This window comes from Dipodomys spectabilis, unplaced genomic scaffold (genome assembly GCF_019054845.1).
Source record: "Dipodomys spectabilis isolate Male_0828 unplaced genomic scaffold, ASM1905484v1 ptg000006l, whole genome shotgun sequence".
NCBI classification, from domain to species: Eukaryota; Metazoa; Chordata; class Mammalia; order Rodentia; family Heteromyidae; genus Dipodomys; species Dipodomys spectabilis.
The window spans coordinates 17134171-17206259 of record NW_024870683.1 but is presented as its reverse complement, the minus strand read 5'-3'; the positions used below and the strand labels follow the sequence as shown (position 1 = coordinate 17206259).

The window sequence follows — 72089 nt, the reverse complement described above, 5'->3', positions numbered from 1 at the left end:
GGCCTGAACTCTAGGCCTGAGTGCTGTCCCTCAGCTCTTCAGCTCAAGGCTAGTGCTTTACCACTAGAGCCACAGCACTACTTTCAACTTTTTCTGCTTATATGGTGCTGAGGAATCGAACCCAGGGCCTCATGCATGCAAAGCAAGCATTTTACCACTGAGCCACCTTCCCAGCCCCACCATAAACTTTTTGAAGTACCTATTGTACATACTTGTGTGCACATGAATTCTGCCAAATGCCGATGTACAAGACTCTGTGCAAGGGGCTGGGAAGATGGCTCAGTGGTAGAGCACTTGCCTTGCATGCCTGAGGCCCTGAGTTCGATTCCTCAGCACCACATAAGCAAAAAGAAAAAAGCCGGAAGTGGCGCTATGGCTCAAGTGGTAGAGCACTAGCCTTGAGCTGAAGAGCTGAGGGACAGCGTCCAGGCCGAGTTCAGGCCCACGACTGGACCAAAAAAAAAGACTCTGTGCAACATCCTTTAAAGAAAACTGAATATTACTTTATTTATTTAGTGTCAGGAAACCTTTACGTCACTGGGAAATACAGTCGTTACGTGATTATAAACATGAACGTCTAACATAGAGATCCAGCAAACATGTCATGAGGGGTGAATGTTGCCTGCTGGTGACTGGTGGATCTGCTACAAGGTCTTGATGAATATTGGGGTTTTAAGGTAGTAAATGGGAGGGATTCTAGAGGGAGGAATTGTCTGAGCCATTGCATAGGAGTCAAAGCAAAGGTCAGCATGAATGGAGAGGAGATGGCATGGCCTCTCAAGGTAAACAAGACAATGTAATGGGGAGAAACAGGAGCTAAGGTTTGGAGAACAGCATGGCCTTAGTCTGTCAAGGGTCTTAAATGCCTAGCTTTAGGGATGTGGCCTTATACACCTAGCAGCCAGAAGCCAAGGAGGGGTATGAAAGGGGGATAATGGTAGGCCATAGACATGCTTTGGAATATAGATCTTGTGACAAGATGAACGATTCATTGAATTAAAGCAAGAGGTGAAAGGAGGAGCAGCTATTGGGTATACTGTTAACAATGGTGTATCAGGGGCTGGGAAGGTGGCTCAGTGGTAGAGCACTTGCCTTGCATGCCTGAGGCCCTGGGTTCGATTCCTCAGCACCACATAAGCAAAAAGAAAAAAGCTGGAAGTGGCGCTGTGGCTCAAATAGTAGAGTGCTAGCCTTGAGCTGAAGAGTTGAGGGACAGCGCCCAGGCCCAGAGTTCAGGCCCCACGACCAGACCCCCAAAAAAAGCCAAAAAACAAAAACAAAAAAAAGACAATGTCATATCAGCCAAAGCTCAGTCAGGAGATAGAAACCACATCTGACATTTGAAATTTTATTTTATTTTTTGTCAGTCATGGGGCTTGAACTCTGGACCTGAGCACTGTCCCTCAGCTCTTCAGCTCAAGGCTAGAGCTCTACCACTTGAGCTACAGCACCACTTCCACATTTGAAAATTTTTTTAAAAAAGATCTTTCTTAAAGTTGTGGAAAGCATCACCTAAAATTTATCATCTGGGTCATTTTTAGATTTATGGTAATGGAATCAAGTATATTTATATTGTTGTACAGCTACCATTCATTTCCAGAACTCTCATAATTTTATTTTATTTTATTATTATTTTTTGGGTCCAGTTGTGGGGCCTGAACTCTGGGCCTGGGCGCTGTCCCTCAGCTCTTCAGCTCAAGGCTAGCACTCTACCACTTGAGCCACAGTGCCACTTCCGGCTTTTTTTTTTCTTATGTGGTGCTGAGGAATCAAACCCAGGGCCTCGAGCATGCAAGGCAAGTGCTCTACCACTGAGCTACCTTCCCAGCCCCTCTCATAATTTTAAACTGAACTCTATACTCATTAAACACAAACTCCCGTTTGTGTTCCCAACAAGATTTTGGGAATCACTACTCTCTCCCTCCCTCTCTCCCTCCCTCCCTCCTTCCCTCCCTCTTTTCCTTCCTTCCTTCCTTCCTTCCTTCCTTCCTTCCTTCCTTCCTTCCTTCCTTCCTTCCTTCCTTCCTTCCTTCCTTCCTTCCTTCCTCTCTCCCTTTCTTCCTTCTCTCCCTTCTTCCTTCCCTCTCTCTCTCTTTCTCTCTCTTTTTTTTTTTTTTGCAGTTAGCTATTCCATGTAACTCGTATAACTATATAGGGTTTTAGTGAGGTGTGGTTAATTATTAAAAGAGAAGAAAACTCTAAGAGGCATAGAAGTAGCAAGAAGAGGGAACATCTACCACCTCCAAAGAAAAGGGAGATAGTAAATAAGCATAGAACCAAGAACTTAGAAGGGTTCTTCTTTACCTCCTTCCTTCCTCCCTCCAAGGCTGAGATCTCTTTGGGCAACACATGGATACTGCAGGATCATGCAGCCTTCTGGTGGCCAAGAAACTTGCCACAAGATACAGGCCAGAGCTGGCACAAAGAATAACTTTCAGATGGCAGGGGGGAAAATCATGAGAAGGCACTGGTAGTGAAAAGGAGCAGTTTTCTGATGGAAGGGAGCTCACTGGCAGCCACAGGTCAGAGCCAGCTCCTGAGATCTGTGTGGGAATGCTGCTGGAGCTGTTGCATGCACTGGTCTGGTTGGCCACACTGAAAAGCTGCAGCCTCGAAGCAGAAGAGAAGCACTATCCTCTTAGTCTTGCCCAAAAATGCCTGTTCTTGACAAAGCTTGATGCTATATTACTACAAGTGAAGAAATATCTCAAAGGTCTAGTTCCAATATGACAATATCAGCTGAAGCCAGAAGCCAGTGGCTTATCCCAATAATTCTTAGCTACTCAAGAGGCTGAGATCTGAGGATCATAAAGCCAGCCAGGACAGGAAAGTCCTGAAGAAGTGGTCAGGCACTTGAGGTGGCTCATGCCCATAATCCTAGCTACTCAGGAGGCTAAGATCCAAGGATCATGGTTGGAAATCAGTCCAAGCAAGAACATTCCTGAGAACTCTTGTTTTCAATGAACCAACAAATAGCCAGAAGTACAGCTGTGGCTCAAGTCCCAATCTTAAGTGATAAAGATTAAGGGACAGTGGCTGGGCCCTGAATTCAAGCCCTAGTACTGGTATAAAACAAAACAGAGAAACCTTATTGATGGATAGCCACATTTGAATAATGTATGTTTTCATGAGTCATTAAATTATTTTGATTGTTGTTCCAAACATCAAAAAAACCTCTAAAAACCATTCTTGCAGACCATGTAAGCACTGGATGGAATTGGCTCACGGAGATGGGTTTTCCTAGTTTGACTTAGGCTATTGCTATTCATAGCATGATTTTTTGCACTGATTGTGCAGCCTCATCTCTAAGCTCTGTGCAAATACAGTCTTAGGCTCCCCGTGAACCTATTGAATTACAGTCTGCATTCATTCATTCATTCACTTATTTATTTAGTGCTGCTACTAGGGCTTGAACTCAGGGCCTTGTACTCTTGCTTAGCTTTTACCACTCAAGGCTGGTGCGCTATCACTTGAGCCATTTAGTTAATTGAAGTCTCTCAGATTTGTCTGCCTGGGAAGACTTTGAATTGTGATCCTCTGATCTCAGCCTCCTCTGTTGCTAGGGTTACAGGTGTGAGCCAGTAGCCTGGCCTAGAATCTGCAGGTGTAGGTGTGTGTGTGTGTGTGTGTGTGCCCCTGTCCTGGGACTTGAACTCAGGGGGCTTTTGCACTCAAGGCTAGTGCTCTACCACTTTGAGCCTCAGCTCCACTTCTGGCTTTTGAGTGGTTAATTGAGGATAAGAATCTCATGTGGACTTTTCTGCCCAGGCTAGCTTCAAACCCCAATCTTCAAATCTCAGCCTTCTGAGTAGCTAGGATTAAAGCAAAAGCCACTGGCACCTGGCCCATGATTTCTTATTAAACATCAGATTTCCAGCTTCCTCAAGAGAAAGCCTAACAAGCTCCCAGGAGGGCCTGAGGCTGCCAGTCCCAGTACTAGATTTTGAGTAGCCAGGCTCTGACATACTGGTTCTCCAACTTGGCTAAACACTGAGATTGTCTGGCCAGCTTTCATTTATACAATACCTTGGAAATTCTGATTTAATCAGTCTTGAGTAAAGGTTAGGCACTGGCATTCTAAAACCTTCCCAGGTAGTTATCACGTGTAGCGAGGTGGTCCAGGGCAGAGGTTTACATATACAGGTAGGTGGCCAAAAGCAATCATCGCATCTAGTTAGCCTGGCCCACCCAGTGTTTTAAATGTATTACTGCCAACATTTAAAACATAGAAATTTCATATGCATGCACATACATACCCCAGATTTCCATCTTCTCCTGACAAATCATAAAACTAGCATTCTCAGTGCCAGTTCCTATGTGGGCCACCATGGGCTGGTGCTGTGTAGCTGCTGCCTTTAGTAACCTACCTCACTCCTTTCCTTTGTTTTACCTTTTTTGTCTCACTCTTTGCCAACTCTGATTGGTTTTGGGAAGCACACATTGGACTCTCTCTGTTAGATTCTGCCTTTCTTTGGCTCTGCTGCTTGGCTAGAAGAGAAACTGTTCTCTCCAAAAATCTTCAGATTTTCAAGTTGCAAAACAACCAATATGTTGCAAATCTGGGTATCTTGCCCATACATTCTAATCTTCAATGTGTCACAACCTGCATGGTATTGTTTTACAGGAGTTTTGGGGCATCCCAAGACAAATTACGTATGATCTTTTACTAGAAAACCATATGCAACGGCTTGATGAAACCAACGCGTGGTCATTTCTGGCATTTCATACAAACACTTCAACCCCGTGCTTTACTTCCAGATGTCAATTGTTTGCATTTGCACATCGAATCATGGTGTTTTCTGGATTCAGTGTTCTTTACAGCTTAAACTACATGCTCCCAGGCATTCTTTCATGGGATCTTCACAGTACATTGAACCCAAACAAATATATTATCTCTAGTTACTGATGAAAACAAAAACAACTATGGCTATTAAAAAAAAATTGAGACTCAACGAGGGTGGTGACTTTCTCAAGTCAACTTGACCTGCTCTTCAGGATTCTTACGGTTTAATTGATGTGCCTCTTTGAATAGACTGCTCCTTGGAGAAAATGCTCCTCCAATAAATCCCCCAGGGACTCTGGTCTCACTGTAGGGATGTCAATCTGGAAACCATAAGGCTTTGGAAAGTGCTCATGCCTGCACATCTGCTTTCTGACCTCATGTTGCTCAGATCCGATTGCTCTTGGAAAAGCTTTGGTTTATCAGGGAAATAAAAGTCCCAGAGTAGAAAGAGAATGCATGAATTTGGGAGTCTTATAGACTTGGGTCCCAAGAGTATTCCAATCCACCACCAGCAGCCTAGCAAATGCAACCAATTAGGTGCTCATAAGCCATAGCCTAAAGAAGGAATAGAGACCAAAAAAAGAAACCTCACAAACAAAGGAAACTGTGAGATGAAAGAAAACAGAGAGGAGACAACCTCTCTGGCTAGATTTGGTGAGCTCATAATGGGCAGAGGATTGCTGAGAGGAAAAGTAGAGGAATGCTTGCAATCATCTGTGGGACTTAGAATGGAGGATCTAGTTTACTAGAGATCCCTCTGGAACCAGGCTGTACTTTCTTATTCTGCCTTCCAGAAGAAGATTAGTTATAATACTTGTTTAGCCAAACAAGTCTGAGGGTTATAACAAGTATAGCAATTCTTCCTTTGCTGGGAGAAATTGAAGAAAGACCCTTGTACATTTATATCCATTAGCATTTTTGTTCATTATGCCTCTGGGCTTAAGCAAAGAGAGTGCGATTGTGTTTCCATAGTTTTGGCCCTCATTCTTGTCTCATCATCTTGCACCTTAGACCACTACGGCAGCCTTCCTGCCTCTTACTCTTCTCCACATACAGCCATCCTCCATACCATAGCTCTGTGCAGTGGGCTCATCTTTCTCCATACACTAGAATCTCTTGTAGAGTTAAAGCAATGGGCGAGTGAAGCCATGATCCAACTTGGAATGGCTGAATATTGCTGGAGGTAGGTACTAATAGTAATTCCTCTAATAGTAAGGTATACGTCATTTTAAAAAAAGATTTTTTTTTTGGGCACAGTAGCCTTTGATTTTTACATTTGAACCTCTCTGGTAGCAATCAAGATTTCTACACTCAGATCTATTACATTAGAAACTCTGAGGATAAGACCCCAACATCTGGGCTGAAACTACCTAGATGACAACAATGTCCCACCCAGGATGAGACTCATGCTCTGAGCTCCAGTGTGGACAGTGCTTTGAACAAAGAGATACTACATAAGAAGGAGACAAAGGGCTTGGTGCAGTGGTGCAGGTGAAGATGCTAAGGCAGGAAATTAGGGCAAGACGGGTGGAAATGGGAAGGGAAGGCTGTGAGCTATGTTAAGAAAGGAGCTCCAACAAGATCAATTGGTTGACTGCTGAGTGTGGCTCATAGAAAGAGCTGAGAGGTGAGGAATTGCTGGCTCAAATTGGAGGTAGCTATTTCACCTAACATAGTACTCAACTATTTCAAAGTTTTAAAAAACAGTCCCTGACATCCTAGCATGACCCCCTCCATCTGAGTTAGGAATAATATCTAAGATAAGTAAATTTATCTAGTACATTATGTCCTTGCCCCATTGGCCTTAAAAATTCCAGTCAGTTACATGGACCTGAAATCAGCAGGGATTCAGTCTGTTCTCCAGATTTAAATACTGAGATTTCAAAGAGGGCAGTGCAGGTCTTTCGGTAGCAGAACGGTGGGAATGGGACAAGGAGTTGAAATTTTGTTTTCCTGGGCTGGGAAGGTGGCTCAGTGGTAGAGCGCTTGCCTTGCAAGCCTGAGGCCCTGGGTTTGATTCCCCAGCACCACATAAGCAAAAAGAAAAAAAGCCAGAAGTGGCGCTGTGGCTCAAGTGGCAGAGTGCTAGCCTTGAGCTGAAGAGCTGAGGGACAGCGCCTAGGCCCAGAGTTCAGGCCCCACGACTGGACCCAAAAAACAAAAAAAAAAAATGAAATTTTGTTTTCCTAGTCCACTACATCCTCCAGGGAGTTTCCAACCTTGTGTCTCCTGTGGCAGAGTCTAGCATAGCCCTCAGTATCTACTCAAGTACTCTGCTCATCAAAGGCAGTTCATGAATTTCCAGTTAAAGAGATAAATATTGTTCCAAAAACTTCTGAAAAAAATGGAGATTATCAGGAGGAAGGCAAGAGAGAACCAAAAATCATCACTATTGCAGTGTTCATTGGGGCACAATATTGAGCTGAGAGGAGACGAATGCTTGCCCTAAAGAATATTTCTCTGCATAATTAACTTTATTCTCATCTGTCCAGTCTAACAGCTACTAATTGACTGATTAAACAAAATATCAGGGCAGTCTATGGAGACTAGGTCTGTGGGAGAAAGAGCTCAGGAAGGAAGTCAAGGAGTCATGCTCAATTCTGTCTCTTCCTTCCTCCCTCCCTTTCTTCCTTTTTTTTTTTTAAATTCCGGTTGTGGGGCCTGAACTCTGGGCCTGGGTGCTGTCCCTCAGCTCTTCAGCTCAAGACTAGCGCTCTACCACTTGAGCCACAGCGCCACTTCCGGCTTTTTTCTTTTTGCTTATGTGGTGCTGAGGAATCGAACCCAGGGCCTCATGCATGCAAGGCAAGCACTCTACCACTGAGCCACCTTCCCAGCCCCTCTTCCTCCTCCTCCTCCTCCTCCTCCTCCTCCTCCTCCTCCTCCTCTTCCTCCTCTTCCTCCTCCTCCTTGGTTTCTTCTTTTTCCTCTTCTTCCCATCTTCCCTCCTTTGCCTCCCTCTCCTTCTTCATTTCCTTCTTTCTCTTCTTTTTGTATCCCAGACTAGCTTGAAACTCATGATTCTTCTGCTTTAGTCTTCTTTTTTTTTTTTTTTTTGGGTCCAGTCATGGGGCCTGAACTCTAGGCCTGGGCGCTGTCCCTCAGCTCTTCAGCTCAAGGCTAGCACTCTACCACTTGAGCCAGAGCACCACTTCCGGCTTTTTTCTTTTTGCTTATGTGGTGCTGAGGAATCAAACCCAGGGCCTCTGGCATGCAAAGCATGCGCTCTACCACTGAGCCACCTTCCCAGCCCTGCTTTAGTCTTCTAAGTGCTAGAATTACAGTCATATGCCACCATGCCTAGCTTCCAATTATGTATCTTGACCTGATAATGCCACTCTTCTGGGTTTCCAATAAAATAATTAACTCGGACTCAGTGATCCTTCAAAACCAGTGATTTGGGCTAGGTGCCAGTGGCTCATACCTACAATCCCAGCTACTCATAAGACTGAGAACTGAGGATCATAGTACGAAGCCATCTCAGGCAGGAAAATCCATGAGACTCTTAGCTTTAATTAACCAGCAAGAAGACAAATGTGGACCTGTGGATTAAGTAGTAGAGAACTAGCCTTGAGCCCAAAAACTTCGAGACAATGCCTAGGCCCTGAGTTCAAGCCCCACAACCCACACAAAACATACAAGCAACAATAACAAAAACAACAAATCTCCAACGATTTGATTTTTTTTTTTTGCCATTCCTCAGACCCACATGGGAGAGCTACTGTAAATTCTTTCCCAAACATGGAAGCAGAACCCTTGCTTGCTCAATGTCTGGTTCTTTCTCCAGGTGGAATTAATTAGCTGTCAAGGCCATATGTGGGGGGAAAAAAGGATGCCGTTCCCATGTTCTATTGGTTAAAAACACATTTCCATATAAGCACATACATCTGTCTTTGTGCTCGCTCTCAAAGATGTTTCTGTTGATAGTTTTCTGGCAAGTCCAACAAGCAGGAGACTTCCTTCTCCAATACTTCCCTCACCGAAAGGAGTGGAGGATTTTGAGCCCAGTAGGTCTAGTAGCCTTCTTGGTGTTGCAGTGTGTGCCTCACCCCTTTCAGCCTTTGAGATGCTTCCCATACATGATGTCACTGGAGCCTCACCGAGATCCCATGAGGCAGGTGCCTTGGGTGCTGTCATTACCATTGTAAGTGGCATCTGAGGACAGGGATGGTAAGTGGGTTGGCCAAAATCACCCTGGAAGCTCTGAGCCACCAGTCAAGGCATCTTCATCAGACAGTCAACCCTCTTACTATTGTCATTCCTCTGACATACACTGACATGTATTAAGAACATCACACAAACGAAAGGCTATCATGGACTATGGCACAATAATCCATAAGATGTCCCTCCCTTGAGTCTGATTATTTGAGAGACACATCTGCAAGGTATTAATGGCAGTATTAAGTGGCACACGTTGGCCAGGCTCACACTCATGCCTGTAAGCCTAGCTACTTAGGAGGATGAGATCTGAGGATCATGATTTGAAGCCGGCCAGGGCAGTAAAGTCAGTGAGACTCTTATCTCCAATTAACCACCAGAAAACCAGAATTGGTTCTGTGGCTCAGCAAAAAGGCTCAAAGACAACAGCCAGGCCCTGAGTTCAAGCCCCATGACTGACCCCCCCCCAAAAAAAAATTAAAAAGGTTGAAGAGGACAAGACAGAACAAATAGCTCTGACTTGTGTGGGTTGGAGAACACTTCTTAGGAAAGCAGGTATCAGAGTAGAAGTTTCCATAGCAATGAAGGGAGAAATGCACATGGAAGTCCCAGAGGCGGAGGGTACTAGGTACACCCAGGGGATGCTGAAAAGCCTAGTGTGGCTGAAGATGGAGGTACATGGTGGAGGATAGAAAGATGTGGGGCTGAGGATTCTGCCGGACCTGATGGTGAAGCTCTAGTTTGTTGAATGGATGCGGGCTCACCCTGGGGAGTGCTGGACTGCAGCATGTGTGGATGGTCCAGATTTTCCTGTTTGGTTAAGAAAGTACTGGCTGTTGTTTGATACACAATCACCTCCACTGTCCAATTGTCTCTTCCTGACTGCACGTGCTTGAACCGACCCAGTTATTCCAGAGCATTGCTCAATATCAGAATCGTTTCCATAAGAGGCAGAAAAAAAAAGAGTGAAGGAAGAGAGAGGAGAGAGAGAAGACCCTGCCAGGCCCTGGCCTTTGAGAGGCCCATGTGGGGGCTTACATTCTCAGGATGATGTTTGCTGTCTTCTCCAGCAGAAAGACAGTAGAGACTCTTTATGTACTATCTGTAGGTTGAGGCCTACATAGGAATTAGACAGCAGTCACAGGGCTGGATTGGGAGGGAGCAAGTAGCCTGCAGAGACATGGCTTGAAGGGTCACAGGATGAGATTCCTCTTCTAGTTTGCAAGATTTTCTGGCCCTTCAGGCTCCCAGAGTCATGAAAAAAAAATCCTTGAGTTTTCGCTCAAGGCAAAGTCTCCAATGGCAAAGTCTGCTCAAGCAGTGGAGGTAAAGAGAAAAACCTTCCTTTCCCTGCCTTAGTTTGTAGTGAGCCTCCATCACTTCGGGCCACTAACACATCAACTGCCAGCCCCTATTTGCACAGCCCCTTGTAGTGTTATAAAGTTATACTTTTATCACTTTGATCTCCTGGAATTCTAGGAGATCAATGGAGATTCTTCTGAGAACATTATAATATGTGGCCAAATGCAGAGATTCACAAAACCCTCACAAGAGTCTGGAGTAGACCTTACTATTTCCATTTGCTCTTGAGGAGCTGCATGGGCTTCCGCTTAGCTGGCTCCAGCTGGGTGGTGTATTGCCAGGGGATGGAAGGGGAGCTGAGGCTGCATGAGGTCAGCCTCTCTCTCCCAAAGCTTCTCATGGTCAGCACGGATGGCATTATTAGAGGCACAGAATAAGAGGAATTCTGGAAGGAAGCCACCATACACAACTGCCAGGGACAAGACAGGCCTTGTCTTCAGCTTGTACATATGTCCATTGCCTCATTTCATTCTGACAGGAGCCCTGTAGGGAGATACTGTTCTGCATATGAAGAAAGCATGGTTCAGGGAGAAGGCATAACCTGCCTAAGCGCACAGAAATCATAAGCAAACTCAGCACTTAACCTTTTCCGGAAGACTATGTTCCTGCCACATGGACAGACCCCTGCATCAAGGGCATCGTGGAGGCCTGAGTCTGGCTGGTGGGAGCTACTCTAAACAATTCTTTTTTTTTTTTTTTGGTCAGTTGTGGGGCTTGAACTCTGGGTCTGAGCGCTATCCCTGAGCTCTTCAGCTCGAGGTGAGCTCTCTACCATTTGAGCCACAGCACCACTTCCAGTTTTCTGAATGGTTCATTGGAGATAAGAGTCTCTCGGACTTTCCTGCCCGGGGCTGACTTTGAACTGCAATCCTCAGATCTCAGCCTCCTGAGTAGCTAGGATTATAGGCGTGAGCCACTGGGCACCTGGCCATTCTTACTTATTTTTATTTAAAAAAAAATTCAATTCTGGGAATCAGCCCAGGGTCTCTCATATGCTAAGCAAGTGCTATACTACACCCCAATCCTTCCTCTACACTCTTTAGTAATCACTGATAACTTCAGCCTTCAGGCATTTCTTTAAATACTCCTTTGAATCCAGATAGTCTTATCCAGTATGAAATAGATATATGGAAAGAGCCAAGAAACAAATCATTTTGTTTCTCCTCTCTGGCAAGAAGATGTGCACTGCAGGTAACATCCATTACAAGATATGATGTGTGGTTATTGTGTTTCTAAGATGACCTTCATGCTTGGAAATCCTGCAGCTACCACTGTAAAGGGTACAGTGCCTAGATTACTGTCCCCACTTTTTGGACACTATAGTTTCTTCCTTATCCAGTTTGCAAATCCCAGACAATTCCAAGAAGTCTTCCAGGAGCCCACTTGCTGTCTCCCTTCTCATACAACAATGCCCAGTAGGGCTGGGAAGGTGGCTCAGTGGTAGAGCGCTTGCCTTGCACGCCTGAGGCCCTGGGTTTGATTCCTCAGCACCACATAAGCAAAAAGAAAAAGCCGGAAGTGGCGCTGTGGCTCAAGTGGTAGAGTGCTAGCCTTGAGCTGAAGAGCTGAGGGACAGCGCCCAGGCCCAGAGTTCAGGCTCCACGACTGGACCCCCCCCAAAAAAAAAAAAAAAAAAAAAAAACAATGCCCAGTAGCCAGCAGCCTTCCTTGCCCATAAACAATAACTTTCATACAAGGTAATGGGAATTGGGAGGGTGTATTTTCTTCAATCGACTTAATGTATTTCACCACATGGGTCTGCATAGAGAGTTACCTCATCCCAGATTGCTTGTCCAGGTGGCTGCAGGATCTTGCCAAGTTTTCTCTAGAACACTGGGAGCCCTCTTTGACTCTTGTTTGCCTGAAATTTTTTTTCTGCTCCTTCTCCCCAGTGAGTCAAGCCCAATATGATCCATCCCCTTGCTACTCTAGGTTGGAGACAACAGTATCACCTGAAAGCTTGTTGGCAATGCAGTCTCAGGTTCCCTGTGCAGTTTCTTGAGCCTATCTCATCAGATGCTTCATTTCCTAATACCACATGTGCAGTCATGATTGACAAGAACTACTCAGCCAGGAAAATGGTAGCTCACGCATAGCTACTCGGGAGGCTGAGATCTGAGGATCACAGTTGGAAGCCAGACCAGGCAGGAAAGTCTGTGAGACTCTTATCTACAATTAAAATCACCAAAAAAGCTAGAAGTGGGACTGTGACTCAAGTGGTAGAGTGCTAGCCTTGAGAAAGAAAAGGAGCTCAGGGACAGTACCCAGGCCCAAAGTTCAAGCCTCAGGACTGGCAAACAGACAAACAAACAAGCAAAAAACCCCTCTAGATGTCCAGGAAAGTTGAATTCTCAAATCCCATCATTTTCTAAAAGCAAGTTTTCTCTAATGAGGAACTAAAGTCTCACAGATCACTCCTCCACTCACCCTATAAAAAGTTAATTGAATGCCAGCGTTTAGTCAAACTATCCTAAGAGGATTTGCTAAGTCTGTGCTAGAAGCCAAGGCCAAATGTGTGGCTGCATGGAGTTTCTGTGTTGAAATGGGTCCAGGTTGGTGCTAGGATTAGGATTGGAGGCTGAGTTTAGGTTTAGTGGGAAGAAGTTGGGATGAATGAATAGCCTCTCTCATAGACCTGGGGGGCGGGGGACTGAAGAAGCCACATGGAGGCTTAGCCTGCTTGCCCCAGGTGCTTTTTACTTCCTAATATTTCAGCTCACTGGCATCTCTTGGTTTCCCTGTTCAGCCCTTTGCATTCCCCCTCAGCTCTTGAGACTCAGAACTGGCTGAATCCAGACCTGATCCCTAGGATAAGGACTAACTCAACATCAACTCACTGTTTTCTAGATTGTGGTCTCTTGTTTTGGCCTTCTGTGATTCCATAGTCCCAGCAACATTTGTACAAGAGAAGGGGCTAACTAAGGCCCTGAAATGGTCACCCTGGGTGCCTTGGATCCGCCTTGTTCTATGGGAAGGCTGAATGGGAGCGATGGGGGGGACGGGACATAATCTTCTACCACATGGCCTATAACTTCTCATATAACTTCTGGAAATTTGCCTAAGATGCAGGGCTATTACTGTAAATGTCAGTTTTACTCAGGACACACTGTTGGAGGATTTGGCACAATGTCACACTCATTCTTTTTTTCTTTTTCTTTTTGGCCAGTCCTGGAGCTTGAACTCAGGGCCTGGGCACTGTCCCTGAGCTTCTTTTGCTCAAGGATAGCACTCTACCACTTGAGCCACAGCACCACTTCTGGCTTTTTCTGTGTATGTGGTACTAAGGAATTGAACCCAGGGCATCATGCATGCTAGGCGAGCCTAGCCTACCACTGAGCCACCTTCCCAGCCCTGTCACACTTATTTTTAATCCATCCTGCTCAGCCCCAAACTAAGGAGCAGTGAATGTAGAGACTGGCTAGTGTAAAACTTTGTACCTAAAATGGCATTAGCAAGGTAGCATGAAGTCAAGCCAGGAGGTAAAAAGAGCTCATGTCCGCCCTCATTTCCCATATGTGTGTTGATTTGTTTTAGGGGATTTACTATGTATCCCAGGTTGGGGTCATCCTGTCTCTGCCCCCATTTCTCTCCTTCTCTAAGTAGATACCCTAATCTAACTCATGATAGCTCCTGCTTAGATCACTAAGATTACAGGCATATCCTTCTTTCCCATCTGGACAGAGTCTTTGAGCATGATCATCATTCTCCAGCAAATTCTTCCATCATCTGCTGAGGCTGGCTCTTCCTTGTCGCAGCAGAAGTGGGAGAAATTTCTATTCTAAGGTAGCTTCACAGTCAGTCTCTCTTTGAATTCAATGCACAATACTTATTGCTATCTATCTCTTTCTTGTATGTCGTTGGTTTGTGGTACAAGTTCATTATAAATCAGAACCCAGGGTCTTCATTCTCTTGTTCATTATTATCTATCCAGTACCTATTATCTAGTATGTCAGATACGCCATAAATACCTACTGAACAAAAGATGGATGACCAAGGACACAGAGCACAGGCATTTGTAATCTAGGGAGTCAGTCACCTGACAATCTTTGGAGAAAGGTCACATGTGAATTAGCCCTCTGGTCAGGGAAAGGTCCATCATCTGAGTTTATTTCCTTTCCTTTCTCTCTTTTTTTGTCAATTATAGAATCTCATAAAAACATTTAAGAAGCTACATTCTTCCCATTGCCCTAACAAAGAAATTCTACTTTTGACATTTGTTTTTACACAAATAGGCATAGTTTTAAAAAAAAAACCTACAGTCATAAATATTGAGTGGACTTTTATATTATGCTTTACATCGAATGTACTTTTTCATTTTGTTATTGTATTATATACATTTTCTAGAGCTGCATATTTTCTATAGCATTAATAATAGCTCTCAAGGGCAGAAAGGGAGAAAGGAAGGGTGAACAAATGCAACATGCAATTCAGTACATCCTATGTAGAAAATTACCTATGTACCTTGTGGGCAAGGATGCGAGAGGACCTTGGGGGAAAGTGAAGGAAATGTACTCATTACTCGACTTACCTAACCCCTCTGTATAACACCTTAATAATAACAATAAAAGTATATTTTTAAGATAGCTCTCATGCATCTGCAATGTGTTCGCTACCATTCAATCATTATCACAGATTTTTCTCATTTTATTCTCACAGCAACTTTATAAAATGATAGTATTAGCATTTCCATTTTGCAAACAAGACCATGAATGCACAGAAGGATTAAAAAATATGTGTTAGTGTGGGTGTGGTAGGACATGCCTATAATCCCAGTGCTTACCTGCTCCACTACTGCCTAAGAAAGAACCTAGTTCTCTGTAGATTCCAAAATGTAGAAAGAGGTTATTTCACATTGCAAGGTAAATTCCTACTTTTAAAATAGTAAACATGTCATAAAAAAGGAATATTGAGCCAGGTGCTGGTAGTTCACACCTGTAGCCCTAGCTACTCAGGAAGCTGAGATCTGAGGATCATGGTTCAAAGCCAGCCTGGCAGGAAAGTCCGTGAGACTCTTATCTCCAATAAACCACTCAACTGAGTGGTGCTGTGGTTCAAGGGGTAGAGTGCTAGCCTTGAACTGAAGAGCTGAAGAGCTGAGGGACAGCACCCAGGCCCAGAGTTCAAGACCTATGACTGCCCCCCGCAAAAAAGAATATTGAGTTTAAACTTGAATTAAAAAGCAAGTGGAGAGGAAGTGTACTCATTACCTCACTCATGTAACTGTAACCCTCTGTATAGTAGCTTTACAATAAAAAAAAAAAGAAAAGAAAAAAAAAAAAAGCAAGTGGAGAAATGGGCTATGAAATGCTCTAGAAAGACCATCTTTGCCCTTCTGCTCATTCTGGGTCTCTCTCTGCCCACACTTTCATAGTGTAGAGAAGCTGAGGCAGTCTAAGATCTTGCTGACACATAGTCACTAACAGTCGATGGTTGTTGATTGAATGATGGAGAAAAACTGAAAATGCCTGTTATGCCAAGCATGCAAGAGGCTGAGGCAGAGGATCTTGATGCTGAAGCCAGTCTGATATGTAGTAAGACCATTCTGAGCTTTAGGGTGAGACCGTGTCTCAGAATACATAGACAGATGACAGATAGATGGATGACAGATAAGTGATTGATAGAGTGATAGATAATAGATAAGAAAATGAATTACCTAAGGGCAACTCCTCTCATCACTGCAGATCAGAACTTTCTTCCCAAGGAAACAGTCCACCCTCAGAGGTAATATGTATTTCTTTTATTAAGACATGCTGAAGCCAGGTGCTGGTGGCTGGCACCTGCAAGCCTAACTATTCAGGAGGCTGAGATCTGAGGATTGCAGTTTGAAGCCAGACCATTTAGAAATGTCCCCATGAGATTCTTAGCTCCAATTAACCACTCAAACACCAGAAGTGGCCTGTGGCTCAAAGTGGTAGAGCACTAGCCTTGAGCAAAAGAGCTCAGGGACAGAGCCTAGGCTCTGAGTTCAATTCCCATAACCAACAAAAAGAAAGAAAGCACTGACTCTCTTCCTTGTAATAACCCTGGCATTATTGTGCTTCAAGATCTTTGGTCTGCTTTTAATCCAAGCATCCTCATATTAGCTCTTTTTCATTTTTTTCCCTAACAGAGGCTTCTGGAACTATTGGAAGAGTGCCTATCTGAGTCCTTAATTTTTTTTTTTTGACAGAAGAGGAATTTCAGTTTTGTCATTCCCTACACATTTCTAGGACTACAGGTTTGTGTTTTATTTTGTTGTTTTGTTGTGGCTGCTTAGTGGTGGTACTGGGGTTGGATTTCAGAGCCTTGTACTTGTAAGAACTATAAACATGCTTCTAGGGACCCTCACTGAGTAATAGGTGAGAGATACCTAACTTTTGATTAATCCCCCTGGGGAATCCCATTACCTCCACCATACCTACCCAAATCCTTTCATGGGGTTGAGAACTACATAGAAGAGTCAGTAAGCCCATGGCATTATTTCACTAGTGTGTGTGTGTGTGTGTGTGTGTGTGTGTGTGTGTGTTTGTGTGAATTATGTGTTCTGGTACTGGGGTTTGAACTCAGGGTCTGGGCACTGCCTTTAACTTTTTCATGTAAAGCTGGCACTCTACCACATAAGCCACAGCTCCACTTCTGGCTTTTTGGCAATTAATTGAAGATGAGTGTTACAGATTTTCCTGCCTAGGCTGCCTTCGAACCAGGATCCTTAGATCTCAGTCTCCCGAGTAGCTAGGATTGCAAGCATGAGCCACTGTCACCTGATTTATTCCATCATTCTTCAATCTAGCCATTGTTCCCCTCCTGCCCCAACTTTTCAAAGATATTTTGCCACCTCCCATACCCCAAGCCATTCTAGAACCCCACCCCCTACTTTGTCCCCTACTGTACCATGTGGTGCATTACCCCAACACCGGTATTTTATCATCATCATTATTATTAAGACTACCGTAACTCAGCTTGGAACTCAGGGCCTGGGCACTGTCCCTGAGCCTCTCTGTGCTCAAGGCTAGGCTCTATCACTTGAGCCACAGATCCATTTCTGGCTTTTTTCTGTGTATGTGGTATGGTACTGAGGAATCGAACTTTATGCATGCTAGGCAAGCACTCTACCACTGAGCCACATTCCCAGCCCTCAACACGAGTATTTTAATACTCATGTTCTGACTTTTCTCTTTATTACGCTGGGGCTCTCAGACCTGCTCCTGCTCCAATACAGCTGATTATTTCTCCCTCCCACCCTCCCTCCCTCCATCCCTCCCTCCCTCCCTCCCCCTTCCCCCCCCTCCCTCCCATTCTCCTCTCTCTGTATAAACATCCCAAATGTCTCTCATTCTGAAATCCCTCTGGCTTCCCCTGACCTTGGCTTTGTCAATGCCTGTCCTTCCCCCACCTTGCAGCCGAATGAATGAACGAAACAGGTCTTCCTTGTCCTTCCCACTTCCCCATCTCCCACACATTCTCAGCCCACAGAGATCGGATCCAGTCACTGAAACTGCTTTGACAAAGCCACCTTTTGCCAGGCCCAGAGGGTGCTCTTCAGTCTTATCTCCCTCCACCTGCCCGGGTGAGGAGCATCTTAGTCACTCCATTCTTCATAAAGCCCACTGTCCTGGGTTTCCACACCTTTCTCTCCTGGCACTTCCTTCCACCTTTTGGACAGCTTACTCTTCTGTGGTTATATTTAAATACGAAGTTAAATCCTCAGCCACAGGGAGAGTAGTAGTCACACTACTCCTTGGACTGGGGATCTGAAGCTTAGAGTCCCACTGCTACTATGAAAGCGATCCTACTGTTGTTAACCAGCAAATGCAGCAGCTCAGGGTGCTATCTAGTTCTATGGCATTCAACACACAAGGGCTGGTCTAACCTCACTGCTCTAAGAATCGAGAGTGTGGAGTGACTGATCCAAGGTTTCTCTATATCCCCTACTGCCTATAAGAATACTGCTCAAGGGGCCAGCTCAGGGATAAGAAGTTAGAAAGATCTCATCTCAGTTAACAAACAGGGCATGTTAGCACAACTGAGAGTCACAAGTGCTTGAGAGATCATAGGTAGAGGCAAAAGTGTAAAGACCCTACCCAGAAAACAACTAAAAGCAGGGTTGGAGGGTTAGCTCAAGTGGTGGAATGCCTTCCTAGGAAGCACAAGGGCAAGAGTTCAAATTCCTATACCTAAAAAAAATATAAAAAGCCATTTCCCCACTCTCTCTATTTGGATACCTCCCCTTTGGCATTTAATCAGCATTTCAAGTTCAGCATTTCTTGTTCTCTATTGGGTTACTGCCATAGCAAATAAGTATGCTGTTCTTCACATCTTTGAAAAAGAAATCCTCCTGTCCCTCTTCATCTTTGCTCCATTTATAAACAAAGCTTCTTGAAATCGGTGTGAACTGTTCTCTGTTCTCTTAAACCAACTCTTACCAGATTTTCTTTCTAGGACACCCACCCAAATCATTCTTACCACGCCTGTTAATCATTGTATCCGCAGTGTTTGATGTACTTTATGCTTGGCTTTCAGGTCATTTTCAGGTCAGGTCGTGTTTTATCTCTCATTGGTAGATCCTTCTTAGACCATGACTTGTCTTTCTCCTTCTCCTTCCTCCTCTTCCCTCTCCTCTATCTCTTTCTCCTCTTCCTATTCTCTCTTTCCTTGTACTTCTCCTGGCCGCCTCTTCATCTTCTCCCTCCATCTCCTCCTCCTCTTCTTCTTCCCCCTCCATCTCCTCCTCCTCTTCTTCTTCCTCTTCCTCCTTCCTTCCTTTTCTCTTCTTACTTTATCACCTTTCTCTTCAGGAATTATTTTTTCCTCCTTTCCTCTATCTACATTCACTCCCAGGTAATCTTACTTTCCATATTATTTCTAGCCTAAACTCTACCTCCAGCTTTTTGGTGCCTAATTGTAGGTAAGAGTTTTGAGCATATGTCTGCCTAGGCTGACTTTGAACAGAAAGTCTCAGGTCTCAGCCTCTTGAGTAGCTAGGATTATAAGCTATTAGTACCTAGATCCTCTATCTTGGGAGCCTCTATTTGGATACCTCCCCTTTGGCATTTAATCAGCATTTCAAGTTCAGCAAGTTCAGAATAGACTGCTTTTCTCTCAATTTTCTCTATTGATTTCTTCTCTTGATAGGAATGCTGTTCTATTTGCTCTCCCTACAAGCCTCGATGCCCCTTTCCTCTCAACCTCCACATTCAATTGGTCAGGAAGTGCCACTGGCTCCTTTGCAGAATCTTCCTGGAGGTAACTAGTCCTTCCCTTCTCTGCACTATGACCTTGGTCAAGGCCTCTGTCATCTCTCATTTAACTTGTTCATCAGCCTCTGATTTTACCTTTGCCTTTCCTTCGCCCTGCCTTACCCAATCTATCCCAGAACAGAATCAGAATGATCCTCTACAAGCCTAAATTCCATAAGGTCACACTTGTCTTCAAAGCCCAGCAAGGTCTCCATAATTCAGAGGAAAATTGTGGTCTCTATGACCTGTCTCCATCCATTTTTTTCTCCTTAACTTTTGGACTCATTTCCTACTGTTTCCTTTTCACCCATTCTCCTCTGATTTGTCAGATCTACTTGCATTGTAGAAACCACGACTCTCATCAATATCCGCTCAGCTAGCCTGCTCACCTGCTGCCCTCTCCATCTGGAACAGCCTTACTCTAATTGCTTCATTTAATTTGCAACCTGTTCTTCTGTTTCGTTCTTTCACTTTCTTCTCTCTCTTTTTTTTTTTTTTTGCCATGGGCACTTTTTATTTCTTTTTGGGTCCGGTTGTGGGGCCTGAACTCTGGGCCTGAGCACTGTCCCTCAGCTCTTCAGCTCAAGGCTAGCGCTCTACCACCATGACGCCACTTCCGGCTTTTTTCTTTTTACTTATGTGGTGCTGAGGAATCGAACCCAGGGCCTCAGGCATGCAAGGCAAGCACTCTACCACTGAGCCACCTTCCCAGCCCATGGGCACTTTTTAAAAAGCCACATTTAATGCTTCTTTAAAAAAATTTAAATTGTTATTATAAAGGTGTTGTGCAGAGGTGTGCCAGTTCCCTAAGTCAGGTAACAAGTGCACTTCTTTTTGGACATCACCCCTTCTTCGCTCCCTCTCAGGTTTTCCCCTATTGTCCCACTCACAAGTTGTATAGTTCATTTGCAGCATAACATCTAGTGAGTGTCACTGCTGCATTTACACTGGATACTTTTTAAGATACAAAATTACTTGTTTTAAAATTCCATTTATTAGTTACATTCTATTAGTTATTGAGAAGGTTGGATTTAAATTTACCATCTCACTATTTTCTTTATGCTTCATAATGAAAATGTTTTCTCTTCTATACCTTCCTTTTTTTCCTGGTTTAACTGTGTTAGGTGCGCTTGAAATCCTAGCTACTCAGGAGGCTGAGATCTGAGGATGGTGGTTTGAAGCCAGGCAGAGCAGGAATAAAAGCCAATCGAAAGTCCTACACCAGGGTCAGCCATCGACCAACCTTCAATGTCATTAGTTTAGCAAGCCTGGATTGTCTCTCCTCAGGTATCAAACTCAGGATTCTCCCTGCCTCCACCTCTTGAGTAGCTGGAATTACAGGTTGGTGTCACCAGGCTCAGCTTTTTACTTCATTACTGCAGAGCACACACACCTATCTTCTTCAGCTGTTGGATGTGTCCAAACCAAGCGTGTTCACTTTTTCTGACCTCCTTCCCTGCCCTTACCTCCCTGGCCATGTTCTTGCAGCATCTTGGAGTTGCTTCCTGAGAAAACCAGTACAGATACAGCTGGATTCCTTTTGTACTCCCTGCCCAGTATCTACCCCCAGAGCAGTCTGATCCTACATCTATTTTGTACCTCTATTGAGAAGCCTATCCCAAAGACTTTGATGAGAATCCCCAGGTTTCATTGAGAAGGCCCAATTGGCTTTTATGGCCTTCATCCCCATGGAACCTCAGAAGCAGCTCAAGGGACAGCCGTGGGACAAGTTCAGGGGAAAGTTCAGGAGGCCAATTTCATGCTCAAGACTCCATAGCAAGCCACCTCCAGTAGCTCACACCTGTAATCCTAGCTACTCAGGAAGCTGAGGTCTGAGGATTAAGACTCAAAGCCAGTCTGGGAAGAAGAGTCTGTGGGACTCCTATCTCTACTTAACTGCCAGAAAACTGGAAGTAGAGGTATGGAGCTTGCTGTAGAGCACTAACCCTGAGTGGAAAAAGTCAAGTTGGGAGCGTGAGGCCCTAAGTTCAAGTCCCAGTATTGGCTCTCACAAACAAAGATTCCATGGCATTTACTGGAACTAAACTAAGACTTCTGATGCCAGCTCTGTTGCTTGGCCTATTGTACCATGCCACTTGTATAGAAAACCCACACCCTTTGTTTCTGCAGGTGGTACGTAGTGAGGTGACAGTCACGGACTTGGAGATCTGCAGGCTTCAAGATCTGGTTGGTACTTACTAGCTTCAAAATCAGAGACACTTTCCTAATCACTCTATTGCTTGGACAGCTGAGAAGTACAGGCAATGGTAGTTTGGACTTCTGTGGTCCTCGTGAGACCACACACACCAAGAGAAAAGGAGACAGTGTTCTTGGCCCATTCATCAGGCCTAGGCTGGAAGGGAGCATAAATGATAGATGATTGTCTTTTATACTAGCTGGCCTTATATGTTTAAACATCACTCAGTAAGTCTACTTCTCCCTTGCTTCTGGCACATAGACATCTAGAATCGCCCATCTCTGAGTATGGAGTAGTGCTTTGAACTGGACAGTTAACTTCTGAACCAAATTCTGAAAAATGGTCAGACAAACAAGGCAGAGACAGAGCAGCATGAGCAAAAGGCCCGTAGGTGTGTGCCTACGTGGGCTTTTCCCAAAATGATGTGTTTTTTTTTTTTCCTTATGTGACTAGATTTTGCAGGTGGCTGAGCAGGTGTGGAACGAGATAAGCCAAGAGAGGTAATAAGGAATTGGATTCTTCCTTCCAAAGGCCAAATTGATAACAAGGTTGGCTTGTGGTTTGAAGCATAGAGTTCAGAGTTCCAAGATGGGGATCAAGCTAGACCTCCAAGCCTGAGGCAGAGTGGAAATAAATAAAAGCTTCTCCGTCCCTCTAGCTCCAGTTCCCTCCTTCCCTTCTTGACAGCAAGAACAGCATCATTGCTGTTACATGAACTCATCTGTTTGTCTTCCCTGTTGCAAATTTTGATTAAGGAAAATTCTGGCTTCTGTGGATTTATCCCACAGCTAGGATAATTTAAGATAAAGATGATCTTAGGGACATGGAAGCACTTAGGGATATTGGATTGTACAACCAGGAAAGGTTGGATAATTGGCATGGACTAAGGGGTCAGACAAAAGTGGAGCAAGAGTAAGGCCCTATGTTCAAACCTCATTACTAGCACCACCATCAACAACAACAAAAAAGATCAGTAACAAAACAACAATAAAACACCAGGAAGACGCCAGACACTGTGGCTCATCCCTATAATTCTAGCTACGCAGGAGGCTGACACATAGGGCTCTGGGTTCAAAGCCAGAACAGCAAATAAATCCATGAGATTCTTATCTCTAATTAGCCAGCAAAAATACAGAAGTGGAAGTATGGCTCAAATGGGAGATTGTCAGCTTTGAGTGAATAGACCAAGAAAGAGCAGGAGGCTCAACACCAGCATGCATGCAGGCATGAACATACAAGATTTATAAATTTCTTACAAAACTGTAGGGTACCACACATACGCGCTTGTGCGTGCGTGCACGCGCACACACACACACAGATTTATGTTTCTTACTAAAACTGTGGTGTTCAAAGCTTATAAATAAGAGATGAGGCCGAGAAAGTAACAATTTCTAAGTTCACACATAGGACATGTCACTGGCATTTGTTCACTGTTAGTTTCCTCAGTTCTTGTCAACCAATGGAAAGCCTTGAAGTTATGTCAAACAACCTTAAGTCAGCTTTCTTACTCTATGCTTGTGATGGACAGACAATTTTGTTCTAATGATTTTCACATTATAATCTCTGGAATTTATGAATGCATTAGTTTACATGAGGGAGGGGACTTCAGGTGCTAATCAGCTGACTTTAAAATAGAAAGGTTGGGCTGGGAAGGTGGCTCAGTTGGTAGAGTGCTTGTCTCGCATGCATGAGGCCCTGGGTTCGATTCCTAGCACCACATAAACAAAAAAAGCTGGAAGTGGCACTGTGGCTCAAGTGGTAGAGTGCTAGTCTTGAGCTGAAGAGCGCAAGGAGAGTGCCCAAGCCCAGAGTTCAAGCCCCATGACTGACAATAAAATAAAATAAAGAGGTTATCCTGGTTTTCTAGGTAATCAACAATAACAGTTAAAAAGGGAAACAGGAGTGTTTGAGTTGGAGAAGTCAATCTGATGGTGAACACTGAGTGATGTAGCCACCAACCAAGGAATGTAGGAAGTTTCTGGAAACTGGAGGAAGTGGATTCCTTTCCAGATCTAGACAGGAACACAGCCCTGGAGGCACCTTTATTTTAGCCTAGTGAGACTCATGGAGGATCTCGGACCTTGACATCTGAGAGATGATAAACTTATATGGGTTCAAGCCACTAAATTTGTGGTCATTTGTTACAGAATAAATAGGAAACTACAGGTTAGCTTGGTGGTGCACACCTATAATCCTAGAATAGGGGAAGGCTGAGGCAGGAAGAGCATGAAGTTAAGGGCAGCTCGAGCAAGAATGAGATGGTGGGGAGAGGGGAATAGATGGAGAGGTGAAGGGAGGGGAGAAAAGAAACTAATACAGTGCCTTAACTGGCTGGGCAGCGTGCTCCTTTCCACCACCTTCTCTGATAGCTTCCCATTCCAGCCTCTTTGGTGATGGGTGAAGCCATGGTCACCAGCCTGCTGTGCCATTGCTGCCTGTGAGCACCCAGGCCCACCCCCAGGGGCCTTTCTGCAGGATACACAGAGCGGCTAAGTTACCAAAGCAGCCCTTTGTCTGTGCTGTCTTCCAAAAACCTCATCATTATCCGTGAAGGAGCGGAAACGGGCCTTGGGCACCCCACTTTGTGTCTCACCTGGGCATCTGGGTCTCAGGGGAGCGCTGCTTGCATCGCTGCTCAGTGTCTTCAGTGTTGCCCTGCAGACTTGTCCCTCAGAGTGCAGAATCTGGGAAGAGTTAGAATCGTGATACTGGGCTGTCCACTGACAGCAATCATCTGTACCACATACACGTGTGCACACACACACACACACACACACACACACACAGAGTGCAAGCTGCCTGCACTTAGCCAAACACCGCTGTAAATAAACACTGGAAAATGTGCTGCTCTTTTACCAGGAGTACCTTGGTTGAGCCTTTAATGTATGTGTGTGTGTGTGTTTGTGTGTACAGTTAAGTGGTTGTACAAAGAGGTTACAATCTCTTAAGTCAGATTATGCGTTCAAGGCATGTTGATCAATGTCACTCCTTCCATTGTTTCCCCCACTGTTCATCCTAAGTAGTTCAATTTTTCCATACTATAATTGATTATAACGATTGCATTTTCTCACCCTGGTTGATTTTTTATCCCTGCTATGGTTTCATGGATCACCTTCTACTACGACTAAAGAGCTTCCAAAGCTGGGCACCAGTCATCCTCCTAGCTATTTAGAAGGCTGAGATTGAGGATTTCAATTTGAATTCAGCCTCTGCAGGAAAATCCATGATATTATTATCTTCAATTAACAACACACACACACACACACACACACATACACACAGAGAAGTAGAGCTATGGCTCAAGTGATAGAGTACCAGCTTTGAAAGAAAAAGCTGAGACACTGCCCAGGCATTGAGTTCAAGCCCCATTACAGGCACAGGGGGAAAAAAACACAAAAAGAAAAGAATTGCACTCTCCCCTACCCTCTTCAGTTCCTCTGAACCATAGGAGTTTTCCAGAGGGAAGAGCCTTGGAAATGCCTTTGGTTGGGGGGTGGGGGGCGGGGAAGGTAGGAGGGAAAGTCCATCATCTCAGCTCACCTGGTAGGGCCACCCTCTGGGCAGTTATCAAAGAGATGCCATCAGCTTGGCCAAATTTATGCCATCAAAGCCTGGGTGCCAAGGCCACCTCTTTCTGAGGAAGATGAGGCTGTAGGAGGAACTGAATACCCAAAAGCAATTCACTCTTTCGTCCCAACAACAAGCTCGGGGACCCATCCTCACTGTCCCCGGGTTGGCTGTGCTTCTTAGTCATCCCAGATGTCTGGCTTTGGGCTGACAAAGCTGGCAGGGCGGGGTCTTCCTGCAAGCTGGGCCAGGGCCCACCAATCACACTGGGTCTCTGCAGCTGAGTCTCTTTTGTGAAGTCATTTGCATAATTTGGTTCAATATTTACTGAGCCAACCTCATTTTCTGGGTTGTCTCCATGGCCGACAGCTGGGAAAGCTGCAATTATGGCATTACATGCTCGCAGGGAAGCCACTGGGAGTGCACACTAAGAGGCAGCTTCTAAACAAACCCAGCCCTGGGGAGCCCAGCCATGGTCTGCCCCAAATCTCTGCAGCTGGAAGTCTGCCTAAGCCACAACTGTAAGCCAGGCTGCTTCAGAAACAGCCAACAACAAAGATGGCAACCATAGCAATAATGGTTACTTCTGATTAAGTTAATGTGGGAACAGCTGACTTTTGGCCTGTGAAAGTACTAGGGTTAAGTGCATGGGATTTCTCACTGACTCCCCACAGTAGGCCTTGGAAGAATCACTTAGGACTAGTTCATGCAATTATTTTATGCAAAAGAGAGAGAGAGAGAGAGAGAGAGATTGATTGAGGGAGAGAGAGAGACTGTTAGCCAAGAAAAAGGTAGGAAATACCCTTAGATAGCTTTACTCACAGCTAGGATCAGGATGCAAATGACATCATTGTGACTTCTTTTTTCCTCCAGCTAACTTCTGCCTTTACACTCAGCTCTGGTGGAAGGTCCTGGGGGCACCAACCCAGGCTCTGTGCTGTCTGGTTCTAGAAAACGGGAAGTCTGAAGTTCCTGATAAGTGCCGAGATTTGTTCTGATTGGACAGGTTTGAGTCATGTGATCACCCAAAACCCACCCAACCTTTAAGAGAAGGGGAACCATGCTCCTTCAAATAAAAATCAGGAATTGACTTGGATGAAACACAGGCAATTAAATGTGGTAAACAGATGAGGAGGTTTAATGTCCACATTATTCTGGAGAGAAAATAGACCTAGAGTTTTAGTTTTTTTTCTTTCTTTTGACATTTTTTGTTTTGAATTTTTTCTCTATTCTTTACTATTATTTTTCATTAAGTTCGTTGTATGTTGTTTAATTTTTAAAAACTCTCCAGATGCTCAAAACTAAAAAGACAGGAAGAAAGAAATAAACAGCTTGTTTTCCAAACACATTGCTGTCAGATACCATCTGTCTTCTTTCCTTCTTTTCTTCCTTCCTTTCCTTCTTTCTTTCATTTTTGGTAAACAACGTAAGTTTATTTAAAAGTAAGCTATGGAAAGAAAATAGCAAGATTCTTCATCTTAAAAAGGGGCCCAATATACTGTCCTGTGGGTATCTTTGTTGCAACGGGTCATCCTGTGTCCTTGTTTCAGTGTTTTGTTATTCTCCTTCCCCTCCCCAGAGTAGAAAAATGTACATACAAGCTGCAGGGTATCAAAATCAAGTACAGTGACAACAGGGGATATTCCATAGGGGGAAGAACATACAAAGGAAACAACAACACAAAAATCACATAGGACAATATATTGGAAACAAACTTTACAACTTCAGTGGGGTGGGGAGGAGTGAGGGGGAGGGAAGGGATAATGGGACGACAAGGGAAGGGGTAACAATGATCAAGAAGTAATGTCCTCATTGTCCGACTCATATAACTGCCTCCCCTCTGTACAGCATCTTTACAAGAAAATAAAATTAAAAAATAAAAGAAGGGACCCAAAGAGAAGTCAGAAAGTGGTGGGTTTTTTTTCCCCTCATCTTTTCTGAATAAGCATTTCCATGTTCATTCAGATAGAAAGTGCAGGAGCTGTGAACTCAGATGTGCAAAGACTCTCCCCAGAGCCGTGTATCTGGCAAGGGTGTAATTCTTCTTAAGAATCAAAAGATGGCCAGGTGCCGGTGGCTCATGCCTGTAATCCTAACTACTCAGGGAACCGAGATCTGAGGATTGTGGTTCAAAGCCAGCTGGGGCAGAAAAGTCCATGAGACTCTTATCTCCAATAAACCACCAGAAAACCAGAAGTGGCACTGTGGTTCAAGTGGTAGAGCACTCTCCTTGAGCTGAAGAACTTAGGCACAGTGCCCCGGCCCAGAGTTCAAGCCCCACGACTGGCAAAAAAAAAAAAAAAAAAGAATTAAGAAACACTAGGGCTGGGTGCCAGGGGCTCATGCCTGTAATCCTAGTTAATTGGGAGGCTGAGATATGAGGATTGTGGTTCAAAGCCACTCCATGCAGACAGAAAGAAAGAGAAGGAAGGAAAGAAGGAAAGAAAGAAAAAAGAAAGGAGAAAGGAAGGAAAAAAGAAAAGAGAAAGGAAGGAAAAAAGAGAAGGCAAGGAAAGAAAAAAGAATGAAAGAAAGAAAAAGGAAGGAAGGAAGAAAAAGGAAGACACTAGGTCCAAGTGGAAGGAATAGGTTTTGAGCATGATTTACTAACAATTTATTGTCCTTCTAAGTCCTCTGGTCTCACACTTGGTGCTTTGACTTTAATTATTGTTCCTGACATACATTAAAATCATATCACCCAGTACCTATGAAAGTAATCTTATTTGGAAATAAACTAGCTGCAGATGATCAAGACAAGGTCATTGACCTGACTTGTGTAATTGTAACTTCTCTGTATAACACCTTTATAATGGCAATAATTTTTTTAAAAAAGATAAAGTCATGAGCCAGCCATGTGGTTCACACCTATGATATAACCTGGGAAGGCTGAAGCAGGAGGATGGTCAGTTCCTAGGTTTACACAGAAAGAATTTGACCCACACAAACAAAAGTCACTCAGGTAAGGCTGACTCAATATGCTTGTGACCTTATAAAAGAGGAAACACAAGGGGAAAACCACATGACAACGATGAAGGTGATGCTTCCACAAGCCAAGGAACCCCAGGAGGGGCCAGCAAGCTGTCAGGAGCTGAGGTGAGGCATAGAACAGATTCTCCCCGCCCCGCCTCCCCCTTCCCCCCGCCCCCCCCCGCCCCCAGCCTTCAGCCTGTCCATACCTGCTTCTCAACCATCTTGCTTCCAGAACTGTGAGAATACATTTCTATTACTTCCACCACCCACTTTGATAACAACTCTAGGAAATAATATGACTACTTCACAGAGAGAAATGTGTGCAGCAAAAATTTAAAAACTGTGGGCCAGCCACCTGCGTGACAGCTCAGTATGTATTACCTCTGAGAATGCCTTCCACATAGATTCCCTGCCTTGGCATTAGCAAGAATGTCTTGGAAAAAGACACCAATAGGCATTGGCACTGTCCGGGATGTCAGCAGCCAGCTGAGTCTTGCTGTTCTGTCAACAAAAGGAGAATTCATTCATGCTAGAGAGCCAAGTGGCAGGTGCTGTCCTTTCTGATTACAGAAAGGAGAAACCTGGGCACTTAACGCCCGAACCACTTGCTCACAAAGTTGCCCTGTGCACCTGCCTCTTCTCAGACTGGCCAGACTTGCCTCTCTAGACTTGTCTCCTACTCTGACTCACATCTTCCCCCCGCAGATATGCTCACCCCTGCTTCTCCTTGCACTTGCCTCCTCTCTCACCTCTGCCCCTCTGCTAGCTGTGGAGATTGGACCTCAAATATCCAGCTAACTATGGCATCCAAATCTTGTTCAGAGCCCAGTTGCACTTCCTGAAGCTTCCTCCCTCTTCCTACTCACCTAAGGCCAGTTTCTCCCCTGTCATCCCTTCCTCTCTCTCCCTGCTAGAAGTCATAGCCCTTCACTTTGATCTCCTTTCTCTACCATCCTTTGAGGTATGCCTTTGGACTTTTTGTGGCATTGGGTTCTCTATCCTGCTAAATGACTTTTTTTCTTTTGTTGGTTGTGGGCCTGGCCACTGTCCCTGAGCTTTTTCACCCAAGGTGCTCTACCACTGTGAGCCACAGTTCCACTCCTGTTTTCTGGTTGTTAATTGGAGATAGGAGTCTTATAAACTTTCCTGCCTGGGCTGGTTTCAAACCACAATTCTCAGATCTCAGTCTCTTGAGAGATGCCTGTGCCACTGGCTTTAAATGTTTTTTTTTTTTCAATAGCATTAAAAGAATTTTGGTTTGAGAATTGTTTAGGTATGCATTTTCTTGACTAGTTGGCAGTGTTGGGGATACAATCCAGGACCTAAGGCATGTGTTATACAACCTTACTCTATCTTCCCATATCTCACTCCTTATCTAACACAGTTTTAGTGCTGGTCCTGGAGCTTGGACTCAGGGCCTGTGTGCTTTTGCTGAGCTTTTGTGCTCAAGGCTAGAACTCTACCACTTGAGCTGCAACTCAACGTCTGGCTTTTTTGGTGGCTAACTGGAGATGAGTTTCATGGACTTTCTTGCCCTGGCTGGCTTTGAATCTCAGTCCTCAGATCTCAGCCTCCTGAGTAGCTAGGATTATAGGCATAAGCTACTGGTAACCACTGCATGGCTTTTTGTTTTTATTTTTGGCAGTACTGGGGCTTGAACCCAGGGCCCAAGATTTGTCCCTTAGCTTTTTTTTTTTTTTGCTCAAGGCTGGCACACTACCACTTGAGTCACATTTCCATCTCTGACTTTTTTGGTTAATTGGAGGTAAGTGTCTTATGGGCTGGGTATCAGTGGTTCATGCTTATAATCTTCACTACTTATTGTTGTTCAAAGCCAGCCAAGGCAGGAAAGTCCATAAGACTCTCATCTCCAATAAACTACTGAAAAAAAAGCTGGAATTGGCACTATAGCTCAAGTGGTAAGCTTTGGGCAAAAGAGCTCAGGGACAGCCCCAGGAACAGCATACACATGAGTCTCATGAACTTTCCTACTATCTGGCTTTGAACCATAATCCTCAGATTTCAGCCTACTGAATACCTAGGATTATAGAATCAACTATCAGTGCCTGGCTTCATCTAACATATTGTAAGCCAAAATCTGCTTTCCAGAAAAGAAATCCTTTTCTGTTAATCCTAATTAAAGAAGTCCCATTCATTCATTGTGTGATCTTCAAAGAACTTGCCATCACTTAAGGCTATCTGATCCATTGTGGTCTCACTTGGACCCAGCAGGACAATAAAGCCCAACCCAGGTAATTCAATAGGAAGAATTTGATATAGATGATCACTGGACCTGGAACTATGTAAGGTACAAGTGGAGTCTGTGTCCTGACAAAGAAATTGTGATCTCTGCCTTCTAAAGCATACAGCAGTGTGCTTTGGTAAATCCTCAGAATACCAAAAGTTTAGAAAGCAGCACCCAAAGCCGGGTGCTGGTGGCTCACATCTCTAACCCTCGCTAAGGAGACTGAGATCTAGATTGAGATTTGAAGTTAATTTGGGCAGAAAAGTCTGTGAAACTCTTATCTCCAATTCATCACCAAAAAGCTAGAAATGAAGGCATGGCTCAAGTGGTAGTGCAACAGCACTAAGTGAAAAAGTTAAGGAATTTGAGTGTGAATTCAAGTCCCAGTATTGACATGCATGTGCACGCGCACGGGCACACACACACATACACACACACACACACACACACACACACACACACACACACACAGAGACATACACATACATACACACACAGCAGCAGCATGAACATCCAGGACTCAGATCTGAGTGGAGGCTGGGGGTGTGTGGGATAACGGGGACCCCCTATTTAGCTTTCTTTTTGCTTCAAGTTGAAACAGGGCTGTGAGTGAAGATGGATAGGTAGAGGAGGCTGTTGGCTAGCAAGCTCCTGGAGAGCTCAGGTAGCGAAGATCTGTCCCACTGTCCCCAGGTACACAGTAGCGGCCCCACAGGGCACACAAACACAAGTACACTCCTGGCTCAGGCTGAGTTCTCTCAGTCACTCTCAGCTTCAACAGTGACCTAGTCATCAGGCTGCCCACACACACCTAGGACAGTGGATGGGCAAGCCCTTGTGAGAACAGTGGAACCAAAGAAGAGAGGTCAACAGTTTGCACCCAAGAGTCAAAAACTCCGGATGCCAAATGGGAACCTGGATCTCACATTTGACTTTCGAAGAGTAAAAGATGGTTTAATGAAGTGATTTATCATATGGTGAATAATGGTAAGGGTGATATTGATCAAGGTTCATTGTACTTTTAAACTAATTTGTTGAATTGAGTCCCTTTTGTGTAACTTAAAGATAAAAAAAAATAGTAACGTACCAATGTTAGCTTCGTAGTTGTGATAAATGGATCAAGGTTATCGAAGGTGTTGCCTTTAGGAGAAACTGAGTGAGTGCACAAGAAGTCTATATATTCTCTGTGCAACTTTCTGAAAATCTCTAATGGTCCTAAAAATGCTAAAATTTATTGTTGGGCACTAGTGGCTCACACCTGCAGGAGGCTGGAATCTGAAGATCAAAATTCCAAGCCAGGCAAGTTCAAGAGACTCATCTCCAATTAACTATCAAAACCTAGAAATAGAGGTATGGCTCAAGTGGTAGGCACTAGCTATGGTGTAAGCTCAAGGCCCCAAGTTCAAGCCTCAGTACCAAAAAAACAGAAAAAAATGATTGCATCCGATTGAAAAGTTTCTGCCCAGCACAAGAAACAAGCTGAAGGAGAAAAGCAACTCAACTGACCACAAATCCTATCAGCCCTTTGGGGGAACTCTCTCCCTTCCAGACTTGTCTTAGGACAAAGGTCCAAGAATACTCCTGGGACCTGAAGAGAATTGTACTCCTTAACAACTTAGAGATCCTGGGGGGACCAGGAGCCAGGTGTGAGCTTCCATCCTCTCCCAGCGGTGGTCAGTTATGAGAAGTGCCAATCAGCTCTTAGGGTTTAAACATGAAATTCGATGTAGGCAGTGATCTGCAGCTCTCAAGGACCAGTGCCTTCTTTTCTTCTTCTCCTCTGTGGAGTCAGGATTAAAAGGCTGCTTTGGGCTGGGTCTGTAGACCACCAACTCTCCTTCCCCTCAGTAAGCTAGTACCTCAGTTCAGTGTCTTAAAGAACCTTGCCCAATTTCCTGCACTGGAAGCTCGGCTTGGCTTCCTACTTGCCACAAGGGGGCGTTATCAAGGTACACAGCTCCTTCCACCCTGTGGTTTTCTCTCACTTTGTTTATTTAGGTTTGTAATTTTTTTTTTTTAACTTTCAGATGTGCCCTCCCTCTTCCCAAGCCTTGTGGCCAGGACTAGGCTGAAGGTGTGCATTGGAGCCAGTGTATAAGGAATGAAAGCTTAGTGTTTTCTGCCGATAAGCAGGAAGATTCTCACAATTGTCTTCCAACTAGGTCTCCAACATGACCCTCCCAAGCAGTTTTCCAGGTATAAATGATCAAGTCCAAAAGGGAACATATAACCACTACCACAGCAACTCTCCAACTTTTCCCCCTCTAGGACCTTCTTTTAAAAGTTGTTGGGCACCAGTGGCTCAAACCCTGTAATCCTAGCTACTCAGGAGGCTGAGATCTGAGGATCACAGTTCAAAGCTAACCTGGGCAGTTAAGTCTATGATTCTTATCTTCAATTGACCACCAGAAAACTGGAAGTGGATCTGTGATAGAGCTTTAGTGGCAAAAACTCACGGTCGCAACCCAGGCCGAGCTCCACTGGCAAGAGGGGGAGAATGCATGGGGTGGGAGGAGGGGAGGAGAGAAACAGAAAATTGGGCACTAACGGCTCATGTTGTAATCCTAGCACCTCAGAAGGATGAGATCTGAGGACTGTGGTTTGAAGCCAGTCGGGGCATAAGTCTGTTCAACCAACCAGCAAAAAGCTGGAAGTTTTTGAATTGACTGTTCTTAACTTGTGCTCCTGAAAGCAATTGCCCATGGATCATACTATTAAAGGACCCATTATTATTAAAATGGCCTCAGTTACAGCATTTCACTGCTCTATAGCAGTCCACACAAGGAGCAAATGTCTTCTCAGCCCCTTCTCCCTGGCAAATCCTACTTAAGACCACTGCTATGCAAATTTTGCTACACCTTGATAGGCAAGGCTCTTTCCAATCACTTGTCATACACTCACTCCTCAGTTGCCCAAGTATAGAATGAAATGAACAAAGGACAGGGGAGGACACTGGAAGGACATGTACTCAAACTCAAGTAAGGACAGCCACCACTGTAGATGTGGCCGAGTACTCTTTGAAATGTTTTCTAGCAGTGGGCTAGGAGCTGCAAGACAAATACAAGAAAATAAGGATTCTACTTCAATCTAACAACCTTCATGATCCATGACTCACATCCCACCAAGAATCCAACTCATCTTTGTGTTGACTGAAAACACAGGAGACCCAATAGAATCGATTTAATGCCTGGCCATTGCCATCTTTTAATCTAAGAGTCTACGTGAGAGAATATAAAAAAAATGAGAAATGCAATGTTGGATGTATTGAAAATATTTTATAATCAATTCTCTAGAATCCTAACCATCTAGTACATGAAAAAAGTATATGGTGGAACACGTCAATTATTTTTAAACAATGAAAGGAAATATTTAACTAGAGGTGGTAAAGAATTATACAAATATAAATTCAGGCTTCCTCATTTTCTAGAGCAGCTAAACAAAAATATTCAAGATATAGACGACAGTATAGCTCAAATGCAAAATTTCAAAGTCAAATAGCCACTTACATTAAGAGATGTACCAGAACTATTTGTAACTTAAACAATAACAGCAAAAGGCACAGAAGCCCATTCCATTTATGGTGTCTCAAATCCTTTAAGCAGATAACAAGGTAAGATGAAAGAATGGTCAAAACTTGGCCTGAGCTGTCTTCTGATAATTATCCATCCTACTACTGCAGTTTTGCTGTCCAAGAATAAAAGCTCCATGCCATCAACTTGTGTTGCCACTTTCCAGAAAAAAGGAGCAATGTTTCTACTTTCCCCCTCCATTTCCAGTTTTCACTATGTTCTGAGCAGTAAGGTAGCAAGTAGGATGTCATAAATGAGAATATTCCATTACAGACCTGAAATGTCACTCCCTCTTCCCAACTCCTTGCTCTGCCTTGAAAGATATACTTAACAATCCTCATTTTATTCTCCTGAGACATTATGCATGATCCATTATAAAACATACAGGTAATACAAAGTCCGAACATCTATCAATTGGTGGAACACATGGAAAGTAGACATGGTACATTGTGAAGGAAAAATCGCGGTTTCATTTATTTTTATGAGACAGATTATGAGTGCATGATGAAAAAGCTTAGGAGTCATCATCATCAAACTGTGCCAAGGACACTGCAGGCGATTACACAGAGAAATCTGTGCAAATTCATATTCTTAGTACCAGATGGTAGAAAAAAATATTGTTTCTTTAAATAGTCTCGATTACATCCAGGAAAACTGATTTGGTAAATGGAACAGGTAGATATCCACCCCTTCTCTTTATGATCAAATAATTCCAATGAAGGAGGTTTTAACAACAAAAAAAAACTATGAAAAAAAATCCAAATAAAGGTCAACACTGTTAAGATATTCCTTTTTAATATGCTATGAAATATCTTGATTATATATTTTCCAAAGAACCTTTCCAGCCACATTTCCCAACTCTTCTAGAAGTCTCAATGCATTAAGATATATCGTTTTGAAAGCAATGTAATACTAATGACTTTTAACGGTAACATATTCTTATTTAAGAGAGGAAAAAAAACTTTTACAAATATTGGAGACCCAGTTTTGGAACATTTGCTTTAATTTTGAAATCAGTGTTTTGTGAATTTTTTCTTTAAAGGCAGCAGTTTGACTCACAGCTTGCTAATACATTTCTGCTGAGGAAAGGCAGAGAGAAAGAGAGTGAACGCTGCATTTCTTCATTGGCCCCAAAAGTGCTAATTTCACAAAGGGTTACATCAAAAGCAAACATGCAATGGTTGTTTCAAATCTTTTACTGCAATATAACAATGAAGTAAACAGTCATTAGACACCTACCAATTTCCCCCCAAACAAACAAAAAAAAAAATGTAAACAGGAAAATAACTTGCCTATACTTGTACAGCTTCTCAAATCATGTTAAAAGGGTCTCACATTCAATCATCAGGAAATTTTAAAATAGCAGTAATTATTTTCATTTTAAGAAAAAGTTCCCTTTCTCCCCTCCCCCACCTTAAGTATTTAACATCAAAGAATGGGCTTCCTTATGCATTAATTTTATACCTATATGAAGCAGCAACAATAACCATCAATAATTTGGCATTTCTGTTTACAGTTGCTCCAAAAAATTTTTTTCAATTTCAAAAAGCCATTATCCAGTGTTGCCATGTAATATACTGTAAATTCTAGGTAGCAAAGATTCTTCTGGAAACCAACAGTAAGCCAAAGAAATTAAAGCAGAGCATTACACTAAATTTCTGATCTAGTACACTAAAAAGATTGAAACCTAGGAAAAGTTACCTACTGTTTAGAAGAAATAAAGACCTGCAAAAGCTGATTTTTTTCTTTTGGTTGTATATTTTACACACTGTGTGGATTTGAGGCATCTGCTAATTGAAGCAGACATGCACTGTATTTATCCCTGACCTATGTCCTAGCCCTCCCTCCCCACCCCCAACAACCTACTACCATATACCAAGCATTGTGGATATGAACCCAAGTCATCCCAGACAATCCAGTGAACAAAGTTAGTGTAATGCACTGGTGTGAAGTGTGAGATACAAAAAAGTCCCTTTTAATCTTCATCAAAGTTCTGTTGTAGAAGAAAATTGGCAGCCAAATTCTCATTCTTCTCACAAGCAAAATAAGCTTGTATCACAAGTCCTTCAGGAAATCCTAATGCCTTTAACTGCAAAAGACAACAATAAATTAAAAAACACATCAGTAACAGGACATTCAACATTCTCACAAATGAGAAACTCCAGTGTACCACTACTGAAATCATCACTTGAAATATACAGCACATAAAAATATGCTCCTGAAATTCTATGCCTCCATCAGAAAGAATGACATTGCCCCATTTGCTAGGAAATGGAAAGACTCAGAAAAAATTATTTTAAGTGAAATAAGCCAGGCCCAAAGAAACATAAATCCCATGGTTTCCCTTATTTGCAATACTAGTATATATCTGAGTCAAGCAGAAAAGGTCAGATAAGTTCATGTTAGGGAAATGAACCCTAAGATATGTATTCAAATGTTTTTTTTCTTTCATGTGACTGTTTCTAACACATTTATAAGATGATTTCTTTGTTGCTTTGTATGTCCCTCCCCCACGGTATAACCCCTGCTTTCACTGTATTTGATGTTGGTATAATTTGTGGAAGGGAAGGGAAAAAACCAAATCATTTAAATAGGGATACAGGTGGACCCATTGCAACAATGAGATGTACAAGTCATTATGTGGAAAACGAACTTTACAACTTTGGTGGGGGGGTGGGGAGGGGAGGAGGACTTGGTGGGGGGTGGGAGGTGGATGGGAAGGGATGGGAAGGGGAAACAAAGGAGAAGGCTACAATGCTTGATAAGCAATATACTCATTATCTTGCCCATGTAATTGTAACCCCTCTGTACAGTATTTTCACAATTAAAAAAATGAAAAAAAAATGCTCCTGAAAATGCTACTATGAATGCAGTCCTTACATGAATTTGGATTTACTGTCCTATGCTAGGAGGGAGATGGAACCTTTTTGTGACTGTTAAAGCTATTGGTTTAATAGGTAATCTGCAATAACTTTGTGGTATCCACACTATGAATTAGTAGCTGCTGCTCTGGTTTAAAAAGCCCTATAGAAGCTGGGTGCTGGTGGCTCACGCCTGTAATCCTAGCTAATCAGGAAGCTGAGATCTGAGGATCCCGGTTTGAAGCCCCATCAGGCAGGAAAGTCCTCAAGGCTCATTTCCAATCAATCACCAAAAAGCTGGATGTGGAGCTGTGGCTCAAGGGTTTAAGTGTTAGCCTAGAACAAAAAGGCTCAAGGACAGTGCCCAGGTTGAGTTCAAACACCAAGACTGGCACAAACAACAATGATAAGGATATAAGGAATCTAGAAAAGGGTTCAGATTCCATACTGGTGATTATGGTTAACCCACATCTTACATTTGGATTAAATATTCTCAATTTATTCTAAACAATACTAAAAATCTAATAAGTGATTATCAGAATCATGCTATCTTTTGAAATCAAGACACATGGTATCTCGTTTTAGACATTTATTTTTAAATGGAGTTATCAGCTAATTTATCTCATAAGCCTATTCTGTCCTGCATTTGTGAACATCTTCCTCAACTGTCTCAATCACCTTGTGGTAAGAGTAGATTAAAAATTACTAGGAGGGGATGGGAAGGTGGCTCAGTGGTACAGCGCTTGCCTTGAATGTATGAGGCCCTGGGTTCGATTCCTCGGCACTACATAAGCAAAAAGAAAAAAGCCGGAAGTGGCGCTGTGGCTCAAGTGTTAGAGCGCTAGCCTTGAGTTGAAGGGCTGAGGGACAGGGCCCAGGCCTAGAGTTCAGGCCCCACAACCAGACCCCCGCCCATCCCCCGAATAATTACTAGATCAGGAATGTGGCTTAGTGGTAGAGTGCTTGCCTTGCATGCATGAGGCCCTGGGTTTGATTCCTCAGTACCACATAAACAGAAAAAGCCAGAAATGGTGTTGTGGTTCAAGTGGTAGAGTGCTAGCCTCGAGCAAAAAGAAGCTCAGGGACAGTGCCTGGGCTCTGAGTTCAAGACCCAGGACTGGCAAAAAAAATTTACTAGGGTTGATTCTTGGCTCATATGGTACAGCACCAGCCAATAACAAGTGTCAGATTCTGAGTGAGTCCTAATCTTGGGGGAAAAATCTAACTAGAAAAAAATTCCAATGTAGCATGAGATTAAGGCACAAATCTTGCCCATATTGAAGTTGGGACAGCTGAAGCAAAAGACCAACAAATGGGGCACAATTCACTTATATGCTTTTATGAGACATATATTTGAGATTCAAAAAAAAAATATGTAAGGAAAAAGGTATTTACCACACAAATATAATAACCAACAGAAAGTAGCTACATCAGGCAAAATATTTTTAAAATTACTACTACAAAGGATATGTTATGAGTAAAAAGGGAAATACAGTAGATACAATTATAAACACATGTAACAACAGAATCCCCAAACACATGAAACAAAAATGCTAGCATAAGGGCTGGGAAGGTGGCTCAGTGGTAGCGCGCTTGCCTTGTAAGCCAAGAGGCCCTGGGTTCGATTCCTCAGCACCACATAAGCAAAAAGAAAAAAGCCGGAAGTGGTGCTGTGGCTCAAGTGGTAGAGCACTAGCCTTGAGCTGAAGAGCTGAGGGACAGCGCCCAGACCCAGAGTTCAGGCCCCATGACCGGACCCAAAAAAAAAAAAAAAAAAAAGCTAGCATAATTCAATAGTAATTGAGGACTTAAATACCTTCAGTTTCAATAAACAAAATTAGCAAGGGGACCAAAATGAAAATTAAATATTTGAATAACACTAATAAACAAATATACCTAACAGATATTGGCAGACAGGTTACATTCTTCTCAAATATTTCTAGAACATGTTTCAGAAAAAGACCATGTTAGGCTATAGAATAAAACTCAAGAACTTCAAAAGGACAGATTAATGCTTTATGATCACAATGGAATAAACTGAGTAATCAACAGAGGAAAATATGGGCAATTCACAAATAGATAAAAATTAATACCAATGGGCTGGGAAGGTGGCTCAGTGGTGGAGCGCTTGCCTTACATGCCTGAGGCCCTGGGTTTGATTCCTCAGCACCACATAAGCAAAAAGAAAAAAGTCAGAAGTGGTGCTGTGGCTCAAGTGGTAGAGCGCTAGCCTTGAGCTGAAGAGCTCAGGGACAGCACCCAGGCCCAGAGTTCAGGCCCCACAACCAGACCTCCTACCTACCCAAAAAAATTAATACCAGCTTAAATAATGGCATCAAAAAAGAAATCACAAGGGAAATTAGAGAGTGCTTGGAGATGAATGAAAATAAAATTATAACACACTAGAACTCATGAGATGTGTTTTTAACAGTGCTTAAGAGACAAGTTTAGAGTTGTAAAATTTTTAGTAACACAGACCTTTAATACAAAACTTTTATATTAAACTAACAAAGACAGCAAACCAAGACAAGAGGAAGGAGGTAATAAAGGTTGTAGAGAAGGGTGGGTGCTCAGGTAGTAGAGGACATTAGTCTAGCAGAAAGCCCTTGGGTTTATTCTCTAGTGGGGACAAATGAATTCAGTGATGCAAAGCAAGAGAAATTTTCTCCTACTTGCTTTGAAGAAGGTAAAAACAAAAATGATTTCTAAAGCTCCAAGGGGCTAAATTTTGTTAGACTTGTTTTGCAGCTATGAAGCTATGAGATAAGTGTTGTTTCAAACCACCATAAAATTTGTTGTTACATATATACAATGTTACAATAGAAAATACATTCAAGGAAGAAAAATATGATAAACTACTACTCATGAACATGAAAAAAAAAAAACAAAAAAAATTAACAAGAAAAAAAACCATTAAAAATTCAAGTTATTTTTGAGCTGGGCGCTGGTGGCTCACACCTATAATCCTAGCTACTCCAGAGGCTGAGATCTGAGGATTGCGGTTCAAAGCCAGCTTGGGCAGGAAAAGCTGTGTAATTCTATCTCCAATAAACCACCAGAAAACTGGAAGTGGTGCTGTGGCCCAAGAGTGCTAGCCTTGAGTTGAAGAGTAGGGACAGTGCGCAGGCCCAGAGTTCAAGCCCCATGACGGACCAAAAAAAAAAAATAAATAAATAAAAAATAAATAAAAAATAAAATAAAATCAGTCAATAATAAAACATTTTTGGTATTGTTCTTAGGGTTTGAACTCAGGACCTGGGTACCGTCTTTGAGCATTTTGGTCCAGGCTAGTGCTCTACCGCTCTACCACTTGAACCACAGCCCCACTTCTGGCTTTTTTGGTAATTGGAGATAAAGAGTCTTATGGCCTTTCCTACAGAGGATGGCTTTGAACCCCAATCCTAAAATCTGATACTCTTGAGTCACTAGAATTACAGGCCTGAACCACTATTTTATCTTGCTAGTAAAGGGGCTTGAACTTAGGGCTTTTGGACACTATGAGTTCTTTTGCTCAAGGCTACCACTTTGAGCCTCAGCTCACTTCCTTTTTCTGGTGGTTAATTGGAGATAAGAGTCTTATGGACCTTCCTGCCCAGGCTGGTTTTGACCTGCGATCCTCACATCACTCACAGGCATGAACCACCAGCGCCTAGCCCCTAACATGTCATGTAAAACATGTCATGTACTAGTGGCTCGTGCCTGTAACCCTAGCTACTCTGGAGGCACAGATCTGAGGCAGCCTGGTCAGACAAATCTAAGAGAGTGTTAGCTTCAATTAACCAGCAAAAAGCTAGAAGTGGAAGTATTACTTAAATGGGAAAACAACCTCTTGAATGGAAAGTTAAGCAAGAGCAGGAGGAGGAGTTCAAGCTTTAGTACAGGCACACATAACAAATAAAATCTCAAATGTGACAGTGCCTCCCTAAGTAACACAGCTGGTCTCAATCCTCCTGAATCCTGAGATTACATTCATTATGTGGTGTAGCATGCCCACACCCAGGCATGGTGGCATATGCCTGTTATCCCAGCACTCTGGAGGGTGAGGCAGGAGAATCTCCCATGTGAGACCAGCCTGGGCCACATAAAAAATTGTAAGATGGCAATACTCTCCCAATTCATCTCCAAGATAAGCACAATTCCCATCTACACTACAACCTCGCCCTCTGTGAAATTGTCAAGCTGACCTTAAATTTAATTGGAAATGCAAGGATTCTGAATAACCAATACAACTGAAATCCTTCTAATTTTAAGATTTACTAGAAAGCCACAGTAATCAAGACAGTGAGGTATTAGCATAAAAATAAGCATACATATAAGACCAATGGGTTAGAACTGAGAATTAAAAAACCCTTCATATATATGGTCAACTGACTTTGACAAAAACCAATATAATTGATTAACAAGTCTTTTCAAACAAAAGGTGCTGCGTTAAATGGAAAAGCAAAGAACAGATTCTCACAATTCATACCATACACTGAAAGAAACAAAATTGACCAGATCTATACATATATATGAAAGCTATATATTCTGTAGAGAAAACATAGGAGTAAACCACCTTACCATGTCCATTTTCTCTTAGATATGACAAATTGTCATGTAAAGTCAGAAAATACTATCTCCAGCAAAGAAACTGAAATCCAATAACCCTAACCTCAAAAGAAAAAGTGTTGCCATTAAATAACTGGGGCAAGTCTTATTTATTTATTTTTCTTTTTGTGCCAGGACCAAGGCTTGGACTGGTGCGGTACTTTAGCTTTTTTGCTCAAGGATGGCACCTTACCACATGAGTCTCAGCTCCACTTATGATCTTTTGATGGTTAATTGGAGATAAGAGTCTCATGAGCAGCTTCAAACTGTAACTCTCAGATTTCAGTCTTCTGAATAGCTAGGATTTCAGGTGTGAGCTACCGGCATCCAGTTTTAAAATGTATTATCGGATTTCCATCTAAAAATATTTTATAAGGCAAAATACTTTAATTCCCTGTTTACAAATGTTTAAAAGTAGAGAGAAATTGAGCAACACATTGCAGTAGAACAATTAGGTTGCTTTGGTGCCTCAATCTGCATTAGTTAAACAACTAATAAGGATAAAAAAAGAGAACCAGGAGCTGGGAATGTGGCTCAGTGGTAGAGTGCTTGCCTTGCATGCATGAAGCCCTGGGTTCGATTCCTCAGTACCACATAAACAGAAAAGGCCTGAAGTGGCGCTGTGGCTCAAGTTGTAGAGCACTATCCTTAAGCCAAAGCAGCTCAGAGACAGTGGCCAGGGCCGAGTTCAAGCCCCATGACAGGCAAAAAAAAAAAAAAAAAAAAGAACCAGGATGGTGAAAATCTGATTTTTATTGTACATAATTCTTATCAACTGGAGTAAAAAATGAAGTAAAATTTCAAATATATGTAATTCAGAATTAGGTATAGGTCTTAAGATTCTTTTCTTGAAACTTTGTGTTTGCTTTATGTAAGGAAGGGATTTCATTGTATTGGGGGGGAGGGTGGGCAGAGATAAGAGGGTACAATTCCTAAGGTAAGGGTTCATATTTGGCTCTGTGTAAAGAACTCCCTCCAGTGAATGGAAGTATTCCAATCTGTTCTACCAATAGTAGCACACGTCAACTGAGCATTTGCAATGTTACTATTGTGATAAAATAACTGAATTTTTAGTTTTACTTAAACTTACCCGTTCTATTGCTTCTTTTTCCTGAGGTGTTACTTGTATGTAGTTCATGTGCCCACTTCCAGATTCTGTAATTCCTGCAGTGCCTCCTCCAGTGACACCCCCACTACCTCCACTGCTACCTCCTCCTCCTTGACCACCAGCTTCTTGAACTGGCTCATTTAGCATCTGAATAAAATGCTCCTGGTGTTGGCTAATTTGCTGTGGTGATTTGAAAAACAAAAGAAAACAAATATACTGATACCGCCATCAAGCAAACAGCAATTCTAAATACAAGAGAAAAAGCTGTAACTTTGCAACTGTAATATTTTAGTTATTTTCTGTAATATTAGTAAAGAATTTCAGTTGCTTTGATAGAAGTAAACAGTGAAAATACAAATTCTTTCATAAATTTCTAACCCCTCAAGTTAATGTTAAAAAATACTCAGGGACTATACATAGAAATAGAACTTAACCTTGAACTAGTTTAAACAAACCCAACTTTTATACTCAGTACAACTATCTAGAGCCTAATATTCTTGCACTACTCTCAAACAGGAAGAGGGATTTTATTTTTTTCCAAATGTAATACATTTTGTGTTAAGCAGTAACACATATGAATGCCACACATGAAGCCCAGAGTACCTAGCATACATAAAGCCAGCACTTGCCTACCAAGCATGAGGCCTCAGAACTTGGGGAGGTGCAGAGGAGGGAATAATGATATATTTCCAACCCCATTTTCCAAATACAACATTTTTCCAAATTAATTGGTCACCTGAAGTAATTGAGGATTCTCTCGACCTATCTGTTGTAGCAATGCTGGAAGCAAGGAAGGATTCTGTTGAATAATTTGTCGCATCTGCTGAAACTGAGGTTGATTCCGTAAAAATTCAAGAGGATGTCCTGAAATGCAGACAAACATTTTAAAATAAAAACAGCAAATATACATAATAAAGAGCTGGCTAAATCATACCTTTAGACAATAAATATCAAGTAGAAAACTAGCTGAGTTCTTTGATGCAATAAAATGGTGTAAATGATACACCTCCAGATTGTACCATATTGCAAATCTTATACTGCAGAAAAAGTAACTCATTTCTTTTAGCAAAAGCATAGAGAAGCCTAGAACTTAAAACCAAGCTTTCCTATGACTGGCCTGGGTATCTTACCAAAAAATACTTTTAGTAAAAACTTGTGCCCTGAATATATTCTATCAAAATAAAAGGTACTCCAAGTTATTTTAGTTGTTCCAAAGTTCCTCTGAATACATTCAAAAAGAAAAACAAACCAATTCATTTTGTAATCTGGTGATGTGTTGAGGACAGGGATACATCCTGTCAGGCTGCGAATACATCCTGTGCTATGAATATCACAGGAACTACTTTTGCAAATTAAGATGGCTATTATATCAACAGACAATATAATGAGATAGGGCCGCTGCTGACCAATATGTGATTAGGTTACACATTACCATAAAACCAATATTCTTCAAAGAACAGAGTATGAACATCATTTCTTGTGACATAGTAAACAAAACAATGTGAAAGAAAGACATAGTTTGGGCTTGAGAAAATAGGTTTTAATATAACCTGAAAATAATTACCACTATACTTCAGTCTTACTACATTTAACTCTTTAAGATTAATTTACAATCAAATAATGCAAAATAAGACATAGACTTTGAGTGCTGTTACTTGAACATACTGTACAAAACTATTATGTTTAACAGGGAATGTTTTTTAGTTCACTTATGGTTAATGAGAATTCTTAGCCAGGCGCCAGTGGCTTATGCTTATAATCCTAAACTACTCACGAGACTGAGATCTGAGGATAGCAGTTGAAAGCCAGCCCAAACTGGAAAGTCTGTGAGACTTGTATCTCCAATTAAACATCAGAAAACTGGAAGTGATGCTGTGGCTCTTAAGTTGCAGTGTGAGCTCTGAGCAAAAAAGCTTAGGGACAGTGCCCAGGCCTTGAGTTCAAGCCTTACAACCCATTAAAAAAAAAAAAAAAAAGCCACCTGTGCCCTGGCTTAACAATTGTTTTGTAGATGAAGAAAATGACACATAGAAACTAAGTTACTTAGAAAGTGATGTATGTATAAGAAGGAAAATAACCCAAAAGGAACCACAGCTGTGGTCTCCTTTCCACTATCATGCAAAACTCTAACAAACGGTCTGTTCTTTTGTGAAACTGTACACTTACGGATTTTTAACACAGAACTGATTCAAACAATAAGTTAGGAAATAATGCAATGAAAGACAACATTCCTGGGCCTCTCCCAAGTCCAGGCATTGGTCTATAGTCAGACCTGTAGCAATGGAAGTATGAACACTGACCAGTAAGGAGACTTGAATTCAAACTATGCTTTCTTCTTTAGATAGACAATTTTAAATCTCCCAGGGTTTCATTTCTTTGAGGATAAAGCAACTGCTACTATCCTGCTGGTTCTGAAATTGTACATAACAGTCTTTTTGAATAGTTTCAGACTGTAATACTACATGAAAATTGAGAAACAATATTCCCTTATAACTTGGCAGAACTGATGCTTATAAGCACAGATACTTTTACATATACTTGGTAACATTTTTTTAAGGCGGTTTTCTAATAGAAAATGTATTTTAAGGGGTATCCAGATGATCTGGTAATAATTTTTTTTTTTGGGGTCTGGTCGTGGGGCCTGAACTCTGGGCCTGGACGCTGTCCCTCAGCTCTTCAACTCAAGGCTAGCACTTGAGCCACAGCGCCACTTCCGGCTTTTTTCTTTTTTGCTTATGTGGTGCTGAGGAATGGAATCCAGGGCCTCATGCATGCAAGGCAAGCGCTCTACCACTGAGCCACCTTCCCAGCCCCCTGGTAATAATTCTTTACTGCTAAAGTGACTACCACTCTACCACTTGAGCTACAGCACCACGTCTGGCCTTTTCTAAGTAGTTTATTGAAGGTAAGAGTCTCATGGACTTTCCTGTCTGGGCTGGTTTTGAACTGCAATCCTCAGATCTCAACTTCCTGAGTAGCTAGGATTATAGGCATGAGCTACTGGTGCCTAGCTGCTGAATTATTCTGGATTACACTAAAAATCCAGGACTATTTCTCCCCATCCAGAAGACACCACTCCACTTTACCTCCAGAACTTGTTGTAGTTGTTGCTGTTGTCGTTGCTGCAGCTGCAGCCACAGCTGAAGACTGCGGAGTCCCAGTACTAGCTGCCTGGGGAGGGTCAACCACAGCTTGATTTTCTCTATCTCCAGGAATTCCCTACAACACAATTTCACGGCTTTAAGACATCTTAACATTAAGACAAAATTAACAAAAAAACCTGTCTAGTTAATATGCCTTTCTAATTTCTAAAAGGATGAAAACAGCTGTCTACTTCAAAGGAAAGTAAAGAATTCTGCATGGATTCAAGTTACAAGTCGCCCAGCTGTGGTGTAGAATTCAATACTACAGTACAAGGCAGCACACTGTCCAATAAACTCTTCATAATGATAGAAATCTTCTCTAACTGTGCTGTTTAATAAAGATACTTGCTAGCATCATCTTAATTATTTACATTGTGTCTTAATACATACTTAACTTACCAAGGTTTTTGTACATGTAGTTAGAGGTAATTTTTGTTAACTTGGAAACTTTCACCAGCTGTTGCTTAGTGACACAAAAGTTTGCATTTGTAACCTTACACCTAAGACCAATTTAAGACAATTTACAAATACTTCCAGAGAAAAAAAGCAAATGGACAAGACCACAAGAGGACCTCCTCTACTGATCCAGTTTCTGAGAAGTGTCATCCAGAAAATACTACTTATAAACAAAATTACTTTTCCAAAACTCATAAAACATGCAAAAGAAACTTGGATGATTTAACTGTAAGAAATGCTTTCTGTACATTATGACATGTCTCTTCAAGTTTTTTTTTTTTTTTTTTTTTGTCGGTCGTGGGGCTTGAACTCTGGGCCTGGGTGCTGTCCCTCAGCTCTTTAGCTCAAGGCGAGTGCTCTACCACTTGAGCTACAGCACCACTTCCGGTTTTCTGGTGGTTTATTGGAGATAGGAGTCTCAATGTCTCTCCTGCCCGGGCTGGCTTTGAACTGAGATCCTCAGATCTCAGCCTCCTGAGTAGCTAGGATTACAGGTGTGAGCCACCAGCCCGGCATCTCTTCAAGTTTTTACAGACTAAAACTCTACTAAGAGTTTGGTACACCCTTTTGTTGATGTACATTTTATAGACATTTCACCTACCATTATTGAAATCTTTTTTTTATCAAATTCTGAGATTTTGAGAGAAATTACAACTGAATCAAAGATGGTAAATGTTTCTACTTCCTAACAAACCACAAGTTAAACAAATCTAAAGAATGGATTACAATACTAAGCATTAAACTTAGGCAGAATTCTAATCAGATATAAATGTAAAAGCTATAACTCCAGTTAGCTAATCAATTTATATTTTTGTGATGTTACTGGGGCCTGAGCTCAGGGCTTGCAGCTCTACCCTTCCAAGGCTGGCACTCTACCACTTGAGCCAATTTTCACTTCTGCTTTTTGCTGGGTAGTTGGACTTAATAGTCTCATGGGCTAATAGTCTCAAGAGAGCCACCATGGGCTGGGAAGGTAGCTCAGTGGTAGAGCGCTTGCCTTGCATGCCTGAGGCCCTGGGTTCGATTCCTCAGCACCACATAAGCAGAAAAAAAGCTGGAAGTGGCGCTGTGGCTCAAGTGGTAAAAAGCTAGCCTTGAGCTGAAGAGCTAAGGGACAGCACCCAGGCCCGGACTGGACCCCCCCCCCCCCAAAAAAAAAGAGAGCCACCATGCTCAGACCTCAGACTCCTTAATAGCTAGTATTACAGGGGTGAGCCACCTGAGTCCAACTGGCTAATCAATCCTGTAACTGTAATTATAACTGTGTAGTCATGATGTTTTCTAACTAAAGCCCTATCAGAATACTTAAGAAAGGGTTGCCTTTTATCAACAAAAATGCTAACATTCATGCTGGGCATTACTCAAGAGGCTGAGATCTAAGGATTGCAGTTCAAAGCCAGCTCAGGCAAGAAAGTCCGTGAGACTCCTATCTTCAATTAACCATCAGAAAACTGAAGTGGAGCTTTGGTTCAAGTAGTAAAGCACTAGTCTTAAGCACAAAAAGACTGAGATCAATGCCCAGGCCCTGAGAGTTCAAGTAACATTCTAGAGGGAAAATTATTTTGTAATAGGTGGCATACATTATTATTCTCCACTGAATTAACTCTTCCTTTAAAATCTTAGTTTCTTAAACAGAGTAAAAAACAAGAAAAATGTTTCTCACCATTAAAAGATACTCCACTGCTCTGTCAGGGTTGTTGAAACTGGCTCTCAGGGCTGCAATTACTTGTTCTCTTTCATAGCCCATTGACATGATCTCAGTTACCATATTTTCATAAGACTGACCTGTCACTGAAGGGGAGAAGGGAAGAATATTTAATGAACACTTTACACATTTCTTGGCTATATACATGTACAAGATGTTTCAACTACTACTAGACAAGTAACAGTGTAAGTGGCAACATATTTAGTTAGCAGAATACTGGGCCTTCTGCAAAGATGTCCATGTTTTAATCACTGAAACCTGAAACTAAAGTTACAATTATGCAACCAAGAGGAAGTAAGGCAGTTCAAGGGTAGAAAATTACCAGCTAATGAAATCATTTTGTACACAAAGGGAGTCACAAATGCTTCTTTTTGGCTGACTACCTGTAATGATAAGTTTACATGGTCCTTCAATATTATAAATATCCAAATAACACTTGCAGTACACAAAGTCCCCCACTCCTGCATGAAATTGAGACTAGCTAATGATTAGCTAGCTTTACAATGCTTGGCTAAAACTTTTTGGATAGACTCAATCTCATCACAAGAGTCCTTAGAGGGGGCTGGGAATGTGGTTTTGTGTTAAGAGTGCTTGCCTAGCATGCATGAAGCCCTGGGTTCCATTCCTCGGTACTACATAAACAGAAAAAGCTGGAAGTGATGCTGTGGCTCAAGTGGTAGAGTGCTAGCCTTGAGCAAAAGAAGTTCAGAGATAGTGCCCAGGCCCTGAATTCAAGCCCCAAGACTGGCAAAAAAAAAAAAAAAAGTCTTAGGGACTTTGATACTTATACAAGCTTCACATCTAGATCTCAGCCTCCTGAGTAGCTAGGATCACAGGCATAAGTCACTGATGCCCAACCCTTCTGACCCCTTTGTATTAGCTAGTGAGACAAGTATCAGACTACTAACCTATAATTTACTGTAAGATAACAAATCAGTGTTGGTCTTACTACTATATTGTGGTAATTTATTACAGTATAAACAGGAAAGTAATGTTTCATAAGAAAACAGAAAAGTCAGGTAACAGAAATATAGCAAGTCAGGAAACGAAATCATTAGGACGAGACAAATTGAAAATTGGTACGAAGCGTACTGTAAGCAATCAATTCCAATATAATAAATTTGCCATTTTCTTATGATACCTTTTACTATCAAAATGATGGGGAAAAGATTAGGAATCAACAAGTTAGAAACTCACAGCCACACAAGGTGGATGATATTAGTGTTCTAATAAGCCACTGCCAAGAAGCTCTTCTCAGTTTTCTCATCTGGATTTAACTTTCTCTTGATAAAAACAGCAGACAACACTAACTGAATGAAAGCTTTCTTCCCTACATACTTTTCCATGTGTTCTGGAACCTATCTTTCTTGCTACCTCAAAAAAGTAGTCTTGGTTATCCTATCCCATCTCTACTTCCGATCTTCCTTTGCTGATCACTCTGCTTGTCTTTAGTCTGCTCTCTTCTCTCTAGACACAGTTATCCATGAATACTATGCCCACTTCCCCACATCCCACCAATTTCTCAACAAATTCTAAAAGATTCCCCCCCCCAAATTTGTCCCCCTGTTCTGTCTTTTCCCTTTCAATAAATGGCATGTCTACCTACCCAAGTGCTGGGACTAGAAACGTTGGTTATTAATTTCTTTTTCCCTCCTACCATACCAAATCTAGCTGTGTATATGGTAGTCCTACCTCTAAATTATGCCCCAATCCCATCTTCTTTCTTCACTAAAATCATGCAAAACCAGCCTACAGCAATCTCTACAATCCATACTTTAAGTGAACTTTAAAAAAGAACACACTGGGGCTGGGAATGTGGCTTAGTGATACAGTGCTTCTCTACCATGCATAAAGCCCTAGGTTCAGAATCACCTCAACAGAAAAAGCTGGAAGTGGCACTGTGGCTCAAGTGGTAGAGTGCTAGCCTTGAGCAAAAGAAGCTCAGGGACAGTGCCCAGGCCCTGAGTTCAAGCCCCAGGACTGGCAAAAAGAAAAAAAAAAAAAGAAAAAAATAACTCATGACATTTCAGGCTTCCAACCCTCAATGAGCTTCCAATCACCACATTCATCTTCTCTGAGTTGTTTAGTAAACTATTCCTTTTCCTGCACTAGTCCCTTTCACACACTAGCCCCTTAGAGGTACTTTTCCTTCACACCCTTTAGTTCTAAATTAAAAAGTTATTGCAAGAAAGGTAATGTCTAGATGTCCTAAAAAGTGCTGCTTCTCTTTATGTTTCTCTCTGTATTTTCAATATTGTTTATTATGACCTACAGCTTAGAAAGACACAATGTCATTTTGCAGTTTTAATGGCACTATCAGTTGAGTACTTTTTCTCTACAGACTTTGCAAAAGAGAAAAGTATTGAATAGCTTACAAACCTAAATGTGGATGTAGTTTGTTACCCTAAGTGTCCAAGTTGTAAACAGGCTTGATGTGTTAGTATGAGAATGGAAAAGGTAAGGCCTACTTGGGAACTAATAAAGTAGATTTTATTTTAGTTTCTTGTCTCACCATGTGAATGCTTCCCTGGAAACATTTCTGTCACTGTGATGCCATTCTCCACAAGGTCTTCACGAGACCAAAGCTGAGAAGATGCCAGTGTCACACTCCAAAATTGTGGGCCAAATATACTACCTTTTCTTTATAAAATGCTCAACCATAGGCACTACATTATACGTAACAAAAAATAAGCTGATATATAACTTTTCTTTTCCATTCTAAGAGACACTTTTTAGTAATACTTCCTTATCCACTGATGCAATTCTAGCATAAAGCCACTCAAGTTGCCAAAACATTCTGTCACCTAGTTATCAAAGATATCAACAGAAATAAATTTAAGACCTTAAGACTATCATAAGTATACTGTTTAAGCAAGGTAAGTCTTATTAAGGTTATCACAACAACCTTAAAGGAAAGGTTTGCTTTATCTCTGAAAGATGATGAAGTTGAGGCTTACGAGATTTACTAATGTGATCAATGTATCTTAGTAATCCATCAATGGCTGGCAAACCATAGTACACATGGCTCTACCTCTTGATGCACAGCACCATTTGTCTTTTTGCTGGTTAACTGGAGATATAGAGATTCACAAGCCAAGTGCTGGTGGCTCATGTCTGTAATCCTACCTACTCAGGAGGCTGAGTTCTGAGGATCATGTTTTGAAGCCAGCCAGGGCAGTCACCATAAGACTCTTATTTCCAATTATCCACTCAAAAGCTAGAAGTAGTGCTGAAGCTCAAGTGGTAAAGTGCTAGTCTTGAGCACAAAGAGGTTCTGGGACAGTGCCCAGGTTCTGAGTTCAAGCCCCATAACCACCACCACCATTACCACCACCAACAGAGTTTCAGGGACTTTTCTGCCATGGCTGGCTTCAAACTGAGATCCTGAGATCTGTGGAGGTCACAGGATTTTCTACTTGGCATTGTAAACAAATGGAACTTAGAGCTTAGAGAGATTTGTAATGTTTCAACTAGAAATCACCACAACATACTATATAAGTGGTCATTCCCAAAGTTTTACCTGAATTATGGCTTAGAGCAAAACCACAGAACACCCAAACGTAGGGTCAGGAAAAATTATAAGAACTATAGAAAGCCTCAGATACAGACTGGAAGAAGAATGATGTCACAGAAGCCAAAAAAGAGAAGTTTCAAGAAGAGACCCCCTCCTGCCTCCCCCCCACCATGTAAACTAAAGAACAAAGGGACCCAAGGATCACAAAGTTGAGGAGGAACAGGTGACAAAAGATGTAAAAAGAGCTGGGCACTGGTGGCTCAGGGAGCTCGGGGACAGCACCCAAGGCCCAGAGTTCATGCCCCATGACTGACTCCCTCTGCCTCCTAAAAAAAAGATGTAAAAAGAAAACAGTATTAGCAGTAGTAGCAGTAGCAGCAAGACATATAGAGAGACCTGTGCTTTTGCTCAGCAGCACTGACACATTCTAATTGTGGCAGCAGAACCTTCAGTAGCAATAGGGATAATTTCCAGTTGGGTCTGTCTTTGAGGTTACAGAACGCAAGTCTCTAGGCAAGCTTCTTCTCCTACCTTTCTAAAACCTTCATAACAATTTCTCAAGATGAAACATGGCTCTCTGTGTCTGAAGTAGAGTGATTTCATGGCAAATGGGTTCTAGGAAAGTCTCTCAACAGCAAAAATTAAGTCTGAGTGTTGGAATACTGGAAATCTTATTTAAACATTTTATCAGTATGTACTATTGTTATAAAAATTCAGTAAGAGTTCACGCTAAACTAAGCATGAGAAACAACCCCAAACCTTAAGAGGCACCATTACTACTTCTGGGTGAACACATATTCCAGTGAACTTGTTTCCAGCCTTCTATCCAGTATGTCAAAGAACAAGAATGGGCTTACCACTCAACACATCAGGTCAGCAGGAGCTGTATCAGAGATGTCACAATGAGTGAAAAAAATGCTGAGTAATTTTGACAGAGGTGAGAAGAAAAGCACTACTTGTTTTTAAAGTTAGCCTTTTTGCTAGAAACCAGTAAGGAACAAGATGAAAATAGGAACCTAGGCCAAGACACTGTAACAAAAACTAGAGGTGAATTAATATAATTCTGAAGCATATTCATGTTTCTTACCAAGTGCACTTGTTGCATCTTCAAAAAGGTTTGACCGAGAAGAATCTCCTGTTGTACTATGAAAGGAATTGAGAAAAATTACATTTCAAAAGAGTAAACAAAATTCAATTTACATTTGTCTAGGAACTATCTACAATTCTCTGACTTTAAGCATAAAGTCTGGCTATAGTGTTTATTTTTTGGTGGTACTGGGGTTTACCCTTAAGGACTTGTTTTTGTTAGGCAGACACTTTATAACTTTAGCTATGCATCTAGCCAAAATTTTCTATCTTAACACTACTAGTCTGAAAATCTACCTCAAAATATCCAAAGATATAAATAACGGCCTTAGGGACAGTTTACTCTAATTTAAAAAAGAAAACAAGCAACTAAAATAATCTAACCAAATATGGGTGGGTGGCTCATACCTATAAACCTAGCTACTCAGGAGGTTTTAATTCTTGTTCTTTTTATTCATTTGTATTTCCTAAAGTTTATACTCAAAATAATGACTTCAACCGTGGTTTCTCTCAAATCAACAGTGTAGAAATGTGGTTGCTTGGAAAGTAACTATCAAAATAGATACAAGTATATGGCTGAGCTAAAGCTCAATGTTTAAGTTGCTTTATTTTTGTTTTTTTTAATATTTTTAGGTTTTTTTTTTGGTGGTTGCGGGGCTTGAACTCTGGGCCTGAGCACTGTCCCTCAGCTGTTCAGCTCAAGGCGAGCACACCACTTCTGGTTTTCTGGTGGTTTATTGGAGATAAAGAGTTTCACGGACTTTCCTGCCCTGGCTGGCTTTGAACGGCAATCCTCAGATCTCAGCCTCCTGAGTAGCTAGGATTACAGGTGTGAGCCACCAGCGCCAGGCTAGTTTTTGTTTTTTTTTGCAGAGTTAAGCTAAAAAAAAAAAACAAAAAAACTTATCATAGACAGTTTGATTTAAAAAAAAAGTAATAAAATCAAGTTGGGCGCCAGTGGCTCATGCCTTTAACCCTAGCTACTTCAGGAGGCTGAGATCTGAGGATCGCAGTTGAAAGCCAGTCCAGGCAGGAAAGTCCATGAGACTCTTTTCGCCAATTAACTAGCAGAAAACTGGAAGTGGCACTGTGCTCAATGGTAGAGCATTAGCCTTGAGCTAAAGAGCTTAGGGACAGTGCCTTGGCCCAGAGTTCATTCAAGCCCCATGACCAACCAAAAAAATAAATAAATAAATCAAACTTAACACATGAAAGTTTTTACTGTATACATATTTTGAGATATAATCTCTTATAGTACTTGTTTTACCTGTCAGTTGATGTTGGGCTACTCGCCACTGGTGTCTCCACTGGCTTTTCTGCAGGTGTTTCTTGCTGAGTTGCACTAGCAGGTGCAGGTTCAGAAGATGCTGTGGTGGGTGCTGGAGCAATAGATGCAGGTGTGGAAGTTGGAACCAAAGCAGGAGCAGGGGTTGGAGCCTGAGCCACAACTGTTGTGGTTGAGGAACTAACTGCAGTAGTAGTGGTAGGACTGGATTGTTGAGTTGTAGCTGGTGCTGATGTTGTCACTGCCTTAGGCTAACCACAAGAAGCAAAACAATTATGACAAAATATATTATTAAAGGATTTCTAGTTAAGACTTATTATAGGGTGCCTCAAACACTAATACAAATTTGTAACATGAACATAATTTTGTAAAATAACATAATGATCAATAGCAAAAGGAAACACTTTATTACTCAAAGTTTCTAAGAGATTTCATGTTATCAAGCTTAATAGCTTAAGCCAATAAGTTAAGCCTTTCTATCAATTTAGTATTGATACAAAGTTAGTATTTTAAAGTAAACAAATACAATCTGAAAAGTATCCACATAATTTTCACAAAAATCTTCATGTGCCTTCGCTATAATTTTAACTTATCAGGTTGAAAAGTGATTAAACTAGATCATTAGGGTACAGGCTCCATGACTGAATTTTCGTGGCTTGATCAGGAGGATGTCTGCACACTGACTGATGCACCATGATGTCATGCAGCCAAGAGAGCTCTTGCCAGAGTGTGTGGCTTCCAAAGCTGAGCTACTGATATAAATACTTTTTCATATAAAGCAACTGCCTCAGGCACTTCACTATAGTAACAACAAGCTGACTGGCACCATTTATCAGATGAAAAGTCAATCTTGAAAATTAAACACAACTTCCTTAACTAGGCTTAACTTTCCCATTACATTATTATCTATCGATCAAGATCCATACTCAGATGAGGCACAAGTGGCAGAATCTAGGCCTTGAGCAAAAAAAAAAAAAAGCCAAGCAAGAATGCAAGGACCTGAGTTCAAGCCACATTTTACTGGCACAAAAATACATATTTCCCATTTTATAGTGAAAAATTTCATTTTCATAAATCACAACTTCATTAATCATACCAAAATTTTTTTAGTTTCTAAAATTCTCTCTTCACTAAGAAGAATCACCAGAATAACAAGCTTACAGTATGTCTTTACTGCTGTAAAGTGTTTTTCAGTTCTAGTACAAACCCCGTTAAGATACCCTTATTAGAAGCTGCAGAATAAAAGTAATAATTTGATCTCTAAGTTTAAATTACATAGTGACTTTAGCAAAACTAATTTTAATAAAATGTTCTGTACTTATATTGCTTCATTTTACATAAAAATGACATTAAAACTACAAATGAGCAAAAGTATTATGAATGAGCCTACAAATGACCTAATTTTAAAATTATTAACAGCAGCTAAATATACAATTCCAAAGATAAGTCCACTTTGTGGACTTACTATCATATTTTTAAACATTTATGGGTGTTAAAGGCCTGTACAGCTGAGATGGTAGCGTATCAGGCTAGCAGGTCTGAGTTCAAAGCCAGTACTGTAGCCTGGCACCAGTGGCTCATGCCTGTAACATAGCTACTCAGGAGGCTGAGATCTGAGGATCAGAGTTTGCAATCAGCCCAGGCAGGTAAAAGTCTGTGACACATGTGGTAGAGAAATAGCCTTGCCTTGAAAAAGCAAGGCTGAGTTCAAGCCCCAGTTTTGAAACAAAACCAGTATTGCATATACTTGTACACATTCATCAAGATATACCGAACGAGGCTGAAACTTACTTTTGTCACCATAACCACCACAAAGTTTTTTTCATCAATCTTATATTCTTTGAGTGCAGTATCATCATTGAGGATTTTGCCTAATATCCAGGGGAAAAAAGTTAAAGAACAATAAGCTTTCTCCTACCAAAAAAGTCAAACCAACTCTGTATTAATCACCAATGTTACATACTGAGACCTTGTAGCAAAACAACCAAAAATGTGTAAGCATATGACTAAACAATGTCAAACAAATTTACTGTATACAAAATACTACGCAATTTAAAAAAAATCAAATGCTTAATTATATAGGACTTGGTGTACAAGGAAACATGAAGTATGTCCTAAGAGGAGATCTTTGATTGTCCTATCCCCTGTAAAATAACCCGTATTTTTTTGATAGGAGGAAGGGCAATCTAACTACCAGTCCCAAATACCAGATACTTGACAGATCAGAAATATTTCAATGTTGGGAACTGTGTTGAATCTATATATATGCACAAAGGGAAGATGGTATAAAACTCAGTAATGAACAAAGCAGGTAAGTCTGTGGTTATACTGAAGACCAGAAACTGGTCAGGACTCCATTCTTCCTTTTCCTTAAATTTAATTTTCCATTTTTAAGTATTGTATTAAAAATAATGAGCAGGCAAGGCAGGTACTGTTGGGCAGAGGCCTGTAATCCAAGCTACTTAGGAGGCTGACATTTGAGCATCACAGTTTGAAGCCAGCAGTGGCAAGAAAGTCAGTGAGATCTCATCTCCAATTAACTAGCTGTATGTGACTCAAGGGGTAGAGCACCAACCTTGAGTAGGAAAAGATAAAGGTGAGCACGAAGGACCAAGATCAAGCGCCAGTACTGAGCAATGAACACTAAAAAAGACGGGACCATATTCTCTTATTTTGTATAGGAATGAGATACAGGTTATATATGAAAATCTGTAGTTTTACACTTGTTTTTTGAGACTTCTAGTCTTTGACCTATAAAAATAATAGTGATGGGCCGGGCTCTGGTGGCTTACACCTATAATCCTCGATACTCAGGAAGCTGAGATCTGAAGATCGGTATTCAAAGCCAGCCCGGGCAGGAAAGTCCAGTGAGACTCCTCTCTACAATTAACTATCAGAAAACTGGAAGTGGTGCTGTGGCTCAAGTGGTAGAGCACTTGGCTTGAGCTGAAGAGCCCAGGGGTAGAGCCCAGGGCCAGAGTTCAAGCCCCATGACCGACAAAAAAATAAAATAAAAAATAAATTTATAGTGATGAATCACTGGGCTAGCATTTCCTCTACACTGCCTCATAAAAGGAAATAATTTGGATGAAGTCTATTTTAACATATATTTTCCTGGTTACTAGTGAGGCTAAATCTGAAATTTCCCATATATATATATATATATATATATATATATATATATATACACACATATATATATATATTATATATATGTATGTATATCCTTAGTTATTTGCTTCCTAAAATTGGATCATCCTTTCGTTACTGGTTTCTTATCTGAATATTAATGTTTTACAATCCTGTCACTGGTTTGTTTTTAGTTTCCTTCCTTCTGCCTTCCCACCCTGCCCTCTACCTTTTACTTTTACAGGATTTCAAATATATTCATGAACAATCAGTATATGCTCCAATACAATATTAAAAGTCCAAGATTCTCATTTTGATGAAAACTACAAGAGCAGTTAAAAATGAAATAAAATTACATTCCATGAAAAAAGTTATGGAGCAAATGTGAGTAAAGAGAAGATTGAATACTAATGCCATTTTCAAATAACTGTTCACTGTTTTTATTTATACAATCATGTTTCTGAATCTATTTGAATTAGTGTAATTTATAATATAGTTCTTCTAAAATGAAAAGAATGTCACCATAAGCTATACAGGGCATATTATTTTCACTGTTTCATACCTGCATAAATTAACTTTTGACCCGCTACCGGAAAGGCATCTTTCCCCTTTTCAGATTCAATCTTCTCTTTCAGTGCTTTCACCTACAGGAAAAATAAAAAGTAAAATAAACAACAACAAAAAAAATCACAATCCAACTGAAAAAAATCTGACTCAAGACAAAATTACAATTTTAATTATTGCTTCTAGATATTCAAAAGTTCACATCTTTCCAATAGGTATCAAAAAAATCCCACTATCAACCTTCATCACATATACATAGATTAAAGCCCTGGATTCAACCCCCTAGCACCAAAAAACAAAGACTATGAAAACTTTACTGATTTGGTAAATTAATTTGAAAAAATATTTTAAGACAAAAAACTGTCCCTATCCCCCCCACCCCACCCAGTAAGTTTTTGCATGGGCTTACTTCCACAAGAAAAACTTTCCCCTAAGGAAAACCTTGTCTAAGAAATAAATTATACTTCACAGTTAAGGGCTAAATTTGAATGTTAAAGGCAAAAGTTCATATTGAAAGTATAGTAATGCTTCATTACCATCTCTCAAATGATTTTATGAAGACCAATTAAAATACAATGTGAGTTGAGTACAGTGTTTTGTGTGTCCATATTGGGGCTTAAACTTAAGGCCTTATGCAAGGAAGCTAAGGGAGTACTTACACTCTACCACTTGGACTACACTCCCAGTCTAGCATTTTGATGGTTAATTGGAGACAAAACCTTCTAGACTTTTCTGCCCAGGTTAGTTCTGAACCATGATGCTCAGATCTCAAGTCTTCTGAGTAGCTAGGACCATAGATTTGAGTCTACTAGCACCCATCTTGAATACAGTGTTTTTAAAACAGCTTTACAGGTGGTTCCAAAGTTTAGCCAAGGCTGATAACTACTAAGTTATTTTGAATGAAAAGTGGAATGAATGCCCTTTATGGCCTCTTAAGGTAGGGTGTTGGTTCTAGAGGGCTTCAACTCAGGGCCTGGGCCCAGTCCCTAAGCTTTAAAAAAATTTTTTTTTTGCTCAAGGCTAGTGCTCTGCCACTTGAGCCACAGCTCCACTTCAGTATGGCCTCTTTAATTCCTAAAATTATTATGACAGCCTCATTTTAAATGAGTTAGAAAATGAATCTAATTAACTTGTGCAAATGGTAAGTAGGATGGCACAGGAGTAAGAAGATAAACTAACACAGCTTTCTCATACATGTTAATAAAAGTGCATTACTTTGAAGCACAACAATCAAGGGATAATTTGATTTCCTTTAAATCCCCAGAATAGTTCTGAAAATTGTCTAAGTTGGCTTTTGTAAATTATCTGAGAAAAAGGGATACAGTTTCTTTGTAAAATTAAGGAGTGATACTAGCAGAGGCTATCGGATATGGCTAGAAGCCAGCTTAGGCACAAGGGCCCATCTCACTCAATGGCTGAGAGGAGTGGCACAAAACTCATCCATTGCAAGGGATGTACAATGGCTAGGCACAGTGGCCTGTATGTCACCCCACTGACAGCACAAGGAGGTTGAAGCCCAGGTCAGTACAGGTATAAAGGGAAATCTTACCTTGAAAAAAAAATTAATGTAGAAAGGGATGGGAGGCAGGTGTGACTCAAGTGCTAAAAGGTATCTTAGATACCTAAGATACCTTAAGGTATCTTAGAAGCCGAGACCCTGAGTTCAATTTCCAATACTAACAAAAACAAAACAAAACCATTTTTTGTTGGGAGGGGGGGTCCGGTCATGGGGCCTGAAGTCTGGGCCTGGGCACTGTCCCTCAGCTCTTCAGCTCAAGGCTAGTGCTCTACCACTTGAGCCACAGCGCCACTTCCGGCTTTTTTTCTTTTTGCTTATGTGGTGCTGAGGAGTGGAACTCAGGGCCTCATGCATGCAAGGCAAGCGCTCTACCACTGAGTCACCTTCCCAGCTGCAACAAAACCAATTTTTAAGTGATGGGGGTTGGGAAGTTGGCTCAGTGGTAGAGTGCTTGCCACGCATGCATAAGGCCCTGGGTTCAATTCCTCAGCACACATAGGCAGAAAAAAGCCAGAAGTGGGGCTGTGGCTCAAGTGGTAGGGTGCTAGCCTTGAGCTGAGGGACAACGCCCAGGCCCAGAGTTCACAACCGACCAAAAAAAAAAAAAGTGATGGTAGAAAGCCAGATGTGGTGGTACACAACTATAATCCAGAACTAAGGAGGGTAAGGTAAGAGGATCCCCAGATTGGATGGACTATACAGCAAGATCTCTCAGAAAGAGATGGTGTGCATTTCCAACATAAAGACAGGGGTGTTTATTTAGACTCAAATACATTAGGGTAGAAAAATCACTATATAATCTTTAAAATTCTTAAGACCAAGCCAGGTACTGGTGGCTCACGCCTGTAATCCTCGCTACTTAGGAGGCTGAGATCTGAGGATCATGGTTCAAATCTAGCCCAGGTAGGAAAGTCCATGAGCCTCTTATCCCCAATTAACCACCAGAAAACTGCTCAAGTGGCACTGTGGATCAAGTGGTAGAGCACTAGCCTTGAGCTGAAGAGCTCAGGGACAGTGCCTAGGCCGATTTCAAGCCCCATGACCTCAAAAAAAAAAAAAAAGTATCTTGGGCAGGCACCAATGGCTCACATCTGTAATTCTAGGTATTCAGGAAGCCAAGATCTGAGGGTTTTGGTTCAAAGCTAGCCTGGGAAGACAAATATGAAAAAGATACTCTAATCTAAACACCTAAAAAGCCACAAGTGGAACTGTGGCTCAAATGGTAGTGTCAGCCTTGAGTTAATAAACTAAGGGGCAGCATCCAAGCTGAGTTCAAGACCAAGTACATGCATGTGCCAGTGTACACATACACGTACACACACACACACACACGTACACACACACACACACACGTACACACACACACAAGTACACACACACACACACAGACTGGAAAGCAATATGGTTTCATCTGAAACACCAGCACAAGATACAAGTTCAGGGCACTGCTGGCCTAGTATCATATTAGCGATGTGAAAGGTGGGAAGGAAAAGGGGAAGGGAAGGAAAGGAAGGAGCACTAAGGAGTATTTCATGAAATGAGTTCTGCTGATTCAGTGCAAAGGGGAAAAATTTAGTAGTACAGGAAAAGAAAACTTCATTTTTTGAAATAACTGAATATAGCAGGCAAACTTCAAATTTTTATGATCCAAAAGGCTATTATTTTATACTCACAATCCATTTTTTCAAAACTGTTAAATGGTTTAGACTCCTAAACCAACTTAAACCCAGCAATTTAATCACTTCTAAAAGAAATCGCAGATTATTACGATTTCAGCAAGACCAAAACAGATACAAAGACAGAAGAATGAATAGGCTCAACTTTAAGATACCTATAGATTTCAAAGTTCCTATGTAGGCAAGCAATAAATCATTCTAGTACAATACAAAAATGAATAGAGGGAAAGAGGAAGGGGAAAAACAGGTATGTGGAGAAAAGCAATTCCATCTACCTGTGGAAGTATCTAGGACTTAGGTCTATCAGTCATTTGTAGCTAATCTACCTACACTGATGAAAACAGATTTACACAATGCTTACAGAGTCATAAAGTTCATTTAGTTGTAAAACTGGCTTTCAGAGATACTAAAGATTCATCTAAACTTAAAGAGGAATAGATGGTATAATGTCCTTCAGCAAGACTCACTCTATCACAGGGATTTTCGTTTTTGTCAGTCATAGAGCCTGGGCACTGTCTCTAAGTTTTCTCGCTTAAGGCTAGTGCTGCTCTGCCACACTGGGCCAGTGCTATTTCCAGTTTTTTGGTGGTAAATTGGAGGTAAGAGTCTCATGGACTTTCCTGCCTCGGCTGGCTTTGAATAGTGATCCTCAGATCTCAGCTTCTTAAGCAGCGAGGATTATAGACGTGAGCATATGGCTGGTTTCTTCTTTTTTAATAGCACATTTCTTCCAAAGATTTAATGAATTTACACATTACATATCAAACCAGTTCTTAGTTTTCACGCCAAAATGGCAAGACTTTGTTTAGTGTTTATGTATTGTTCAAAACTGATTATGTCAAGGTGAAAGAAAATATTCATACAAATTTTTTACAGACAGAATAAAAATGGAAATGTAGAGGAAAAAACAAATAAGGGAAAATTGTCAAAACAAGATTTCTATTTTTAAAAATTACTACAACTGCCCAGGTGCCAATGGCTCACATTTGTAATCTTAACTACTCAGGAGGCTGAGATCTGAGGATCACAGTTCAAAGCCAGCCTGGGCAGGAAAGTCTATGAGACTTGACTTACCATTTTATCTTAGGCCCTGAATTCAAGCTCCAGGACCGGCACCAAACAAAAAAAAAAAAAAAGAAAAAAGAAAAGAAGTGCATATTCTAGAAATGTAAAAATCAATATTGTTATGGTTTGAAATGATCAAATTTCCTCCTCAGGATTGTGCACATTTGATGCTTTGTCCTTAGCTGGTAGCTCTATTTTGGGAGGTTCTGGAAGCTTTAGGAGGTGGGACCTAGTTACAGGAAGTAGGTTATTGGTAGTTTTCGAAACTGTCATCTCAATAAGGAAAAAATAATCATAACAAAACTAGAGTCCATCCAGGGAAAAGGGTTGAATTTAATTATACCTGGAGTTTTCAAGAAAGAACCATGACTTAAGAATAGATCCATATTGCCAAGCACTCTTGTCTTTGAACAATGTATATGTATTATCTCAAACCCAATAAACATTTAAAATTCCAGTATTGTTATCCTCATTTTAGAGAAGTGAACAGCCCCTAACTGGGTAACTTGCTCAAGGTTAGAAAGCAAGTGGTACAGGCAGGACTGAAAGCAGACAGCCTGACTTAAGTCATAACTATCCTGAGTATAATCATGGGCACTGCTTTAGCTGCACAAGTTGGAAGTGACAGCATGAGAGAATGAGAGCCAATGGAAAGAAATGGGATTAAATGTATATAATATTCCTTAGAGCTGGAATCAGAGGAAATGAATACACAGCAGAATGCTAACAACAGACTGTGGTAAGAAAAGCTAGTTACTAGAGCTAATAACAGTTACCAATACTTGGTTAACATTTTTAAAAAAAACAATACCTAACACATGCCATGAGGCTCAGAATTGCGTCCAACTTCACAAATACACATTTGTGTTGGTCCTGGAAACTGCCCCTGACCTTTTTTGCTCAAGGCTAGCACTCTACCACTTGAGCCCCAGCTCTACATCTGGCTTTTTGGTGATTAATTGGAAATAAGCCCCAAAGACTTTCCTGCCTGGGCTGCCTTGGAACTTCAATCCTCAGATCTAAGCCTCCAAAGAGTAGCTAGGATTACAGGCAAGAGCCACTGATGCCCAGCTCCTCCCCCTCCCCCTCCCCCTTCTCACCATTACATTATTAGTGCTGGTCCTGGCAGGGCTTTGAACTCATAGTCTGGGTACTGTCCCACCTGGGTGGTATCCTACTGGGGTCCAGCTCAACTTGGTATTTTAGAATTCACAAAAGCAACTACATCAAGGAAAAGGATAATGTGAAGAATAAGTAAACTAGTAGGTGCCAGGGACTCACAAAATTCAAAACTCTTACCTCTCAAACATATCCCAGTTCCACTGCCACTCTAACTACCCTGGTCCAAGGGCAACTGCTGAGAACTACTGCATAAATCTCCTAACTGGTGCCCATGTTTCCCCTCTTAACTACCCTACTATCCAGTTTTCACAAAGCATCAAGGTAGCTCATACCTGTAATCCTGTCACAGAGCAAGCCAGCAAGCGTAAGGTTCTGAGTTCATACCCAGCACTAGCTTCCCAAAATGTGTATGTGTGTGAGCACGACAGAGAGAGGGAGGGAGGGTTAAGAGCAAGAGAGAGACAGAGACAGTAACCTTGAAAAACCCCAGCGCTCAACACCCTACCAGATCAGGCCCCTAGCACAAGTCTCCCTTTACCTAAGCAAAATAGGTCTTTTTGAGTCTCAAAATACACTCTTAAACTCTCAAGGTCTTTGTCCTAAGAGTTCCCCAACAGAAAACACTCTCAGTGTTCATTATTATTCAGATTTGAGATTAAAAGTCACTTTTTTTAAGGCCTGTAGGGACTACTCAATTAAAAGTAGCCTTAAGCACTAAAATCTCATCCTATTTGAGTTTTCCACAATGCAAATTTTTATGTTTAGTAGGTTCTTCAAATTATTTTTAAACATTTTATCCAACTAGAATGAATACAACCTGAATACAGTGAATAAGTAATCACAATATTTGTTAAATGGATCAACAGGTAAATGTGTTACACTGAGAGATCACTGATTTGACAGTGATTCAATTCATTCATTTAATAAATATTAAATGCCTATTATGTGTTAGACACAGAAAGTGCAATAATTTGTCAGGAATCAAACAAGTTTTTCTTAATTTCTCCCTGTATTCACTCTTCTAATAGGCCAAGACCCGTAATTTTATCTCATGATACAGTTTTTTTTTTTTTTTTGTCAGTTGTGAGACTTAAACTGTGGGCCTGGGCCCTGTCCCTCAGCTTTTCAGCTTAAGACTAGTGCTCTACCACTTGAGCCACAGCGACACTTCTGGTTTTCTGGTGGTTTATTAGAGATAAGAGTCCCATGGACTTCCTGCCTGGACTGGCTTTGAACCATGATCCTCAGATCTCAGCCTCCTGAGTAGCTAGGATTACATGTGAGCCACCAGCACCAGGCATGATATATTAATGTCAATACTAAGTGCTTTTAATAACCAAGAAAACTGGTATAATAAGGCACAAATCTAGCATGATTGTATTTTAAGAATACAATAAATTACCAAAGGAACAAATTACTAACAAATACTGCATTACATAACAAGCAGTATTTTATAACAATCGCCAACATTAGGTGGTAAGCCACAAAGTGAAGTGGTTCTTTGCATATTTTTTTTATTGTGAAAATGCCGTACAGAGGAGTTACAATTACATGGGCAAGATAATGAGTTCTTTGCATATTATTGTGGGAATTTTTTTGTTTTTGTTTTTGGTCAGTGGTGGGGTCTGAACTCTGGGCCTGGGTACTATCCTGTAGCTCTTCAGCTGAAGGCTCGCTTGCACTCTACCACTTGAGCCACAGAGCCACTTCTGGCTTTTTTTTCTGCTTATGTGTTGCTCATGCATGCAAGCCAAGCACTCTACCACTGAGCCACCTTCCCAGCCCTGATTCTGTGCAAATTATTATTTAGAACTCTAAATGCTACTTATTACCTTCATAATTCTTTTATCAAATATAGTAAATGTATAGTCAGTCAGTGTCATATATTCAACCTTCAAGTCAAATTTAACAAGCCATCTCTCCCCCTTTCCAGGTTATCCAAAGCACATAATCAGCGTCAAGGATTTGGCAGACTTGAAGATTAATCTTTGATGTACTCTTTGATATTATTTCAGTGGTATAATAAACTACTACACTAAGTCAAGCCCTAGGAGCTCAGTCCCTGCTTTCTCGGGTATCCTGCTCCCAGTGCCCCATCCTAGCTATTCAGGAGTTGAGATCTAAGCCAGCTCAGGCAGTAAAGTCTGTGAGATTCTTTTCAGTTAACTACCAAAAGCTGGGAATGAAGCTGTGGCTCAAGTGGCATAGCTCCAGAAAAAAAAAAGCTAAGAGACAATGCTCAGGCCCTGAGTTTAAGACCCAATATTAACACATAAATGTATCTGAGATTAAAAATCACCTCAGTTAGAATGGTCATCATCAAGAAAACAAACAACAAATGCTGATGAGGTCATGTGGCCAAAAGGGAATTCCATTACACTGCTGGTGGGAATGTAAGCTAGTTCAACCACTTTGGAAAGAAGTATGGAAGTTCATCAAAAAACTAAATAGCTCTATACTACAACCCAGCAGTTTCACTCCTGGGCATTTATCCAATAAAACACAATCAAGGTTACAGTAAAGCTAGCAGCACACCCATGTTCATCGCAGCACAATTCACCATAGTCAAGGTACAGATGCCTCTCAACAGATAAATGGATCAAGAAAACATGATATACACAACAAAGGAATTTTACTCATCCATTAGAAAGAACAATATTGTACTATTTATAAGGAAACAGATGTGCAAAAATGTTATTAAGGGAAGTCAGGCCCAGAGGAAAAGAGGTTGCATATTTTCCCTCATTTGTGACAGATAGACTATCTATAAATCCACAATAAATACTTTGGGTGGTGTGGTTACAAATGAATTAAGTGAAGTATTAACAGATGAGGTGGAGAGGTCAAATAGTATAATCCTTTAGAGCCCAACAAGATCAGCGCTAAGAAACGGGTACATGAAAGAGGAAGAGTGGAACCAAGGGGAGGTGTAGACAAATGGAGTGGGAAGAGGGGTTAGAATGCAGTAAAAAAAATTCATTGTATATACCACAATTAAGAAAAGGGAAGGGGTGGGTAAGAATGTTCAAGGGGGTAACATGGATCAAGATGCACTGTAATCATAAACTGCTTTGTTAAATGGTACCTCCTTTGCACAACTATTTAAAAAGAAAAAAACCCTAAGTTTGAAATAGGAAAAACAAACAAAAAAATCATGTGCATTAGCCAGGTGCCAGTGGCTCATACCGTAATCCTAGCTACTTTGGAGGCTGAGATCTGAGGACTGTCATCTGAGGCCAACCCAGGCAAAAGTCCACAATAAATTAACCACCAAAAAAGCTCAAATGGGGCTGGGAATGTGGCTTAGTGGTAGAGTGCTTGCCTAGCATGCATGAAGCCCTGGATTTGATTCCTCACTACCACATCAACAGAAAAAGCCAGAATGGCACTGTGGCTCAAAGTGACAGAATGCTAGCTTTGAGCAAAAAGAAGCTCAGGGATGGTGCCCAGACACTGAGTTCAAACTCCAGGACTAACAAAAAAAATAAATAAATAAATAAAATAAAAATAAAAGCCCAAGAGGAGCTGTTGCTCAAGTGGTAGAGCACTAGCCTTGAGCAAAAAGGCTCAGGAACAGTGCCTAGGCTCTGAATTCAAGCTCTAGAACAGGTCTGCGCGCGTACACCCCCCCCCCCCCCAAACTATCCTCATGCCTCTAATCTTAGCTACTCAGGTGTCTGAGATCTGAAGATCATGGTTCAAAGCCAGTCTGAGCAGAAAAGTCCATGAGCTTCTTACCTCCAATAAACTACTCAGAAAAAGCTGGAAGTGGCCCTGTGGCTCAAGTGGTAGAGCACTAGCCTTAAGCACAAAAAGGCTCAAGGACAGCACCCAAGTCCTGAGTTCAAGCCCCAGGAGCCAAAACAAAACAAAAAATCCCTACAACTATGTGAATGCCATCTCTCCCTCTATATTTCTACCACACTATCAAAATGCAGAATCTTGAAGAATTTTATAAACTAGGGGTCTATCTGGCATCTCGTATTTTACTTGGCTTATGAAATGGTAACTCCTAGGTACATCACCTACATCACCTTTACAGTTAACAACAACAGAAAGAGTGGGGAAGGTGCGAGTGGCTCAAGCCTGTAATTCTAGCTCTTAGGAGGATTCTGATTCAAAGACAGCCCAAGGAGGAAAGTCCTCCAGAGTTCCATTTTAAAAACCCAGAAAAACCAAGGCTAGAGATGTGGTTCAAGTGGTAGGGTGCCAGCCATGTAATCAAATTACCTCTATCAGTGCCAAGGTCAAAACCCCAGTATCACTCCAACAAAAGATTAATAGAAGAACATATATTTTATCAAAAAAAATCTCCTTATTTCATAGACAGGTCACTTTTACAGAGGAATGTAATACTGTAGTTGAAAAGCAAAACAAAAACTTTTGTAAAGGTTAACACTAAAGACAATGCACAGTCAAGTAAGTGGTACAAAATAGTTACTATAATGAAAGTCCATGAAAGGGGAGAACTTTCAAAGTTTCAGAAACTACATCAATAAAAACCTTAAAAATTGTCTTGCTTTTCCTGCTTTCTATATACCCTTGCTGTTGGGCCTCAACTGGGTGAATGAAAACTCCCAGAAGATCTATACTTGTATTCCTCCAGTCCTACTCCCTGAAACATTTACTTACTCAACAAACACATCACTTCATGATTCTCTTGATCTCTCAATCCTTTCTTTTACTTTGGCTAATGTACACCTCAAATTCACAAGTTTCTATACAATCTACTATATGTAAGTTAATTTCCTTAGTTGCTTCTAGGTAAAAACTGAACAAGGTCAAACCTGAAAGAACCAAAGCATTAAGTCTTGGTCAAAAGCTTTAAAGTGTAGATAGGTATTCCTATAGGCCTCACAAAAATCCCTTCTTTTAGATGTATTTCTAGTGTCTCTGGTTACATAGTTGCACAGCAGATTAGAAACAGGACATTAGTGTCATTATTAAGGTAATTTTTACTTTTAAATTGGAATTCTAAAACATTGCATCAAAAGCAATTAAAAGTCTCGAGGTTTTTATTAAAAGGTGGGGCCAGTGGTAAAGTTCTTTTTTAGTTCACACGAGGCACAGCTTGGCTCCCTAGTAAGGGGAGGGGGAAGAGAGGGGAAGGAGGAGTGAGCTATTACTTGATTTGGAAAACCCCACTCATCAGTTTTTAAACAGTAATAAGAGCAACTTATAACAAAAAGTTGAAGAAACAACTATTTACAACTAACTTCATTAGCTTTGTTAGTATATGTTCACATACATAAAGCCTGAAAATCTATGCAAATTTTGCAGGGCATAAATATTTCAGTGTAGGGTGGAGTCACTGAACAACTTCATTAAAGCCATTTTTAAAAAGACTTTCAATAATTCTGGAATACTGAATACTGTAAGCTTATCGTTTTCCAGGGCACCAACATTATCTCAAGAGTCAAAGCCAAAGATACATTTTACACAATTTTACCTAAAATCATTAAACAGACAAACTACATTATAACTTTCATCCTTCAACTTACTAAAACACACCAGGGAAAATTTAAAAGAATTTGGTTCGATTAGCAGTTATTAGTTCAAAGAGTGTTGGTAATTACTTCTGAAGACATTGAAAACTTTCTCAATGTAAGTAATATTTTTGTACCTTTTAAAAGTTACTAGACAGCATTATATCTACAAATAATGACAGAACTTGATTATCAAATCATTTTGTGTCATAATCTTCCAAATGGGAACTTTTTCAAGCAATTAAAGATGCTTAGAAATGAAATAATAGGCAAATCACCATAATTATTTTGATTAAGTAAGTCTCATTTATGGACCACCAACTAAATACCATTTAATTTTCTTATCTCTCCAAGTGTTATTTCTACTCTAGAATAGAAAAATTCGTTCCAGATCACAGCCAAGTAAGTTAAAAAGCCACAAATGTAACTCCAGTGTATTTAATTAACACAACGATCTCCACCCAAATCAACTTTTAAAAAGTATATATGTAGGTGGGCAGTAAGTTGCTGCTTTGAACTTAGCATTACGACCATATTAGTGGTGTGCGACATCACCATTTCAGAATGTATACATAAACCTACACCCATGGTAGTTTTTTGACTCTTGGTATGAAGTTGTACTATCTTCAACACCGTGTCTTTCCGCAATCAGAAATGCTTAAGATAGTATGATTATTTATCATGTAGACTTGAAAGAGTTTTAAGGCTTTCACTCCGAATTGCTTCGAAGTTTTCATCTTCTCCTCCCCACCCCCTTGGAAACTATTCAGAGTGTTAGGGGACCTTCGAAAAATCTGGAGGTGAAGCTGAGCCTGGCTTTGCAATACAAAAAATAATAGTAACAATAATTCACCAACGGAAAGGGCTGAGAGTGTGTGATCCACGTGTGCCAATGAGTTCGGTGGCTAGATAACCATTGCAAAAGAAAAAGAGAGGAAAAAAAAAAAACCATCTGAGATACAGGGGCTAACATCTTTAACGAAAGGGCACCGAATTCATTTTCACCACCCTTCGCACGTACCTCCTTCGCGGCTGCAGACGCAATCTGGGTTGTTCTTTAAAAAAAAGTTGATGATCTCCAGTTCACCTGGACTGCCCAGGCCTCACCAGGTCCTCCGGGGCAGTGACAACGCCTCGGGCTCCCTTCCCCCTCCGGTGCACCGCGGCCGGCCACCAGGTTCCGCCGCCCAGGCGGCTCGGCCTCCCCTCCCCCCTCCCGCCCCACGACCACGCGCTCCCGGCCCAGGCCTCGAGCGCCCCGCGGGTCGGGGCTCCTCCACGCCATCTGCCTCCAGGCCTCGGGCTCTGGGCTTATGGCTCCCTCCCCCCCCGCCCCCCGCTACCTTCTCCGGCCACAAAGGCCGCGGAGACTCTGAAGGGGGTTGGGGGGGGGAGGGAAAGAGTCGACCGCCCCCTGGACCCCCGCACGGGACCGCGGCCCAACCGCGCCCAGGCCCGCGCCCGGAACCCCGTGGCCCCCGCCGCGTCCCCAGCTCTCCGGGCCGCGGGTCGCGCGACGCCCCCCCCCCCCCCCCCGCCCCGGCCAGGCTCCCCGGCGCGGCCGCCCTCGGCCGGCCGCTGCCCGCACGCGGCCGCCGCCCCCCGCCGCGCGTACCGTCTCCTCCGGGTCGATGTCGATCTTGAAGGTCTGCTGCTGGAGGGTCTTGAGGGTGACCTGCATGGTGGCCGCCGTGGCTCCGCTGCCGGGCCCCGAGCCGGGTGCTGGCCGCTGGGCGGGGTCTGGCCGGGCCGCCCCGGGGTCGCCGCGCCGCTCGCGCTCTCGGGAGGGAGGAAGACGGTGGGGGTGGGGGCTTGTCACATTCGCCCCGCCGAGTCTCCTTCCCCCCGGCCCAGCCCGCGCCCCAGGCCGCGCCGCAGCTCCCGCGACCGCGGCCTCGCCGGCGAGCTGGGGGCCGCGGTGCTTCCTCAGGCGCTCAGCCGCTGAGTCCTCCCTCGGCGCGAGGGAGCTCCTCGAGATCGGCGGAGAATCCGCTACCTCACCACAGGATGGTGGCCGCCATCACCGTGACTCGCCGAGACGTGCCCCCTCCCCCACTAAGAAAAAAAACCCGGGGGTGGGGTAAGGGGGGGGTAAGTGAGGAGAAGGGGGGGAAAAATGGGGCGGGCTGGCCGAGGTGCGCAGGCGCAGGGTGCGGCGAAGTTCTACGCAGGCGCAGATAGGAACTCCTCCCCGGAATTGGGGGCGGGGCGGCTGGACGCTGTGGAATGTCGGCTGCCCGGTTCGGGCGTGCGCAGGCGCACACCGCGGGCGTCGGCGGCGCTAGGGACTACCTCGTTGCGCCGTCTGCCGCCGGCGTGATCCCGCCCACGGCCTCTCCGCCTACGTTGAGTCTCCGCCCCTCAGCGCGCGTTGCGCAATCGGTCGCCGGGGAAGAGCAGCGACGTGGAGAAGCCGATGGAGTGGATGCTGAGCCGGGAGCTGGGGGGCCTAGAGGGCGGTAGATCGGGCGGAGCGAGTGTAAGTGAGAAGACGGCGGTCACCGGCGTGGTGGCTGGGCGGCCGGCCGGCCATGACGGGGCGCTTACTGTGAGGCGAGCGTTTGTGGTGTCGACTGCTTCTTTAATCCTGGAGAGTACCGACTCCCGCCATGGAGGGCCCGGGTTCAGATTTTCCTAGTTCTTCACGCGCCTCGGAACCTCGGGAGTAAACAGAAAGACGGATTTAAAACGGAAGCCGGGGGCCGGGCGCCGGTGGCGCACGCCTGGAATCCTGGGGAGGCTGGAGTCTGAGGGTCGGGGTTTGAGGCCAGCCCAGCCAGGGAAGCCCCGGGCCTCGGATTAACCCGCTGGCGTTTGGAGGTGTGGCTCAGGTGGTCGAGCGCCAGCCCCGAGGGGAAAACGCCGGTAAACGGTATCCTCACAGCTGGGCGCGGGTGGCGCACGCCGGTAACCCGGAGCCAGTCCAGAGGCTGCGAGCGGAGGAGCGCGGTTCGAAGCCAGCCTGAGCAGAAAAGCCCAGGAGACTCTCACCTCCAGTAAGCTACGCAGAAAATGCTGGAAGTGGGGCTGTGGCTCAAGAGCACTGGCCTTGAGCACAGAGAGGCTCAGGGACAGCACCCAGGCCCTGAGTTCAAGCCCCACAACTGACTTAAAAAAAAAAAAAATCACTTCCCTGCCCTGTTCTCTTCATCCAGAGGAAAAGCTCTCCCCAACCCAGTGGGATAGTAAGTAGGCAGTTGTAACCCCCTTAGCTCTCCGTTTCCCATTTCCCCAAGAGCCTTCTCAAACGGGGCCTTCTGGGTGAAGACTACCCTCCCCCCAAATTCTCCGCATCCTCTAGTTTTCTCCGTAGCAATCATAACCCGATTGCCATATAACCAGCAAATGTGTTTGCTACACTTATGATCATTAAACCCCAGACGAGCTGCGCAAAGGCATGAATTTTGTTAGGTGCTCCTAAGAAAACACGCCTAATACATGATAAACATGCAATAAAAGAATACTAATGAAATGGGTGAATGTGCTTAGGGTTGATAAGAAGTAAAATGGAAACGATAATGTCATTCTGGAATGATGCAGGTAAAGTCTTAATACTGGGAACATATGGGCAGCCCATTATGTTAGTTAGCTGTTAGTACAGGAAACTCATCTTTTTACTGGGTTTCTTATAAATGGTTTCACTGAGTGTGGTAATAATAAAAATTCAAAAACAAAAATTCTGAATTGCTACATATGCATTAGCTCAGTTGATGTGGA

At 42.2% G+C, this 72089-nt stretch overlaps 1 protein-coding gene across 1 annotated transcript; it reads right to left on the bottom strand.

Moving 5' to 3' along the window:
- Window positions 1-34509: 34509 nt before the first annotated feature.
- Rad23b (RAD23 homolog B, nucleotide excision repair protein) lies at window positions 34510-70434 on the bottom strand. The gene is made up of 10 exons (XM_042695537.1): window positions 69988-70434; window positions 57503-57584; window positions 55603-55682; window positions 53794-54062; window positions 52528-52583; window positions 47885-48012; window positions 45709-45841; window positions 43359-43486; window positions 42605-42802; window positions 34510-36155 (listed from the first exon to the last, which is right to left on the bottom strand). Exons 1-10 carry the CDS (start codon window positions 70051-70053, stop codon window positions 36042-36044), a joined length of 1254 nt encoding a protein of 417 aa, XP_042551471.1. The 5' UTR covers window positions 70054-70434; the 3' UTR covers window positions 34510-36041.
- Between the last annotated feature and the right edge of the window lie 1655 nt (window positions 70435-72089).

Bases quoted from the DNA above. Each gene is read 5' to 3' on its own strand.
- Rad23b (XM_042695537.1), bottom strand. From the start codon at position 70,053: ATGCAGGTCACCCTCAAGACCCTCCAGCAGCAGACCTTCAAGATCGAC. The intron at 43,487-45,708 runs GTAAAGTGGAGT...TCTGCATTTCAG, and splicing joins AACTACAACAAGTTCTGGAG to GACATCCTCTTGAATTTTTA. The intron at 36,156-42,604 runs GTAAGTTTAAGT...TGTCTTTTGCAG, and splicing joins AAAAAGAAGCAATAGAACGG to TTAAAGGCATTAGGATTTCC.